Below are 71,353 nucleotides of genomic sequence, written 5' to 3' on the forward strand. Positions count from 1 at the left end.
TGTGATCAGTAGTATGGTGAGTTGTGTGTGATCAGTAGTATGGTGAGTTGTGTGTGATCAGTAGTATGGTGAGTTGTGTATGATCAGTAGTATGGTGAGTTGTGTGTGTGATCAGTAGTATGTTGACTTGTGTGTGATCAGTAGTATGGTGAGTTGTGTATGATCAGTAGTGTGGTGAGTTGTGTATGATCAGTAGTATGGTGAGTTGTGTATGATCAGTAGTGTGGTGAGTTGTGTATGATCAGTAGTATGGTGAGTTGTGTATGATCAGTAGTGTGGTGAGTTGTGTGGTGAGTTGTGTATGATCAGTAGTATGGTGAGTTGTGTATGATCAGTAGTGTGGTGAGTTGTGTATGATCAGTAGTGTGGTGAGTTGTGTGGTGAGTTGTGTATGATCAGTAGTATGGTGAGTTGTGTATGATCAGTAGTGTGGTGAGACCCGGGAGCACAGCGCCGCCCGCGGCCCGGCTACGAACCTATATGAGTGGCTGAGTGCGCGAGCCCGAGGCTGCCGGCAGCCACAGCGTCTTTCATTGGAGCTCCGCTGCGAATGTGGATGCTTAAACGGCCGAACCGTAAACAGTGCACGGATTATCCATTCGGGTTTTAATCACAGAAAGACAATTCTATTTATTTCCAGGTAAGTCTCTGGAGCTGCAGCTCGGCGTTACGCGCCCGCTTTTTGAGCTAACCGGGGTTACCATTGGGTCTCGAACAACGGCTAACGCGAGTTAGCCTCAAAGCTAACGACGGTAGCTTGTAAACATGGCAGCTGATTTGAGTTCGGGCACTGATGCTGGCAGGGAATAACCATAGTCTCCTGGCGTTGCATAAATACAAATACTGTATTTCCCTGTATACGGACCAGGTCATGTTTTATTTTTCTTTGGATAATTTAATGGTTTTCTAAGCTCTGCTAGCAAGCTAAAGGAATGCTAAGCTCAGTACGGTTCTGTTTCTGCGGCTAGCTGTCTAGCGAGCTCTCCAGCTCTGCGTTTTCAGAAATAACATGAGTGGTAATAAAGCTGAAATGTCGTTTCAGTGCCAGTGCTAGATTAAGCAGCCGTCTTTGGACCTTTTTGCTTGTTAGCTGTACTGGGAGCCAGTACACGACCCTATGACCCAGAATAATAATGAGGCAGGGGCAGTGTAAGGATGAGTGTATGGGCTGTAATGAAAGCAAATTGGACGTGCAGCTGAGCTGGCTCAAGTTCCTCCTGGATCCTTGCTTTAATGCAGATTGGGGCACGATTTCTGGACGTCTGTAACCTGTTGTTCTGAACAGCCTTTACACGCAGGATCTAGATCACGATGCTTCACTGAATCGAAATATCCGATTCATCTTTATCTGCAGCGGAGGTTTGGAATGTCCACTATTAACAGCATACCGTATTGAAACCCAGCTTCTTCTATGCATGGTGTGCATCTCGGGGTCCATGTTGGACGTGTGATCGATAGTTTTGTTAACCCATCAGCTGCGATTCAATCCGATGCCCTTCTTGGATCCCTGCTGTCCATGGGCTGTATATTGAAGCGATGAATTTGACAGTGTTTAAGCTTTTACAACATACAAATGTCATGTTCATTACACCTCCCCAGGGATAATCAGTGATCCGATGTCGCAGGTATCCATAACGACTGTATACCAGATTAGTTTTGCTGCGACATTTAGGATCTATGGCACCGTTGCGTGTTTATTTTCCTGATCAAAACAGCGACCTGGAAACCAGTTCAGATGCCTTCATCACCAGGGTTAATTTAGTGTCATCGTAGAGTTATTTAAGGTATAAGGCATATATTTAGTAAATGTATGTACACAATGTAGTGTAGTACAGAGTTTGTTACTATGAACCCTGAAAAGTGTTCTTGTGGAAAAACTTAAAAATTAGCAGTGAAAGCAACTCAAGAACTATGAGGCTGGATTTTGACTGATTAATATAAACGGTCTACTGCAATGGCTTACAACTGCAATCTGCATGAACAGTTCTGCTTTTAAGTGAACAGCACACCTCAACAATGATGGGGCTATAATGATAGACACTCGGTGTCCCCCAGATGTGGATGGGGGTTCCCTTTTAAGGCTGGATGCTCTCAAGGTTTCTTCCTCGTTCCATCTCGTAGTTTTACACGAGCTTCCATACATTTATTTTGTTTGTTTACCTTGTCGGGTAAATTTTGAATTGCTTGTAAGGGAATGGAAGAACAGGATATTTAAAAGTGATTAGTCATAAATGATGAGCTCTTCTAATCGGTCTTACTTATAGCTGTTAACTATAGGCAGCAACCAATATCCAGAAATTTTATGTAACTGGACCTTCATGAATTGTAGCAGATGGACCATTAAGGAAACGGCTATTAACTAGGTATTGTCTGTTTCGGTAGCATCTGCTGCCCTCGAAGAGCAAGTGATTGATTTGTATTGATTGTATGATGCAAGCTTTAACCTTGCATATGATAATCACTTAAATGGGATTATTCATGTACTAGACTCAGTGGAGTCATTTTATATTGTGTTGCTCTTTAACCAGTTGATCGGTCTGCCCCTCTGCTTTTTCGCAGCCTCGCTAGCAGCTGCACATGCCGAGCCACACACAGTTGGCAACCCCTCACCAAAATGACAGCTGCTTCTTTTGAGTCTTTTTTACAGCTTCTGTGTCCTGAGTCCTTTTGCTTCTGTGTCTTTCTTGTATTGTTTCCTGCGGTTGCATCTCGGAAGGAGCCGTCCTCTCTCTTTCTCTCACACACAATTTCTAAACAACATTTCTGTTTCTCCCTTGTGTAACAAGTGCACCCGCTGGATAATCACTTGTTAATCGTAATACTAGGTAGCCATCTGTTCAACTGTAACAAAAAAGGACCTTTATATTGTGTAAATCTTAAAGGTGGGAGTTTTTCTGATTAGGTAGAATTTGGTTCTTTTATTTAAGACGTTGCTTCCAGTTGGGGTGCTGATGACGTATTGCCATTGCTGAAGCAAAATTCCTTCAATATAATGTGTATCATTACACTTGGGATTGCTATTAAATTATTTTAGCAAAACAGTGGCTCATAAAACTTCAAAAGTATACTTTTAAATTGAATATATCTTCAAGTGTACCAAGATAAGATATTTCACACTTTTTTTTCTTAAACAAAGGAATTCGGTGTCAAAAAAATAAACACACAATATCCACTATAATATTTTATAATAATGTTTTGTGGTTCTTTTGCACACCATTACTTTGTTTACTTCTAGTTTTTCTTTTTGTGCGTCATAACAGCAATATAACCTGAAATATGACCTGTTCATGGCCTTTACCTGTACGAGGATTAGCCTATATTTCTGAACTGTGACTTTGCCTCGAGCATCCTACAGATTCATGACTTCTACAGAAAGTCATTGAAATCTACATTGAACCGGTTGCGATAACCCGGGTTATCTCCCCTACTGAAAAGGGTTCCTTTTTTTTTTTTTTTTTTTTTATTTTAGCCATTATGTTTTCTCTTAATAGCAAGAATATCATGTCAGTGTGTTCCCTAAAGCCCTTGAAAAATACTGGGACACAATATTTAGGCCACGGATACGCCATACAGTTGAGAATATGATCGTTTTTACATTAAAGCTGTTGCCTGTAAGGTTTATGAATTTCATGCTATTTCTTATTGTGGTGTTCTGTGTCCTTCTTCACTGCACATATTAACGCATGCATTCTGCATGAACATACAAAGAGCCCCAAGTAGTATGGATAAATAGTAATATATTGTACTTGCAAACTACTAAGTGGGTAGTATGCAGTTTGGGAACTGGCCCAAGTATTCATACTTCGGCTTTGTGTTTGTTACAAAAGCATTATGAGAATAAAAAGTCTATTGTGCACATTAATGTTACAGTCATGGTTACTGGGTAAAAGAGCAAGACCTCTTGGTTACTTCACTGTATTCTCACAGCACATTGCTGCGTTACGATCAGGTTGGACTGCCTTTGAGTTAACTTGTTAAACATATAGATGCTTCTTCCTTTGTCTTTTACACTATAAATGTTGGAAAAATTCTTGTAGTTGCCTCACATTTATTTCTATACACCGAGTTAGAGTTGTCTACTCATTTACTCTTATCCAGCTTTCTGCATTTAGTGTACTTCTGGTGCCTTTCTACACACGACAGTCTGCCTCTTTTTGCATTTTGTGATTGATAGGGAGAGTGCGGGTATCCAAATGAGACAAAGGGAGAGAGTTGGATGCACACCCTGTTTGGTCACATGGTACACTGCATTAGTCCTCTGATGGTTTCAGCTGCATGTTACCTTAGCAAACTGAGTGCAGTGCTCTCCACAAATATCGCGTTACCAGGCGGGGCAATAATGGGCCATCTCCATGCAACTGATCTGTTCAAGATGAAGAGGAGGTAATGGCTGGGATGGACTCTGTAATGAACTGTGTAGTAGACAGTGTTCTGCATCATTCGGTTTCAGACAGCAGCTTGTAGTTGTTGTTATGGCTCTAGTCCTACCTGTTACTAAAGCCCTGTCTGTAATGCACAGCGGTGAACTCTGTGAACAAGAATTATATTTCTGCAGTTTCATTTTACTATTGCATTTCCCAAAGTGTAGTTGTATGAGGTTTAAAGTTTTTAAATGATGGTTATTGATAAGTCACTTCTATCCTCTGCAAGCTGCATGCACTGAGCAACAGGTTAAAGATGCATACAGAGTGCAGGAGAGTTTTATGCCACAAGCAGTTTGATCAAGTTCTTAAGGTCAACACAGGAATGCTAACATTTAAGAAGTGGGTTTGTATCTTTTAGTTTGCAAGTTGTAAAAACTATTTTTATTTTTTTTATATTCCCCACATGCATGTGTACTGCATGTTGAGCATCCAGTCACGTCAAAGGTGCTGTCAATTCCAAAAAGCCAATTTCCTGATTCTCAGCAGAAATTTAGGTCAACTTCAAACCTTTTAAGCTGATTCCACACACTGAACAGGAATTACCTTTCAATCTTGGGCAAGCGAAAGGAATTTACCATCTGCAGGTTTTGGTTAGTGATGTGGATATTGACATTTTAAATAGGCTGGTTGAAATTAAATGGATTAGGGTTTAAAATGCATTTGAGGCCCAATGACTAAGCTCATTGTCCATATTGTAATATAGATGCAATATTAATATGCAGAACTCATACTAATCTACCAATTGCTATGACTTTATTAGTTTGGATCTGACTTGGTTGATACAATCACTTGATGCTGAACTCATGCCAGGGCAGAATGTGTAATAAGTCAGTAATATTGTACCAGACCTCCACCACTTGACCCTGTAGTGAGAACACACTCAAGCTATGTAGTACTTAATGCACTTTGTTTTTTGAGTGTACCTGAGTCTGTTTCTGGATGCATTTATGCCAAAAATGTAACACAGTAGTGAAAAATTGTTACTTGTGCCACTGTTGTAAAAAGCTCAAGCCAGTGGAGGTGGTAGCTTAGTGGCTAAGTTATTGGACTGATAGTCATAAGTTCAAATCCTAGCCACACCAAGCTGCCACTCCTGGGCCCCTGAGCAAGGCCCTTAACCCCATAGCTGCTTAGTTGTGTAAATGAGATAAAATGTAAGTCGCTCTGGATAAGAGCATCTGCTGCATGACGTTAATGTAAATTTAGATGTAAATCTTGAATGTAGTCTTTACACCCAGAGGTTAAAAATGACACCATTATAACTTTCCACTTATAAAGAAAGCTAAATGCAGCAAAGGTAGTTGCTTTTAAAAAAAAAAAAAAATCTTTTAAATTATTGTTCATTAAAATGGGAGTGCTTGTAGTATTTTTCATGTGGGTGTATTCTAAAATGTAATAGAAATTAACGTTTAATAGGCCAGTCATGAGGAAGAAAATATCCTCAAAAGGATGCCTGCCTAATGTCTGCCATTAAAGATTTCCTGTTAATCACCTTATGAATAGACTGGTATGAAATGAATAGACTTCACCCTATTTCAGATGAATGGCATTCAGGTAAATAATAATCATGAAGTGTACCTAAATAAACAACAATTAAATAAATGTTAAGGCCCAAATAAACAGTGTTTTGTATTTACAGCTATTGTATTAAATTAACCATCTTCTGCCCTTGCCCAATGAAATGGTATTGCATAGTCAACTGCATAATTCAGTGCAGTGTGCTAATGGAATGGATTCATCCCTCAGTTTAGCAACCAAACAATAAAATATATGTCTTGGCTGAAACGAAGAAAAGCAAGATGTGTATTGTGGACTGAAATTCCAGCCCTACACTGATCTGCATTAAACTTGATCGCAATATTCAGATTATGGTCTGCTTCAATATAATTTTACAGCTAGGGCTGCTGGTATTAATTATTTTAGTAATCAAGTATTCTAATGATTATTCCATCGCTTAATTGAGTAATCGAATAAGAACTACTTTTTCTTTATTAAGAGCAATACTAAAGAGAGAGACTATAAGACAGGTACAAGTACAGGTAGTACTGCTTACGATGGAGATACTTTACGAAGACACCATTGTAAGTAAAAAAAAATATTGTAAGTTGAAGATCTTATCTCTCACAGGGTGAGAGATAAGCTCATCCCAGCTGCACGTCCAAAGTATCGTACATCGCACGCTGTTGCCTGAGCCTGTTCCGCTAAAGTTTAAATATTTGTAAAATTTTGTTGTATTGCTATAGTCATCGTAAGAAGGAAAAATCATAAGTCAAACCATCGTCACTTGGGCACCATCTGTAATTTGTTTTCTTTTTAGAAAAAGTTTTATTTTTATTGCTTAAATTGCATAAAAGAATATAAGTGAAATCTAAGCCAAGTGCATTTAATAGCCATGTTACATCAAAATACAAATACAGTTGCGTTTTAAAAAGTCCCTCTGCAGTGGCCACCTAGAGTAGCTATAAACTATTTGTTTAATGAAACTCAATTATTCTCACTGATGTATTTATTTATATTCTTGGCTCCGGAAAAGCTGCTTGAAAATTTCCACGCACTAAATCCACGTATTTATTGCCAGCGTTAAAATGTGCTTCACTCCCTACTCTACACGGCCACTGCAGAGGGACTTTTTGAATGCACTGTATATGATTAAAAATATTAAAATCAATTTTAAATTACTTTAAAACCAGTATTCACATTGTACAGTGTTTTCTTTGTTTTAGTTTGAAACGATTCGAAACTTTGGAAACTTTCTGCCGTTTTCTTTGGCCAGCATCTTCTGTGTTTACATGTCGGTATATTCTTTTTTGTGAATCTGTCAGTCACCATCTGCTATTACAGTGGCTTTTAATTTGTCCAGATGATGTCATGCAATGTGTGTGTTTTTTTTATATATATATTGTGTGTGTGTGAATATTTTTTATATATATATATATATATATATATATATATATATATATATATATATATATATATATATATATAATATAAAATATTCACACACACACAATGTATAGGCCAGTTTTAAAATATCCAACTGGTAACAATACAAAGCTAATGCTTCGGGGTTTGTTACAAGCTTCCTTTAGTTTAGTATTTTTACTAGTTTTTACAGGTGTACCCGCATAAAATAAAAAAATGCTATATAATTATTTCCAACATTAACCATGCTAATGAGCCTACGCCTCCATGAAAGCTGTGACTATTCTGTACTAGAGTGAGAAAGAGGTGTGCATGACTCGCACCTTTGCATTTGCCCTTTTGTAAAGGTGAAACTTGAAACAGAAACTCTGATCAATTGGTCAGTGACTTTTTAAGAGGGTGTTACAAGTTCTCAGGTTTGTAGAGTCATTGATATTGCTGAAGTGTCATTGTTTGCACCATTTTTGCCTAGTGGATATTTTAGAAAGATGAGAGATTCTGTCTTAAAGCACCAACACATTCATATGCGCCCTTTTTAACAAATGTTTGTTTGGCAGAGTATTTTTAAACCAATGTATGGATTTGATTCTAAGATGCAATAAGATGCAACCAAAGTTTGCAAATAAAATACAAGGCGTTGATGTGTTCTAAAGTGCAGCGACTGAATCATTCAGCGCAAATGTCGAGAGACCAGCTATCTTGTAGCATTTGCTTTTTTTACCACACTGTAATCATCAGCGGCATTAACTTGAGCTCCTCAAGCAGAAAGGTCAAGTCTTGGCAGACTTATGAGTGAGTCTGTGTTTACATTAAGTGCTGTTGGAGTATTTTGGGTGTTGAGACACTTGGATGGTGTGATTATTGATGATTGTGTAGTAGAAGAAAAAAAAAACATTGTCAGCATATAGCAGACTCTGTATCGTAACCTTGAAATTATTTTTACATTTTAGTTCACCAAAGGTTATTGATTTAATATTATGTCCTTGTGGTAAAATGAGCTTTCGTCTTCATGTTTATGTGCTGTTTTTGATTAAATGCTTGATGATAATACGTAGACATTAGTTACTTTCTAGCTGTTTCCTTGTTGTGCCCCCTTCTGTGGGTTTCGGTGTAGTGCTTCTATATTTGAGTGTCTCTTTGTCTGAGGCACAGGGTTAGAGGAGGAGGTGGAGCTGTGTAATTTGACACGAGTCAGGCCCAAAGTACAGCTCAGACACGGTGAGAGAGAGAGAGTGAAACGGGGGAGAGAGGGGGCATTCCAACTCCAGCTTGACATTCGACTCCTCAGCCTACAGACTGCATTGGCGAACGTGCGTGCAGTCTGTACTGTTCTTTCTCTCTGTAACGCTTTGCTGTGATTCTACCCTTGTCCCACAGAGAATAGGCTCGTCTTCCTGTCTCTCATTTGGAGTTCACGCAGGATACTTGGGCCTGCCTGGGAGTGGCCCCTTAGTTTGTTGCTGGAATGTGCCTTTAGACAAGTTGGGAAACTCGCTTTGCTGCTGTTGGTTTTCCTCTCTTCCTCGACTCTCCCTCTCTTTCCCACTCTCCTTGAGCTCCCTTGCAATCGTCTACAAGCCACTTGGGATACATTTTTTTACATTCTCCTTGATGCATTCTTTTGGAGTTCTCCATTACCCTTTAAGCTTTTCCTGTGCTGCCTTTTATGACGATTTTCCCTTTAAGCCACATGTCTACTTTTAAGCAGTCAACAGACAATTTGGATAGCTTGCAGGGTTTTGCGTGCGTTACAGGTAAGTGACCAGGCCTCACCCTCAAGTGTCCAGGGAGTATCTGGCAGTGAACCTGAGAAAGCTAGTGGAGCAGTATTTATTTTTTATTTTTTTATCTGAGCCAGCACCGAGTGAGCATATCGGATATTGGACTGTATTGGGGCCCTCTGTTATGGGCTGTTTTGTTTCTATGGAAAGAGCGCAATGAAGAGTCACTACGATCCCGATGTCTCCCACCGCTAGGCTGCAGCCTGTCTACTCATGGAAGGGGGTGTTCAAGCTCTTCACATGCGTAGCTGCTCGAACAGCCAACAAGCCTAAAGGTAACTGACAAAACCCAGTGCGTTCTAAATGAGTATTCTGTTTTAACTTTTGCTGCCAGACTGCCTGTATGGAATGCTGTCTGTTAAGTCTTTCCTACAGACATCAACCTATAAACCCAAGTCTTGGACTCTATGTTCATATGGTAATGGACTTTCACTAGCAGGCCTAGACTGGGTCTGACCTCTGTGTAAACTCCAGCAATGTAGCCACTGTTTTTGTGTGTGGGTGTTGGTGGTGCTTACGCTAGACTGAGACTTTGAAAGACAAAGCAGGAGCATTTCTTTGCGTGCTGCAATTGAGCTTTTTCCTGGTTTTCTGCCAGATTCTAGTTGTCTATGAAACAGGGTTATTTCTGTGTGTGTGTGTGTGTGTGTGTGTGTGTGTGTGTGTGTGTGTGTGTGTGTGTGTGTGTGTGTGTGTGTGTGTGTGTGTGTGTGTGTGTGTGTGTGTGTGTGTGTGTGTGTGTGTGTGTGTGTGTGTGTGTGTGTCCATAAGAGAGAATGAAAGTCCCCCCCCATCCTTCAGAATTGTCACCCTGTACATGAAAAAAATGACTAGGCCCATGTACTTATAATGTCACACACAATAAGTTATACTCTCATCGGTCTCTCTTGTGGTGGATATTCCTAAGGTTTTCCCATGCAAACACACAACCTATTTCATGTTTGCTATTGTATAGTTTGTGAATTGGAAGGGAAGAAGAGCAAATGAAGAATAATATTTGATTAAATCATTTCATTCTTTAATGTGTGCATTTTTATTTTTAAAATATTTTGTTAGGATGACAAATGTAAGAAAATTGATCAGTGGAAAATTTTAATGTTTAATGTTTATAAATTATTTTTTTCTTATATCAGGCATGCCAATAATTGTGGTGAGCTCTAATTTAATTGTGTACTTTAGTAAGAGTAAGTGTGTTTAGTAGTAAATGGTCTAATGTGACTACAATCAGGGCAGGCTGGAACAAGCCTGACCACCAAGAGAACGCTGATTCACCTACTGTATCGCGTAAATCTCTAAGAATAGGTACACCCCTAATCTCCTGTTTACCCGTTGCTTCCACGTTTCACTGTACACATCTGACAGAGCCTGTGTTCAGTTACTTTTTTATTAATTTCAACCTTTTTATATATTGAGATTGGATTGCTGAAAGTGAACTAAAATCAAAAGTAACACAAGGATTCATGTTATCATGTTCTGGTTATGCCTCATTTCTGTGTAATAAAACAAATGTAAAATAATTTTACCATTATTTTAATGTTAGTATTGGGGAAAGCTTCAAAGTGACAAACACAAATAAAGGTCTACGCTATTTGTGTCCATATATGATTGTCTTTTTGTATACTGGTAAAATTGACAATCACCCTCAAAACCTCAACATTAGGAGAAAAGTTGAATTAGTTCTGTATTAATATTTTATATTATATATTGTGTCTGATTGAATTTGTATTTCCTGGATCTTTTGGTTAATTTCAGTTTTTTCATTAGTTAACTTAACAAAAATATGTTAATGTTTTCTTCAGTGCTTTTGATCTGTATATTATACTATATGTATGTGTATGTATATTCCATATTGCACTCTGGATATTGTCTTTGTGTGTGTGTGTGTGTGTGTGTGTGTGTGTGTGTGAGGGAGGGTGAGAAATACCAAAGTTTAGTTTAATTTTAACATGTTTGGAGGATAGGTTATGTTTACTTGTCAGTGCAAGTCTCTTTGCTTGTAACCGGTCATACTCAAGGCTTATTGTAATATGGTTTCATCTTTCAAGTAAAGCCTGTTTGGTTGAATAGAAAAGGTATCTTGACTAATGGCAGGTGAGCACAAGGGTCACTCAACAGAGTTCAGGCAGTTGGTTTCATTATTATTCTTCTCTTTTTCTTTGCAGAGGTCCACACATTTCAAGAGAAGAAAATAGCCTTACTGGGAAATCATATGGACGAAGGTAGGTTCTTAATATACTTTTGCTGAATCATTAGATTTTAAAGAATGTTTTAGCTTAAATCTATATAGTAGAAAACTCTGGAAATTGCTACACTTGGTGAAATTTGTGGTGATTGAGAAGGAGTGGGCCAGATAATTGAAGAGTGTGTCCTTCACTGTCACTTGGCCCTGTAATCTCCCTCCATCACCATCTGGAGAAGCAGGGCAGGTCTGTGCCATCCAGCCCTCATGCCCCGTGTCCCACTGTTGGTCCTTGCAGCATTGGGAGTGGTGATGCAGTGTGTTGTTCCAGCCTGCCCTCAACACACACCACACCACCAGTTCCCCCTCTCTTATCTCTCTTTTAAACCCAATGTTCAGTACTGGTGCTGCTAAAAGACTGTCTGAACGTGTCAGACTTGTGTGCTGACAAAGAAACCTGCAACACTGTAGTGTAATAAGAGCAGGGCCATCACAGAAAAGCCATTTAAATATCCGTTCCCCAAATAAGACTTCTACCAATTAACAAGAATTATTGATCTTTACACATAAAGGATTGCCCTCAGCAGCAGTGATGGGAACCAGCTCTTTTTAAAGCATCTAAAATTATCACACAAGGTGGATATGAAGTGGTTGCCTTATGCCTTGGAGATTACGTGTGTGTGTGTGTGTGTGTGTGTGTGTGTGTGTGTGTGTGTGTGTGTGTGTGTGTGTGTGTGTGTGTGTGTGTGTGTGTGTGTGTGTGTGTGTGTGTGTGATATATATATATATATATATATATATATATAGCAGCTCTAAGTATTTCTTGGTTTCTGCTGTGATTCATGCTTGCTGTATGCTTTCCCCACCCCATAACCGCAACAGGCTTTTGTGGCGTTACTGTAGTTTATAGCTCGGGGACATGCATGCGAGATGTTATCAGGAAAAATAAAACTGATTTTAACACATACTTTTATTTACTTGTAGGGGTGTACTGGAAAAAAAAATCGTTATAATGGTATTAAAGCAGAGTTACATAAAATCCAGCATGTACCAGCACATAAATGAGACAATTATAGGCATAACAGTTGTGTAAAAATTTAATCTTGCTTCAACCAATCTGTCTATTCTATAAAATAATGAAACAACTTTACTGCATTGTTTTACTATTACTTCTGCCCCTCCTAGATATAAAAGCAGACTTATTATTACTTAGCTTATTTGGTTAGTGCTAGTTAGAATGCTGCTCTTATCACTATTTAATATACTGGCAAAAACTGCACGACATCGCTCAGCAGATTTTGTTTGTTTTTCCTCTTTCTCCTCATCGCCTTTCCGCATTTTCTTTTGCATTGTCTAGTCTGCATGCTTCAACAAACACAGGAAGTCAATATTCTGAACTTGGCAGACTGAACTATTCAGAAGTAGGGTCTTTGAAGAGGTAGTATGAAGGAGCATGCCGTCTGGAAACTTCCCAACCGCCAGTTCATCATAGTTTAGTTGTGTTGTCAACATGGACAAACTTGAAAGACCAGACATGGAAACAGAATGTCTGTCTTTGCGTTCATGACCGTTGGCTCTTGACAGGCATGTTTCTGATTTTCAATTTCAAGTTATGCTGAGATTTTGCTAATTCTGTTGATTGCTACCATTTCTGGAAATATTTAGCTTTGTTGAATGTTAATAAAGTGTTTATCTTCTACAGTTTCTTTGTTACTATAGAGTAGACAAATCAATGCAACACCACAGACCACACGTTACCAAATTAACCTCATACCTTAATGAGCAAACCCATAGAATTGACCTCATCTGGTAAAGTTGTTGGCCAGAACACATGGTCACGTTTGATATGTAGAATGCTCAGGTGACATACAGTACAGCCAACTGAGCTTCTCAAGGAGCAAAGTACTTTGTGCTCTTTGTTAACCTGTGTTTGTTTGATCTCTGCCCTATGAGGACTAATGGACAAACTCTGCAGTCTAGGGTTTTTCAGTCGAGGAATAGAAAAATAGTTTAAGTATACATATGATCAGTATAGTTTGGGTGATCGAACAGTCCTCATGATATTACTGGTATGAATTTAAAGATGATTTAATAATTTTGCCATGTCACAATACATGGACCCAATCATGTCATTAGTGTTTGTCAGTCAAGAAAAAAAAAAACATGACTGAGTGCAGGAAGAAAGTTTATTGTTGACCCTGGTAACAGATTAGGACTTAAATGAAAAGCTGTTGGCTCGAATGCAGCGATTGAGTAAATCTGGCACACAGGTGCACTGACATGTCAACATGCAGTCTACCACACAGGTTGTTGTTCATATCTTTTGCTTCATGCATTAAAATAAAAAAATTATACCTCTACTTTAAAATATAAAAAGGTTTAGTGTGTTAAACATTTTGTATATAATAGCTCACAGTAGAAAGTATAATAATCAGTTTTGACCTATTCATACTTTGTTTTAATAGGCTGTAATAAAATGTAATAACTCTGTAATAAACTGTCTCCACATGATAAAAAAATCCTGCAGACAGCTGTAAATTAATAGCTAATAATAAATGTAAACTTCGTTAATTTATTTTTAAGTGCGTTTTGAGTCCCACATAGTAATATCTGGATATTAATTTATAATGCACCATAATTGTGGAATATTATATCATGATGTACAGAATATTATACTATATGAGGTATTATACGGACTGTTAAAAAAAATAATAATTCTGATTTCCAGAATTATGACTTTAAACACAAGTTAAACAAAAATTCTATAATACATGAATGAAAAAAAAAGACTACTGTACCCTGAAACATGTTGAAATATTTATCTTTTTAGCCTTCCTACTAGAAGTTTGTGGTTGGAGCTGCATTTTTGTTACTCCTGTAAGATTACATTTGGACTCCACGTTTCAGAACTGAGTGGTGTGGATGAGGCGAAGTAAACAGTGTGGATGGATTACACCAGAGGATCGGCTGGTTAGATCGATAATGAGCACAATGGCATCGATCGAGCTTGGAGCTATTGTCTGAGGCGAAGTGTACAGTTGAGTTTATGAGCGAGTAAAAGAGAATGTACTTCTGGAATCCTGGAACTTCTAGCAGCAGGTAGTGGAATGGCATTGTTAAAATTGTAGGAAGCAGTTTAAAGCAAACTGAAATCAGACTTGCATGTCAATGAATGTGCTGGATTTTTCTTTTAATTCCTCTTGGCCCAGATACAGAACGAAAATGTGCACCAAGACCTCACATGCTTGCAGAAACACAGACTCGGAAATCTAAACCAAGTCTCAGTCATTAGTTCTGTGTAAAGCTTGCAAATGATTTTCACCCCAGTTTTAAAGCGCTAGATTACATTGTTTATAAATGTTAATTTAAAAATGTTACCTCATCTTTATTTTATAACTGTGTCTCGTTTATGATGGTAGCAGCATTTCAGGAAGAGTAAGTGTGCTTCATGCAAAGCATTCACTTCTGTTTGGTGTTAATATCCATATAGAATAACTGACAATTTTATTCAGATCAGTTATACAAGTTCAGTTTGACACTGTTTTAGTTGTTCATGGTTTTGGTGGTTGGCTGCTGCTTCTATTCTTTAGTTTGTTTATAAGCATGTCCTAAGAACAAGGTTAGAGCTGCATGTATATTGGCACAAAAACACAGCAGTAGCAGCTACCTTACAGCTAGCATATAACCCAATGTAACTGCTACACTGCTAATCAGGGATACAAACTGGACATGGTTTTAGCTCTGAAATTAAAATATGACCAAGGAGAATGGACTGTATTGATGAATCTTTATGTAAAAGGTACACCCTTGACATTCATGGCTGTTTCCTTCCTAAACGTAATGTAGTTGTACCAATGCGGGGTCAGTTAGAGACCACACAGCTCACAGGCTTAAGTCTTACATTTTAAGTCTTCTTGTTCCCCACCCCCAGATCTTGCCTGAGATGTAATTGGTGTTTATATATATATATATATATATAAATTAATTAATATTTATATAAATAATTACTTTTGCTTGATTTGTAGCTACATTTATTAATATAGCTCCAGTTCAAATCAATTTCAGACATCAGCTAGATCATGGCTAGATATCTTTGCGATGATTGGAATAGGGACTTGCCTTACCGTCTGGTGTGATACTTAAAATCACACAAGCTTGTAAAGTAGAATTTCCATGTGCAAATTCTGTTTAAATATTTTTTATACTAAACCTATTAAAAGGGAGCTTTCGTATTGGACTCGAATATCCACGCCTATTATTTGGTTAATAAACAATATTAGAGTACAGCAAAAAACACAATGATCCTCAATGTGTGTATAGGTTGTAATCATGTTTAAACTAGCTTTGTCATACAGACTTTCATTAGTGCTGCTGAAGTGGCTTCCTCAGGGGATACAAGATTTCCTGTGCTGTGTGATGGGCTGCAGACTTTCCACTTGCACAGCAGTTTAGTTCAGCACTTTCCTGGAATAAAGGGTGTGACGGGGACTTCTGGGTCTCAGGCAGCTGTTTTTATTACAAAAGAACAAGGAATGCCGCAGGACCAAAACTCGATTTGGATTTACCAAAAAAAAAATGGTAATTGCTTAATTCATTGTCCATATACATTCAAACAAAATAAAAGCAGAAAACGATATACAAATAATCATAAATTAAGATTTTAGACCTTTTCACTCTTTGCATGAGTCTTTTTTTTTTTTTTCTTGAATCCAGTGAGTGTCTGTTCAAAATTTGTACAAAAGCAAAAACAAGAACACCAGCAGCGCAATGTCTGAGCTTTCAGCCTCAATATACTCCCCAGCCTACCATATAAAGAGATGTTTGTAACATTCTTAGAACTAGTGTTACCAGAAATTGAGCTCACAATTCAAACCTTGATGAACCTAGACTGCATCTACTACTTGGTGGAGGCAATGCAATTTTTTAAAATCGAATCACAAACCTTACTATAAAAACCCAGCAGACACTATACATGTAATAGTGTGGTTTGAGAAAAATATGGTAATTGCTAATCATTTGTATCCTGATCAATTTGCAGGCTGCACGTGGCTCAGGAAGAGGCATAACAATAAACTTTAGTACAATACGCTTGGGACCGGATATGATTCCCAGACACACTTCTATGGTGGAGGAGAAAAACAATTAATTTGCAGAAGTGATCACATGGCCCTCATTCCTATGCATAGTATGAACACCTCATATTAATCCAGGCTAATAGTTTCAACCCATTTGCTTTGATGAGGATATGCTAACTAACAAGGATAACTTGTGCTTGATCATTATTAGCTTGTGTGCCAATAGGATGCATGTTGTCCGAACCTGTGCTGAGAACCTTTGAAATGTTTTCAATCTTTGATTTTCCCACTTTAAAATTAACTGATAAAATGTGGGAGATTGTATGGGTAAGAGTGATCTGAAGAATAAAAGTATGAAATTGCTTTTCCATTGGGATATGAAGAAGTATTTTACCAGTATGATTATTCAGTCAGGATTATACTGTTTACAACCTTGGTTTTTTTTTGGGTTTTTCTGCTGGTCATTTTATAGTATGTAAAAGACTGCGTTATTTTTCCAGATGCAGTCTGTAAAAATGCTGACATGACTGATTAAGACATGAGTAAAAATCAAGGAATATACCGGTTAGAAGAGCAAGAACATTTTGGACATGGACAAATTGTCAGATTTGCCATTTAAAAAAAATGGAAAACATTTCTGACAGTTTTCCAATACTTTGACTGGGGCATTTTCATGTTTAGTTTTTCAAGAATGTTGATGGTTTAAATGTCCTTAATGTCTGTAAACTTCAGAAATTTGCACAGAAATCCTCAGTCTGTAAAGTACAAATGGAAAATGACTGCGATAATTTGATTGCAGAAAGGAAATGGCTCTAGCAAGAAAAATAATTCCAGTCGAAAATAATCTGGTTTTGATTTGTGCAGTAATTCAGACCCTTCCAAAAAGGAGACCAGACTGCGCGCACACATTTTTGTCGTACTTTATTTCACTGTTGAAGTAGCAGTGACTCTGCAGAAATTGTTTGATCACTGGATTGTTTGGCTTGCAGACATCATAGTTGCATCATCTTCTGTAGTGTTAACATCTTACAACAACTCCGTCACCAAGCTTGTTTTTCCTCACTACCAGGATCGCTAAGCTAGACTTTAACAGTGCACACTCCACTCACTCGCATTTTTTTCTTTCTTTTTTTTTCTTCCTGCTACACCAAGGAGGTGGACTTTGCTTATCAGCAGTGTCTGGCAGTGTCATTTAATAGAAGGTGGACACACTGTACTGTACTTAGAATTCCAGCAGCACCTCTCATGCCAGTAGCTCTTCACATGTCTTGCACACATTGAGGTGATGTGTTTTGGTGGGCTTTTGGACTGGGGTGGTGAGATGAGAACTGTATGTCCAGTTTGAAAAGAGCTACTCATAGCAAACCATTCATGACATCACTTGCAGAATAAACACACTCTTTAAAACAGAACCATGAAGGTCATGTGTAGCCAGGACTTACCATTTAGCCCCGAAGTCTTTAGGTTGTGCATTTAGGCCTGGCTAAAGGCCTCTTGTGCTCTGTGCTAATTTTGGTAAGGGATTGAGCATGTTTGTGAGGGGGATAAAAATACACAGGCTTTTATCACAGCAGATATGTTTACAAGCTGCCTGTAATTCATGTACATAAACACATGCAACCCTTCACATGGAAACTCCTGTCTGATTTTCAACAATATCAGCAGCTTATTCTGTTTGGCACGTTAGTGTTGTTTTCAATAATGGATTGTTAGAGACTGGTGCCCAAAAAGAGAGCAAGATGTGTCGTCGTCCCCCCCCCCAATCATGTTGTGCTCCTATAAACTGGGTTTTTGCTAGAGGCAGATGCATTTAGATTACATAAAGCAGCACAGTATGAGCACAGGATCACGCCCTGCTTCTGCCATGCAGCAGTGAAAAATCCAGCCGTGATCTCGGCCTGCTCTCCATACACACCACAGCCTGTTGCCATAGGAACGCTCTTTCAGCAGGCATGCGCTGTGGAGGCCGCCCATGTCCGTGCTCTTTATTTCTGCCTTTTACACGTGTAGAAATTGTTCGTTCCAAAAATAGATGCCTCAAGCACTTCCCTAAAGTCTATGTCTGACTTGATCATTGCAAAAAGGCCACAATATCGGGGAACTGCTGAGTGGATTAGACAAACGGCTATGCGTTGTATAGGCAAAAAAAATAGCTTTGCTGTGCTCCCCCAAATCTGTGGTGTAGCGACGGAAAACGGTCCATTCAAAGTCAGGATTTAACATCTGTTTCTAGATTCATCAGGAGAAATGTGACCGTGTAATTGAAATCCCAATCTGTGTGCTGCACATGCGTTAATCACATTTTATTCGTTTTGCTGTTATACTGGTTTTCTCTTTCGGGTGTTTAAATTATACTCTGCCCTATATCTTTTTCTTACTGTCGTTATTTCTACCTGTTCATTCTTTAGAAATGAGTCGCCAGACTGCCACCGCGCTGCCCACAGGAACCTCAAAGTGCGCCCCCTCCCAGCGTGTGAACACCACAGCCTCTAACAGTGACCTAGCCAGCCTGTTCGAGTGCCCGGTGTGTTTTGACTATGTGCTGCCTCCAATCCTGCAATGCCAGAGTGGCCACCTGGTGTGCAGCAACTGCCGGCCCAAGCTGACATGCTGTCCGACATGCCGTGGCCCTTTGGGCTCCATCCGTAACCTGGCCATGGAAAAGGTAGCCAACTCGGTGCTGTTCCCATGCAAGTACGCCTCGTCGGGCTGCGAAGTGACGCTGCCGCACACAGACAAAGCCGAGCACGAAGAGCTGTGCGAGTTCCGGCCGTATTCGTGCCCATGTCCGGGTGCGTCGTGCAAATGGCAGGGCTCACTGGACGCAGTCATGCCGCACCTGCTGCACCAACACAAGTCCATAACCACACTACAGGGCGAGGACATCGTCTTCCTGGCCACGGACATCAACCTGCCCGGTGCTGTCGACTGGGTAATGATGCAGTCCTGCTTCGGTTTCCACTTCATGCTGGTGCTGGAGAAGCAGGAGAAGTATGATGGGCACCAGCAGTTCTTTGCCATCGTGCAGCTGATCGGCACACGCAAGCAGGCGGAGAACTTCGCCTACCGGCTGGAGCTGAATGGCCATCGGCGGCGCCTCACCTGGGAAGCCACGCCGCGGTCCATTCATGAGGGCATTGCCACAGCCATCATGAACAGTGACTGTCTAGTGTTTGACACCTCCATCGCCCAGCTGTTTGCTGAAAATGGCAACCTGGGAATCAATGTCACCATTTCCATGTGCTGAGGACTGTCGTATACACACACACAAACACATAGGCAAACACTTAAACATTTCACAACAACTACAAGACACCCAGAGGTGTACATTGAGCAGGGGGTGGGGTATCTAACCTAGGGAGCTTCTTGCTGTTGTATGTTCCAAGTACTCAACAGAACTGAGCTTTACCAACGCTTGGCACATCCAGCAACTGGACATTTTCCCGGATTCTCAATTTTATGCTACAATAATATAATAAGTTAAATAATTACACTAATGTATTCTACATTTTTGAGAGCAAACTGCCCACAAAGATGAGCCTTGTGAAGTGGACTTTCTAACACATGGCTTGTTTGTGAAGATGGGTGAAGGAATGGCACAGTAGAATTGACAGATAGGGTGAACGCTTAAAGATGAACTAGAATTGTCCAGATATATTGTTTTTTTTTTTGTTGTTGTTGTTTTTTTTTACTTTTACTTTCCCCGACAGATAGCATTGTTAATTCAAATGAAACACTAACCTTTTTTAAGCTGAATTTCTGCAGTTTTAGGTTTTAATCAAGCATTGTTTGGTTTTGTCTGATCCTCCTCTCCCCTTTAAAAAAAAACAAAACAAAAAAACAAAACAAAAAAAAAAAAGAGAGATTTGCATGACCACTGGCTGTGGTTTGGTGTGTCCAGATTTCATCTGAAATTTTAGTAGTTTCTGCCTGATTGTAGAATTTCTACCAGGGTTTTCCTTTTGATGAAGGAAAGAGAGGGTTCATGAGAAAATTCTGTATGAACTTGATGTGAGCACATCAGATTTGATGCCCTCAAAGCCACTTTTTTCCCCTCTTAAATGTTTAGCTTTTCCCTATGATAGCCTACCTTTTTGGACCAGGTGCTATAAACAGCAGTCTTGCGCCTGTGAATGTTGTCATTTGAATGGATTGTGCATTTGTTTTGACAGGTGAATACATGCTTGTCTCAGTCATGTGGAAATGGTGATCTCTTCATGCTGGAGGCAAGGCTCTCCTGAATATTAGACTAGAAGTGAGCACAATTTCTACCGTTATTAATGAGATTATCATTTTGTAACGACTTCAGAAAAAGGAATGAAAAGGCTGTTACATTGTTGCTAATCTTCAGTGTTTGTATATAGTGTTGCTCTTCAGAAGACCTCATGTCTTTTTGTTCTCTTTTTGTAAGTAAGATTTTTTTTGTTTTGTATGTGTCTGTTTTTGTGAGGATTGGGGAAAAAAAACGCCAAAACATCTGTGGATTACATTGTACTGTTGCTGGTCCTGGTCTGTTTTTATTTGTTTTAATGTTTGTTTTTTGTTTGTTTGTTTTTGGTCTATTTTGCCATTAAATAAATCTATCTTTTTCATACCTTTTTGTTGGAGTTTCTTCCATGTCTATGTGGGATTTTTCCAGGTCCTTAAAACAGGCATGTAGATGTTTTGGCTAAAATTGAACCAAAAAAAAAAAAAAACCCTAAATGTTCATTAAAATGGGAGTGTGTTTGTGCATGTATGCATGCAGGACCTGTGATGGACTGGTCAAATACACAAGTTCTATTAGTTGATTCATTGTATAATGGAATGTGATGTGAAAATTGGAAATGGTGACTTTAAGGGTGTGACCGCGTTTCAAGAGGTGGTGGTCAGTTTAGGTCAGTAATTCAGTGCTGGTTAGTGTGGCGAATGTTGCCAAGTAATTGATTTTCAGCCAGGTTATGTGAAATTAATGTGCATCCCAAAATTCTAGTTTTCTAGTTATTTCTACTCTGGGAATGAGGAGTAGAAATAACTGACTGCATAAGCACACCTAAACATAATAGAAAGCGGAAAATTATAATGCATTAATTAATACGGTGATTTGGTAGAGTCGTTGGAACATTTTAAGCATGTTATGTATAAGTGCAGTAATGTTAGGTCAGTTAACTGAAGTGGCATTAAACTGATGCTTCAGTGAGCAAAGGGGGTTATATTTGGTAACTATGCTTGTTCTTCATTCCTCTTGTCCTTATTACAATTTCTTGCATTCTTTTGCCTTTAATTAGAACCGAGAATGATTGGAGACTGCTCTACCTGCTGTCTGTGGCGCTTCCTGTAGGGTCTTGTATCTAGTGAGTAGTGTATGAACTCTCATACATTTGACCAGCATAAAGGCAGAATGTCCACTACTTCTAGAATGAGGTATTGGTATAAAGAAAAAGTTTATGAACTTTAGTTTAACACCACATTGCTGTTATATTGAGGGGAAGTACCGTGGCTGTGTGTTTGTGTTAAACTATTTCATCTCTAATTTTACATACTCTCCAGTTATTTGTGTTTACTGCTCTTTGTATTGTTTGACGGAAAGGATTCATGACCAGCCGAATTCATTTGACAATTATAGATGACAGACTGGAGAAACATGGCTATAAAAGCAGCTCTCTCCTACATGAGGAAGAGGAACGTATGAAGAATGAAGGTAACAACTTCTTTTACATTTCCTATGCAGTCAGTCTAGACTAAACTCAAAGCTGCATCAGCAGCATATTAACCAATCAAGGCAAATGATAGTATTCACAGATTTTATTATTTTCCATATTCCCAATGATTGTAATACATTTTTAATTGTCACCATTATACTTTTCAAATGTAAAATATTTGTAATAACCAAGCTACTGGACATCACATTTCTCTAGATCAGAAATTAGAACGAGTTCAGTGAATTGTTCCCTCAAACGTAGCAGAGGATCCTTTATTAGTAACAGACGCACTCTAACACAATAACAAAATTTGTATGGATTCAGCAATCTTTTTTTTTTTTTGTATACAATTGTGTTTAATTATAGTCATCCTCAAAATAACAGTGACTTTGCAAGCGTTTGGTGCCAAATTATTAGAAAAGACAGGTGACTATAACAATCTGGTAAACATATTTTTCTATTAGAATAGATGGGATTATTACATACTGTTTATAATCAAATTGGCTTATTATAGGAAAAGTATTTTTTTTTTTTTTTAAGACCTCCATGAGCTTCACCCCTTTTAGTGTGTGTGTATGTGTGAAAAAGATGAGAGAGAGAGAGAGAGAGAGAGAGAGAGAGAGAGGAGGTACTTTCTCAGTTTCAGAGCTTGCTGCTAACCCGTGGGTGTGATACAGGAGCAGTGGGGAATCCACCATCAAAGGCAGCGTTAAGAACCTCGTCCAAAGTACTGGCTGGGATGAAATCCAGTTCAGCGCGGATGTGGGCTGGAATCTCCTCTAGGTCCTTCTCGTTGCGTTTGGGCAGGATGACTCGTTTGAGACCAGCACGGTGAGCCGCCAGGACTTTATCCTTTATGCCACCCACCTAAACAAAGCCCAGGTACAGAGCACGATTTGATTAATTAGCAGGTAAATAATCAGGATCATTAGCTAAATTACTTTGCTTATATTAAACCTAAAGACTCCATTATTTATGTACTACAGAGCTTTCACTAAGTGATGTATAATTTGTTCACTTCTGCATTTATATCAAAATAATCGATCTAATGTGCTACATAGGCCCTACAGGTGCTACGTTGGTTGTCTAGAAAATGTCACTGATTCTGCTACAAGATGGTTGTTAAAGTAATACGGTCAGGTAAATTCCCATGTAGATTACAACCGACAAGCAGTAGTCTAAGGTAGCAACATTGGATAGTAAAGAGCATATTTGAGACTTGTTATGCATGTTTATTTTCTCACTATGGCTCTTATTTATGAGAAATTTTGTACTCATAAAAATCAGCAGTAATGTTTGATTTGGTTTGACTTGTGATAACATTTAAATGCAGCTATAATTAACTGATAAACTAACCCCAATCTAATTATTTGAAAGGTGACCATGTCTTTCACCGAACTGTTACAAAGCACGCAATTGTTCGCTGTGTATTTTTATGCTGTACATTATTTCTCTTTCCCTACTGGCTATTATATTTGTACAAGAGGCAATAAAGAGTGCAAATATATATCCCAGATGGAATCATTTTCCTAAACCTTATGTTTTGAAGGTTTTCCTTACTGGCAGCACCAGGCCTCTCAGGGTGATCTCTCCTGTCATGGCCACATCAGAGCGCACCAGACGTCCACTGAACAGAGAGGCTAGGCACGTTACAATAGTAACTCCGGCAGAGGGGCCGTCTTTAGTGACTGCACCCGCTGGGAAGTGCAAGTGGATGTCGGTGCCCTCAAGAGGGTCAGGACAGCCTGCAACTACACACACAAGCTATTCGCTCTTACTGTTGAAAGAATGTTAAATACAATGCGACATCAATGTCACAGTGAAAGCAGAGAACACCAGATGGTTTCCTGTATTAAAATAAGAACTCAGACTTTTCAGTTGATTACAAACAAAACAATGCTTCTTTCCTTCTTATGATAAATGGACTGACAGCTCATTTTTAATGTGTTCATGTAAACAATAGATTATCGCATTAAATTAACGAACGTATGAATAGGCCTGAATGGTATGATTGTATGTCTCACTGTTTGTTAAATGGTAGTTCTTGGCATTGCTCCGGAGCCAGCTGATGGCCAGATGTGCTGACTCCTTCATGACGTCTCCCAGCTGGCCGGTTAGGGTAAGCTGACCTTCGCCTTCCATACGACTGGCTTCCACAAACATGATCTTTCCACCAAGAGGAGTCCAGGCCAGGCCTATAGCCACGCCGGGCAGGGTCAGGCGCTCTGACACCTACAAACACACACACACACACACACACACACACACACACACACACACACACACACACACACACACACACACACACACACACACACACACACACACACAGCTGCACAAAATATTCAAACTACAAAAGCAACCAAGATCTATATATGATCCATCTATGCAATTGAACAAGAATTGTATGCATTTATACCATAGATTCTTTACTGAAGCAGTAAAAAAAAAAAAAAGTCCTCAATCTCTCATTGGTCTTGCCTTTGCTTTTACACTTGCTCTAACCTGTTTTTTTCAACATTTCTGTGTGTCACTATGATGTATTTCAGCATTTGGAGTCAATCAGTATAACAAACACCAATTAATATTGTGTGTTTCTGAAACGTTCTTAGGTGTCATTCTGTAGATATGTGGCTATTTTATGCTTCTTTAATCATTTAAAGACAAATAAGTTTTTAGTAATTAGGTAAGCACATATGATGTGGACTGGACAGATGGTGGAAATTGAAAAAAATGAGGTGGAGAGCTTAATGCTTTCTGATGCTTATCCACTTGTGTGGGTCTTTTCAATACTGTTGTCACAGAGTTAAAAGCATAAGCTTATTAAGAACATCTAGATTGTATACTGTCACATTACAATTTACTTTACTAAGCTAAGGGGCCAAAACCTGTTCCAGCATGACGATGCTAAAATGAATAAAGTCGTCGTTGGCTGCTCCAATTAGGGGTCGCCACAGCGGATCATATGTCTCCATACTACTCTGTCCTCTACATCTGCCTCTTTCAAACCAACTAACTTCATATCTTCCCTCACCACATCTATAAAGCTCCTCCTTGGCCACATGTCTAAACCATCTCAGTCGGGCCTCTCTCATTTTGTCTCCAAAATGTCGTACATGCGCAGTCTCTCTATAAAAAAAAATTTCTAATCCTGTTCATCTTTAGCTCTGCTACCTCCAGCTCCACCTCCTGTCTTTTAGTCAATGCCACGGTCTCTAAAACGTACATCATCACAGGTCTCACCACAGTCCTATAAACTTTCCCCTTCACTCTTGCAGATACTCTTCTATCAGTTCTATCGTCTGCCTGCACTCTTTTCTTCACTTCTCTAACACACTCTCCGTTACTTTGCACTGTTGACCCCCGGTACCTGAACTCCTTCTCCACCTCTTCTCCCTGCAACCGCACCACTCCACTGCCCTCCCTCTCATTCACACACATGTACTCTGTCTTATTCCTACTGACTTTCATTCTCCTTCTCTCCAGCACATACCTCCACCTCTCCAGGCTCTTCTCAACCTGCTCCCTACTCTCACCACAAATCACAATATCAACGTCAACCTGTCCATCACCACTGCAAACAGGAAAGGGTTCAGCGCCGATCCTTGATGCAGTCTAACCTCCACCTTGAACCAGTCTGTCGTTCCTACTGCACACTTCACTGCTGTCACACTGTCCTCATACATGTTCTGCACCACCCTCACATACTTTTTTTTGACACACCTGACTTCCTCATACAATACCACAACTCTTCTCTCGGCACTCTGTCGTACGCTTTCTCTAAATCCACAAACACTATGTAACTCCTTCTGACCTTCTCTATACTTCTCCATCAACATTCTCAAAGCAAAAATTGTGTCTGTACTGCTCTTCCTCTGGTGAACAAAGTGAGGGTCAATAAAAACATGGTTTAACAAGGTTGGAGTGGAAGATCTTCAGTGACCTTGACACCACTGAACAACTCTGAGATGAACTGACTGCACCCCAGGCCCCCTCACCTGATATCAATGTACTCACTATGCTCTTGTCCTCACTATTCTTGCTGAAGGTGCAAAATCCCAGAGCCATACTTGAAAATCGAATTTGAAAGCTTGACATAGGACTTTGGCAGAAAAAATATAGATACACAATAGAAGTTGTAGATCAAATTATATATAACTATAGCTGGCCAAAAAAAGACTATTAAAACAGAACTATATATTTATGTAAGGCCAAAAATACTCTGCTCTGCCAGTCCTGCTTCCTTTGATAAACCATGGTTTTAAAACGGATGACAAGTGGTCAATATGTGAAACCAATCACCGATATTCAAAGTGACAAGCAGACCTCAGGAATTTCTGTTCTCTACAATTATTTTCTCCACCACTTGTTAAACTGCAAATACTGACTACCAGCCACCTCTATATAACTACCACCAACCAAAAATGATAGAGTAAGACGTATGTTTTGGAAATGCTGCTCACACTGCATCACATGCTAACCTAACACACAGAATAAAGTGTTAACTACCCTCTTCTGCATACACGAACCTGCAGATGTCCATGTTGTGTCTACTGTCTCTGTGATGGACAGGGGAGAGAGTATAGATCAGCCCACCCATAGCACATTTGTTTAACTTTTTCTTGTTTGTAATGAGTGGTGCATATTTACCTTCAAAAACAGCAAACTGTACAGTCAGTATTACAGATGTATCTAGTCGGGGTTTAGAAATTCTAAGGTACGAGTTTTCTTGAACTGTAGCATTAATTAATCCCTCGCCCTTTAGGTGAACCCCTTCCTTGAGGTCTTTTGTGCTTTAAAATCTTATGAGAATTTAAACTGCCTTTCATAGGATCTTAGACATCCCCACACAACCAGAACCTGATGAAAAGGTCTGGAATGCTGAACCTCAGACAAGCAACAACATATGTTCTTAGAAAGTCTTTGGGGAAATGAAACATTTGGCCAAGAGAAAAGTTTCGAACTGATTTGACTGACCTCCATCTCAAAGAGCTGTGGCCCCAAAATGTCTTTGAGAGCAATGTGATCAATGACAATAGGCATCTCTGGAGGAGCTGCTATATGAGAATCCTGTCCTGTCCCTGCTCGATCCTGACCTGATGGGACAGAAAGTAGAAAAAAAAATCATTTATGAGAATATAGAATCTGCATCATGATTTTTTTTTTCTCTGGGTTGGAACATTCTGTACTTTACTTGAGGTTTTACAGGAGGGGATGTGTGAGACGTCAGGTCAGGGGGAAGAGCAGAGGAAAGGAAGTGAAGAGGGGGGCAGCCCAGAGGCCCACTGAGGGGTGAGAGCAGGTGCGCCTCATATTTTTGGGAGAGGGAATGGAGCAGACGTGAGTATCTGCGCGTGCCACTGGCTAAGCACAAGTCATGTGACTCAATTGACAGTGATTATTTATTTATTTGTGCAACAATATCATCACAGTAACCATTCAGTATTTGTGCATTGAGGAACCACTGCATGCTCTTGTCTCTGATGCATTCAGACTGTCAAGTTGGTATATTACCTGGCAAAAGAGACACAATTTTTCACGAAGGGACAAGTTAAGAGAGCTACTCTCATTCAGTTCTTTTGTTCGCCTTTCTGGCTGGCCCATGCTGGACAAGAGGAGAAGAAGCACAATCAATCAGGCACACACTCCCCTGCCCCCTACTGTGTTAACTAGCACTGTGACCGCTCGTCTTACACACGAGCAGCTGCACTGAGACAACGGGAGGGTGAGGGGACACGAGGCCGGCTGTTAGCACCCTTACCCCCCTCCAGCCCTCTGCTAAACAACCTGATGATGGGTGTGTCTGTGCAAGCGAGTTTATTCATACTGGCCAAGGAAGATTCTGTGTTTGTCAGCACGGCTGTGTGTGTGCACGAGTTAGTGCATGAACTGTTATCTACATGACTCATGTCTTGTTGGAGTTCTGTCAGGGCATCTGTCAGTGCTTAAAAAGTTAAATTGTCTGAAATTGCTTTTTTTTTTTCTTCACAAATGAAAGGCCTTAATAAGTGTTGAACTGTCGTCAATTCAGATTTAATAGATTTTAGGTTACAGTCTTTTTTTAAATGCAAATTTGGTTTGATGGGGAAAAAAAAAAGACGTAAAGACTGTTTCATATATACACGCAGATGCTGTGTCTTTATGAACATGTGGAAATTTCATTGTGGAAACCGCTGTTTTGTAGTCAAGCATGTTTTTATGTGGGTGTGGCGGGTAAGTGAGACTGTGCCGAGCTCAGCAGTCTTTCTGCAGTGTGTGTACGTGTGTGTGAAGATAGCCACTATGCACTAAATCATCACCACACACATACACACACACACACACACACACACACACACTCTCTCTCTTTCTCTCGCTCTCGCTCTTTTATAATGAGCCATGAATGAAGCTTATTCTTAGTATAAGCTGCTGTAGACTTGTACCTGCTCCAGATTCACTGGAAGACTCTGATCTTGACATCTTATGACCTTCTGCCACCTTCACAGCCACGGCACGACAGATGGCTCCAATCTTCCTCTCCAAAGAGCGCACACCAGCTTCCCGTGTGTACCTAAACATTCATGCATACACAACTATACATTTGCTCCTCTCTTTCTTGTATTGAGGCCTGGTGCTCATATAGACTGCTTCTTCACTTTGAGGTAATTGCTGTTTTCATTTGAATGTATTTAATCTCTAAAGTAAGTTAACTTTAATACCCTGAGAGAATGTAACTCATCCCCCTGTGGTCATCCTCCTTATTAAAACATCAATGTGCTGTAAATCAGCTCTCCTATGACCTACCCAAAATCCTCTTTGGCTTTATTCTTCACATTCAGACTCATTGCCAAGTTGTAGTGTAGCAGCAGGGAGTTGAATGTGTGGGTGGGGACGTGGGCTTTACTTTCTTTATGTCTGCCTGCCACTGAGTCAATCCTGCTGACCTGATTTATCTGTCTGGATACAGTAATCCCTCGTCTCTGTCCTATTTAGTATGTGTGCATGTGGGTGATCGTCTAAACAAGAGAGAGAGAGAGAGATAAAGCCTGCACATTTACTTGCTGATGATCTCCTGTGTGGTGTCTTGAGGGATCTGGAGCTGCTGAGGAGTGAGGCCATGCTGCTCGAGCTGATGAGGGATCAGGTGCCGATGAGCGATTTCCACTTTCTCCTCCTGTGTATATCCTAGGATGGCCACACACACCCAAGTAATTTGAATACAGCACATGGCGCAATAAGCCATTCGCACGATCACAAAGCCATCTGCCTAAATGCAAGCATCACTGACATGTGCTCTTTGTTGTGAAGATCAGTAATCAATAAAGCGGAGATCAATCGGTCATTACATATAAGGAAAGCTCTCAATTCAGTGACACCACATACACTACTGTGACCTGAACTCTGACCTGGCACATGCAGCACCTCCATTCGGTCCAGCAAAGCAGGGGGGATGGTCGCTGTAGTGTTTGCCGTGGCTATGAAGAGGACTTGCGAGAGGTCAAAGGCCACGTTGAGGTAGTGGTCTGTAAAACTGTGGTTTTGCTCCGGGTCTAGAACCTGAATGTCCGCACAGAGAGAAAGAAAAAGTCCATTTAAACAGAACATTGTTAGACAACCGCAGCCAAATGGAATTCTTGAAACCAGGGTGAAGTACACATTAAGAGCGACTGCACCACTATTCCAGTGCCATTCTTCATTTCTGAAGGTGGATCAAGTGCTCATATTAACATTTTCCGTTCTCTGGCTGCCATTTAATGATTATTTCAACGAGAAGACGAAAAATATGCATCTTGTAGCAACGTTAAAACGGTTTTAATTTCAACGAAGTTAAATTTGAAACGAAAAGAATGTTCTAAACAATAAACCTCTCTGCCCATTTGCACAAGGTGTAAACCAAAGCACATTTCTGCTCTACAAACACTGTGCAGCTGCAATTTTGGTACGTTCAAATGTCATTGTGCAAATTAAGATTTGGAATAACACATTGACGCTTTTTAGGGAACGAACGTGCTTTTTGTTGTACAGTTTTTGTTGGCAATTATCGAGCAACACTAGGGTCCTTTTGGTGTCAATTTATAGCAGGTACCAAATACTACACGCCTGGAACTTTTGATATGGACCAGCAGTCGAAAAAAAACCCCACAAAGGCACTGTTCCAGTGTTCTACTACAAAAGATTCCAGTGTGACGAGAGAATCACGAAACGTTTATTTGATGTTAAACCATAATTATAATATGATGAATACTGGTCAAAACGTCTCGAGTGAGTTATGTTTAATCAAGTAGAGATTTTGAAAAAAAACTGCAAAACACAGTTTGCTCTGTGTCCTAGAAGCAGTTCTTACATAAGTCTAAGAGCGAAGACAACCGTTATCTGTTATGCGTACCTGCAAAGATTATCCCAAAAAACATAATAAAAATCACATCAGGCTGCTGTAGGTCTTGCACATGATGTTATCGTCACATACACACACACAAACAGCAGAACATACCGTTTACATAGACCGAGGCACTAAAGCTGTAAATGTTTCCCTATTGATGACCCTCTTTGGTCTCTGTATGGTGCAGTGGCAAACAGAATTAATTCTGCATCCTGAGCACTTCCAGGAGGACACAAGCACTGGTGCTGTGGGTGACATTGTGACCGAGGGACACAGTCTGTGTAAAGTTACCATGCCGTGGTCAACACATTGCTGATTTACAGTGCAACCACATGTTTTTTTATTTTATTTCCATCTCCCAGGTCATAGCTCTGTTTTTAGCCGGACAGTGAACCGTTTTTTGTTTGCTTGTCCATGTCTTTATTTTAGCATTCACCTCTCAATTAATTTTGCTATTTAAAGCATAGGACCAGAGCAGGTTTTACAGGTCCTCGTACCTCCAGCAAGGCAGCAGCGGGGTCTCCCTGCAGGCTCTTGCCCAATTTGTCGACCTCATCCAATAAAAATACAGGATTGTTGACGCCGACAGTCTTCAGGCCGTTGATGATGCGGCCAGGCATGCTGCCCACGTAGGTTCGCCTGAGGATAAAGAGACGAGGATAGGAGGCAGGATTAGGCGACGTGGTGCGGCACGAGTGAGAGAGAAACCGTACAGCTAATTGAAAACAGTGCTATCAGGACCAGAGCTTTGGTGGTAATAGGAAGAACCCTTTAACACATCAATACAGCCGTTAAGCTTACAGAGAATTAAATACAAGATAAGCATGTAGGAGAAAGACTAAGCCAAGATGAGTAAGGCAGGGATTTCCTCCCACTCGTCTACTTCACGAGATCCAAACTGAAGTAGGCAACACGTATCATGACACATAATTGCAGACATGAGCAGGAAGTGATTATGTTATTACAGGACAGTACAGTGGGTGTGTACCACGGATCGTCATGCTCTGAAATATTGCAGGGTGATTAACCTTGGATAACTGCTACCCGAACCCTACACACTGCGTTATCCTGATCAGACTCGTGCTGGATCTGGAGCCTCCCCTGGAAACTTTGGGAACAAAGCAGGAATGCACCGAGTCCACAAAGTCTAAGACACATTTAGATCTTGGGGCAATTTATAGTAGTCAATTCACCTCCTGGCAGGTTTTTAGAGGAGAAAGGAAACTGGAAACAATTGACGAGTGCCAGGGTCAAACAGATCGTGGGTGTTTCGGGGGCTTCTGCTGAAACCGAAGGGAAACCAACAGAGACCTGTCCCAGCCTGCAAGCCTTGATGTCATATCATCTCGTCTGTCTCCATAGTAACCAGAAATCAGAGAGAACATCAAAAGATGACCTCATAGTGCAGCCCGGAGCGCTGAGGCTCAGGTTCCCTCACATTACTCACGGCAATATGTAACGTCTCGCAGCCTTCAGCCTACACCTGGCTTCATCCATTTAATAAGCATAGAGGATTTAAAGGGATAATTGCATTCCTGTGTTAGCAGAACAACATTAAATTCGACTTTATTGCAGCATGGAACCATTCAAACTTCCATTCAACTCTGAAAAAACTCCAGTTGCCCCATTGGTTGGACCCTCTAGTTCCATGAGCATATATAAGCCGTGACTGTTATTACAAAAACTGTGGCTTCGCATTTTCACAAATGAATACCAGCAGTCTGTGAGCGCCCTTGACAGCAGTAGGCTTGAGTCAGATATTGATGCTGATATCCAGTACCCTTGGAGTTTGACTATAATCTTTCCAAACTCCCCTGCTGGCCAAATCATTATCTGCAGATTTAATTTTTTTTCGATTATGAATTTATGATTTTAATTATGCAACATTTCCTTTTTCATTCAGTGAGAACTGGTGGTCAGGGGATGGGGGGAGAAAAAAGAAATGCTATCATTTGCACATATTTCTTTTGTCATAAAGAGAAACACAATCTATCATCAATTGCATGTTGACCCAAACGCTATACGTAATGTATGTGTTGCAATGTTTAATGCTTTAATGCAGAATAGAAGTGCTTCAACGTTTCATATGCACACAATTTACTTCCTCACATTTCTAATGACCATGACCATGCATACTGCTCAGGTCAGCCACCCCAGCACTCTCTGTTAAAGATACCGTTTAAACACCATAAAATGTCTGATCGGGTTACTGACATTAGATGTAATATATCCAGATCGGTCATTAAGTGTCAGTTTATTCGAGCGAAAGCGTACACCAGGCTTACGTGACGCAATATGATGTGGTATGGGATGCTGGTATCAGCACATATTTTCGCAATCAACTAGCACGATATCTGACCAAATACCTGGTATCTTTATCAGTATTGAAGCAGCCCTTTATTTTCACTACCATGTTGGAGTATTTTAGGACAAAGTGTCTTTAATTTTTGCTTATCCCTAATACGCTTCAGTTATGTTCACAACCCAAATTTCTAAAGGAACTGGTGGGAGTGTGTACCTATGGCCACGAATGTCCGACTGATCACACACTCCTCCCAGGGCGATACGGTGGAACTCCCTGCCCAGCGTGCGGGCGATGGAGCGGCCCACACTTGTTTTTCCCACACCTGGAGGCCCTACAAAGCACAGGATAGGACCTTTAAGGGAGCTCTTGAGCTGCCGCACTGCCAGGTACTCCAGCACACGCCTCTTCAGCTTCTCCATGGCGTAGTGATCATTGTCCAGAAGCACCCGAGCAGCCCGAATGTCCAGGCAGTCTAAACAGAGAGTCAGGAGCAAGTTGTCAGAGATTTCAACGGTAACAACATTGCAGCAGATCAGTGCTCACTCTGAGAAAGCACACACATACACACAAGTAGAGCTAAACGGAATCTGGGCATTCTGTCAGAGGATTATGAATCATCACCAGCTCATATAACAGAACACACACACACACAGCTGTCCACATGAGGCAACATAATCGGGGTAGACATTTTCTGAACTGTCTTTCTATGTAAATCAGACATTTTTTTACAGAAGTATAAATCATCAAACAGGCACATCCAAGTAGGCAGGACAAATATTACATATTTTATATCACGCTATATGAAGGCACGGCACAAACATCCACAGCCATTACCATTATACTGTACATAATACAACAGACCACATAGTGAGGAATTCGGTTTTGTAAATTGCCTGTGAGGTACAAAATAACTGCACTTTCCATATTAAACTGTCATCCCAAGTGTATGTTATAAGGACCACTAAGGAATTATATATATGAGCGTGTATTATGTTTCAAAAATAATAGCTATCGTTCATCAATTGCATCTCAAATGACTGGTAGACAGCAGTCAAGCAAAAACTGGGCTTGTATGGCCACAAGGGGGAGGGCTTTCCCACATTTTCTACACTATTTCATGTATTTGAAAAAGAAAAAAATGCGGGAAAAGCCCTCCCTCTTGTGGCCAAATAGCACAGCAATTGGATTACAATTTGATTGCTATTACAAGTACTTTGCAAAGCAATGAACTAAAAATCCATTATAACAAATCTATAATGTACAGTATCTCACAAAAGTGAGTACACCCTTCACATTTCAGCAACCATTTAGTTTATCTTCTCAAGGGACAATACTATTGAAATGAAACTTGGATATATTTTAGAGTAGTCATTGTGCAGCTTGTATAGCAGTATAGGTTTGCTGTCCTCTGAAAATAACTGGCAACAAAAGTATGTACATCCTGAGCGAACACAACTGTTTCCAAAGTGTCAATATTTTGTGTGAGCACCATTATGTTGCACTGCCTTAATCCCTCCGAGGAATTCACAGAGCTGCACTTTGTGGAGAGCAACAATTCTAATTATAAAATCCTCAGAGTTCTTTACTATGAGGTGCCATGTTGAACATCCAGTGGTCAGTATGAGAGAATGCTACTCAAATAACCAAATTTTAACTGCTTTAATACAAGATACAAAAACTTGTATGGTCCTGTCAAGCAGACAAAAATGTGGCTTTGCATAGTTAAAAGGCATATAGCTGCATACAGTGTGTTGAGTTATTTTCAGAGAACAGTAAATCTGTAGTGCTATACAAGCTGCACACTGACTACTCCCCATCATGCTTTATAGTCATGCAGAGGTGGGAAGTAACAAAGTACAAATACTTCTTTACTGTACTTAAGTCGATTTTTCTGGTAGCAGTGCTTTACTTCACTATTTCTTTTTTAGACAACTTTACACAAATATCTGTACTTTCTACTTACATATTAAAACCAGACTCGTTACTTTACTTTGAATGTATTTGATGATATGATCAATATCTTTCTTCTCATTACGCACCGTTTTCAGCCCATCATCCTGTCATTTTCTGTCTCTCACACACCACAGATGTAGGCTCGTTTACGAAGATAACAGCAAACAAGACAAAAAGCAACAAGAAGTCTGGGGGATCAACTGATCATCATCTTTTCTCTGCTTGTGTTTTATATGGTAGATGTTCTGACTGGATACATTCATTAGGTAACAAAATTAGAATTTCATTTTGTATTAATATATTAAATAGTGCTGTCAAATTGCTAATTCGTTTTAACGGAACAAATTTTATGAAGGCGCGATTAATGCATTTCTGTTTGACCGTTTTTTTTTTATTTAAAAATATAAATAAATAAATATAAATGTGGCAAAATAAAAACCTTCAGTGCAACACCTTTATTCACAACGGTCTTTCTTTACTTAGGTATTAAAAAAAAAATTATAAATCTACACCGACATTTTTTTTAAATCAGTAAACATTGTTTTGATTTGTTTTACTGATGCTCTGTTTGTCATAACCCCGAAACAAACTTAAATTACGCTGTCTTTTTTCAATTGTACAGTTAAAAAAAAGCAATACATCATTAGCATCTGAAAAGAGTCTACTTTTATAAATATACACTCATAATAACAGCAAAACCCTGTGCTTTTGTAAAATAAAGCAAACATACAGGGTGCACTCTCTGCCTACTTTTAACCAATTCCATGGTTATGTAATCCGTATGAATGTTAGAAGAGGTACAGTTTCTTCGGTATCACCTTATTAACCGTCCGTGTGGAAACATAGCAAAGGTTTAGTATCCTTATGATTTACGTAATTTAAAACACCATAATTACTGTAAAAGTATATTTTATCTTCATGCTCTATGTTGTGTATGATTTCACAAACAATAAACATACATTTGCATAAAGCGTCAATATTTGTCCTTGCCCATGTTGATTAGAGTAGTAAAAAAATTTTTACGTTGTTATTTAAGTTACATTTAGAACAGATATAAAATGCACGGAAAAGTTGCGATTAATCGTGAGTTAACTCACGACAATCATGCGATTGATAGCGATTTAATATTTTAATTGATTGAAAGCCCTAATATTATGATGTGAGGGCTAGTTACCAGCTTGACACTAAAACAGGGAGTAGTAATGGCTACTTTTTACTTAAATACATGTCAGAGCCCAAACTTCTTTACTTTAACTTGAGTAAAAAAAAAGTATAGTCAGTACTTTCACCAAAGTCTTTCTACTTAAGTGAAGGATGTGTGTACGTTTGCCACCTCTGTAGTCATGTAATGCAGGCCCACCCAAAGATTATACATATATTTCTATATGGAGCTTGGACCATATTGAACAAAGATATAGATCGTTATAACCAAACATTAATGCAAACAATGACAAAAAAATGCCATGAAGGTTAAACCAAGTCACCAACAATATAGTGGTTTTACAATGCCAATACACAGAGGACACCACTAAAGACATTTTTTGACATAACAATTATTAGAGCACTGAATAGAAACACGGGGCGTGTTGTATTCCTAACATAGTTCAATAATCAAGTAAAAATGTCTTAAAAAAAAAAAAAAAAAGGAAAAAATCTTTTGGATGCTTGTAATCTGTCAACATTAAGTCATGAACAGCACAAAATGTATGTGAATTGTAGCGTTTGTATATTTCTACATAAAATAAATACAACTCTCACCCTTGGTGCTCTTACTCCAAGGCAGCTCCACCATGAGCTCCAGGTAGTTGCGGGTGAGAGCATATTCTGGCATGGACTGGGGCATCTTCTTCAGACTGCATACAAATGAAGGTGCCATGTGTTTAGTGTACTTAAATCATAACCAATGAAGGATAACGCAAGAACTATGTATTCACAGAAACATGTATTCAAAGAAACGTATTTACAGAGGCTGAATTTAAGATCTATTATAAAGTGTATATATTGTAAGGCCTGTTGTGTTTAGCAGCAAATCTTTCTTCGTACCTTCTCTATAACACAGTTCATGTTTTGTCTTCATGTCCTGTTCGCTCTTACTGAACTGACATCACTCTAATAATTGAGATGTTCTTTATTTATTCACCTTGAATAAATCATAAGAAACTGTGGCACTGGCACCAATTTAATCTCAACAATAAAAAAAAACCATATTTCTTGTATCCTGCTGATCTGATCATGAGAAGCACCATCACATTGCTCCAGAAATTTCCACTGGTATTGCTTACATGTGAATTTATTGTATGTGCACAAATGATGTGCTTACCACCATCCTCCGAGATAATACATACACACGTGATCTTTACACCGTGGTAAATATTTTCTTCAGATCAGATAGACTAGCCCAAAGATTAAAAAAAGTTATGCTGCCAGTGCAAGCAGACACCACAGTCCTACCCACCACAATTTTGTTAAACATGCTGGTTACAATATATTGCTTAACATTAAGGAATTTGGACTGACTCCAAATGTGTTCATTATGTTTATTTATGCAGGATTTTTTTCACTGGTCCTGTGTGGAGAGTTCATAAAGGTCTCTCACACCAGTAAATGTATATTTGTATGAAATTTTGTAAACCTGCTTGCACGAAAAAAAGAAAGAGAAGCAAACAGACCACACATACCGCTTGAGTTCTTTTAGGCATACACGTAGAGCAGGCTCTGGCATTGCCGCATCATTCATCTTCCTCTCCAGCACAGTCATGTCATCACCTTCCTCATCCTCATTGTCCTCCTCAAGAGAGAACTGACGTCCAGGAACCACGCTACCTTTGCGGATAACCAGTACCTGCAGGATAACTCGTTCACCTTACTGGGATCAGTGGGCAAAAAAAACAAAACAAAGGTGATGGGAAGAGTTGGAAATTGTGGGTACTGGTAGACCTACCCTCTTTTCATCATCGGGTTTGGGTTTCCGAGTCTTCTGCAGCAGTTTCAGGCCCTCAATCTGTCTGGTGAGCATTGGGAGAGTCTTCTTAAATCGCTCCTCAAGGTCTACTGAATTCAGCACCTACCATCCAAATATAAATTTAAAGGTTTTGCGTAACAATATATGCAAAATATTATAGAGTAAATGTTGGATTGCATTGTAAAAGGTTAGGACAAGAAATATGTTAAACAATGAACAAAACTGTGTCATTTGCACAATATAAATGCTAATAACCAAATGTGAATTTATGACCACAACTGGAAAAGTGTACCTGGAGCTTCTCAGTGTTGGAGGTGCGGATCATGGCAGCAAGTACGTCAGGCAGGGTTTCTCTAGGCAGACTGTCGAGTAGCCGCCTCAGCTTCGCTACTACAGGCACTGACATATCCAGCATTCCCACCAACTGTACATATACAATGAAATAAAATACTACTACTAATAATAAAAACAACAACATGAAATATTCATCAAGGACTTCCGGTTGCATAATCAATCCACTCCAACAATTTGCACAAAGTCAGTACCCCAGATCAAGATATTAACAAGTGTTGACAGAGTTATGGAAGGCAACAATAGAGAAAATAGGAAGATCAAGAAAATAACAATAAAAAAAACATAAATGTACTTGAACAAATTAGCGCGAATGGCGACGGACAACACGGAGAAAAGCAAATTAGCCTGGCGAAGAATCATAACGAGATTAGAGATTTTCATCAAGACAGCCACAAACACCTTCAGGATATAAAATAAGAATTGAACAAGTCTAATAAAAGAATCGAAGAGGATGAGAATAGAATTGATAAAGCGGAGAACTGAATTCAAAACAAGGAAGAAGTGCTGGAAGAGATGCTACCGCTAACAGAACAAATTGATGCAAAGCTAAATGACCAGGAGAGTCGAGCCTGACTGTCAGACATCAGGATTTACAGCATACCAGAAAGAGCTGATGAAAACTCTCCAGACATGATTTTCCATCTTATCCATCTTATAAAGACAAACTTTGTGCATTCAGACGCTTACGAACAGACGATCAGTGAGTTTGAAGAAATCCTTTTTATCGGGCTTAAATAGATGAAGGTACTCTGATGATCTTCTTTTAGGCATTTTCATTCTCATCTTGTCTCATCTTGTTTTATGTTCCACTTCCTGATTTGAGAATATATGTTTTTTTTAAGTGCAAATTGTGCAGAATGAAAAGAAACTATTTCTAAGACAATATGGCTTTAAGTGCATGGGCCCTCAGTATACTGCAAGTACAAGAGGTTTATCCCTGGAGCATAGTTAATGTTTTATTAGACCATAAATTAGATTCTTCAAACTCTTCCGTTTAACTAGGAAACAGAAAAACACAATGTAGGTATAGGTTTGATTGATGTTTGGAGAGACTTTTCTTCTGGGCAAAGAGACTATTCATATTATTCAAACCCACATACATCCTTTTCAAGAATGTATTACTTTTTTGTATTTGAAAAATTGGAACATAACATGAATCGATATTTCTAATCATGCTTTAATATCCCTTTCTCTAAATCGAGCATCCTAAATAATAGAGTGATTAGGGAACAAATTATAGTAGAAATAGATTAATATGTGGAGCAGAATACTATATTATGGGATGCATGTAAAGTGGACATTGATAGCAAAATAATAGCAATTATGTCTAAATTAAAGAAACGCACGCTCAAAAAACTTAACTTAAAAAGATCTTAATAGAAATTTCTCCCAGAAAATGAAGAAAATTATAACAGTAGAGTTGGATTACCTATATAAAAACAGGACGATGCAATGATACAAGACTTTAAATCTAAACAGATCTTTCATAAGTCAGAAGATATTCAGAGAGTATTTGTAAATTATTTTAAAAATCTGTATACTCGAACACAGATGTAGATCCTATTCAAATTGATTCTTTTCTCATTCCTTTAAAACACCCCTAGGTGAGTACCTGGAATGATTTAACTGCAGGTATAACTGAAGAGAAAATAAATAAAGCACTATCGCTAGCGCTTAAAACAAATAAATCACTAGGTCCAGACAAATTTCCATCTAAATGGTATAAGCTATTAATAAAACCATTTATCCCCATTTTATTTCCAGCATTTAATTATGTATTACATGGGGGAGTCTTGCCGCCCACGTGGCGAGAAGGCGATATTTCTGTAATTCCAAAAGACTGCACAGCTTATAGACCAATCTCTGTCCTATGGAGGTGATGGGTAGATCAGGCTTGTTTAAAATAAAATCTTATCACTCACTATAGAAAACACAACCTACATTTAAAAACAGGAATGTAGCTTAAAGAGTAATGAGTAATGAGTAGCTCTATGTGTCTCAGAGAAAGCATGTGTTTGTTCTACCCTCCCGTAGTTGATAACAATATTGATTGGGTAAGCAATAGGATGGGAATCGGCAAAGCAAATTGGACAGAGAATGTGGAAAATGTGAAAAAAAAATATATAAAAAAATACATGGCTGTGGTTTGGGCAAATGATCAAGTGATTTAAGTAGGTGGAGTTGATAAGTAAGCAATAAGAACAGTTCCATATCATGCATATTGTTATACATGTGCTGCTGGGTTTGTTTTTTTTTTCATATGGCTCTAGCTATAATTCAGAATGCATCTATTTCATTTTCCCTAATCATGTGCACTTTTAAACAAAAATGAACAAAAATGTTGGGAAAAAATATTAGTTTGAAATCCAAATGGAAAGGACAAATCAATTTAAATGTACATTACAATACATTTTCGTTATGAAACGTTTTATAGTTAAAACTATACTAGATAAAAATAATCCTCTATAGGTCTTTCTGTTATTCTTATCAACCAACTGTTGCTGACTATGGATTAATATATTGTCTCAGGCATCTTAATATGGCTATATTAATCAGCTGAAATTCCCCCCCTTGAAATATCATGATTACTAAATCAAATGTTTTGCATTCATTAAGTAAAGCGATGTAACAATAATGGGGCTCCGTTCATTTTTGCATATTCACCAAAAAAAATGTTTTACCAACAAATTGAAAATTAAATAAATCATTCATCCTGACCCACCTGCACTGCAGCCTGGTAAAACTTCTTAGAAAGTTCTCCCAGCTCTCCATCCAGCTGCTCTCCTTCTGTGTACTGCTCCAGCTTGTCCAGCTGTTCCACCACAGCCACTGGAAACGGTCTCTCCCTCAGCAACTGGGTTACACGGAATCGGCACAAACCTGTTATAAGTAGGGTGTAGTGAGGCTTTGGCCAGTTACTGCCCACTACCTGGACTGCCAGGCCTGCCGTGCCAATTCTGCAAGTACACAAAGAATTATCAGTGCACTGATTTACATTGGCTGCTTCTCTGTCCCTCCATTTTTGTTCAGCAAAACATACAGGAAAACATACAAAATCCAAAATCTATATAAATAATATAATATAAAGTTTGTGAATATTTAATATTAAAAAATGTAATAATTTATATATCATCAGTTGAATATAATAATTTTACTAGCGGTATATTATAGCACGACTTGTATTTTTTACAGTTTTAACAGAATACTGTTGCACCACTTTTTGCATCTGTACACAACACTGGATCCAGCACCTCTACTTCATTAAAGCCATGATATAAGCAAGCTCCATGGAAATAACAGAAATAATCCTATAGCTTTCATTATCAGGTTCTTGTGGTAGATGGCATAACAAACGTGAGGATGTGTGAAAAGAAAAACCTGAAAACCACCACAATGACTGCCGAGCATGAAGCGAATTAATAAACCCAAAGATTTAATGATCACATAACTTGGGTTCAGATGCCTGCTCGAGCACACAGCAGGAATTGTCCAAAACAAAAACACAAACTTTAGCATGCAGAAATCCAGCTATCTTACTTCCAATAAGTGTTTTCCAATAATCACTGGAAAACAGTAGACATTTGTGCATTCTGTCCACCAGCAATGAATACATGGGCTGCAGCCTGTCAGCAAATGTTATGTAAGAGATTAAATGTTAGAATTTGTTTAACTGTTCTTTCTCAGATACTGTAGGTTAGGCATCGCATCTTTTATCACTGGAGCAGTTTTCAGTCAGAGAAGTGCTGTTTTTCTTTTTTTGAAACAATCCTGTCATCTAAGTCTCCTGTTTGAATCGAACCAGCAGGTCTCTTGAGCTCTAACTCATCCCAGTGTCAACAAAGAGAATAAACATCCAACACTGTACCATTGGGGAATTTTGGGACAACATTTAATCTCTCCTCTGATTCAGGACATATGCAGACAAATTGATAATCTAACTTTATTAGACTTTATTTTAACTTGAAACAAAAAGTTGATCAAGCAAGTTTAAAAACTGTCACTGTATAGGAACATCTGGCAACCACGTTCTGCACTGATGAACCTAGAGAACAAGGGTAAAGTCCACAGAGATCATTCTAGATAAATCCCTCCGACACGTGTAGCAGTGTAATTGTATTTTTATAAATAAGAAACTGAATGGCCTATTCGTTTTTATAAAACATAGCAAGTCTAAGACAGAAGACGGAAACTAAAACTGGTTATGTGTACTCTCTAGTTTCCTGCTACTTCAGTGTAATTGTAATATATTACGCTGAGGTTCACCCGTGTAATGAAGGGAGCTCCTCGCTGTCCTGCTCCGGGTCTCTGGTGTTAGGAATCACTCCTATAATAGTGCTCTTCAGTGAGGTTCCCTTTAGCAGCCTGCTCTTCACCAGCTGCATGTTTCTAGAAGAGTCCACGCTAAACCGCATGGTAGACCCGGGCAAAAGAACCCCATCATGAGTTAATAGTAAAGGCAACCGGCTGGGTATCTGAATCCCGCCGTTGGAAGACATCGCCAAAGTGTTCAATCGTGATTCAGTTCCAAACCACAACTGGGATCTGACTCGGAGAAACACTGTGTGACAGTTTGTCTGGTGAGCAGTGAAGGCGAATCATAATTTTAAAAACGCCAACTACGGCACACACACTGGGACAAACTGGGGCTTCCGGGTAACGCCCCCTTTGTTTTCTTACAGAATGACAGGGATTTTGTGGCTCCTCGATCCGTACAGGGAAAACTATTTGTACTGCGCATGTGCCAACATTTGTCTACTTCACCAAAAAATTTTATTCATATTAAGAGAATCAATAGTAAAGAACTATTTCCAGTACGGATCGGTTAGTGTCAACTAGTACAGTACTAAAAATACCAAAACTAGCGCAGTACAAAAAGTGTTTCTGGTACGGATCGAGTAGTAATTAAATCAATTTAATCCTAATTAAACCTGGAAATGTGTCTTTTAACTAAATGAGACAGAAAATGTTGCTTAGATTGTTTTGTAGTTTTTAGAAGGCAGGTACCAATAATGCAACACATGGGAAATGCTAACTTTACTTAAACTTAAGTTACTCAAGTTTACAAGAATTGTTTTTATCTGTTTCATCAAGGGCCTGAATATATTGTTTTATTTTAAAAATCAACTTCAACTAACGTTTTTATTTTAATTTCGTTTTATTGAATGTCTGGAGAATATCAACCAAGCGAAACGCTGCTCTGACAATTTTTACGATCAGGTTGTACTACACATGCGGCACTGAATGAAAGTCGCCGCTAGAGGCGCTATGTACACGCTTGACCCCAAACTTTTGTTTTTTATTCAATGCCAAAATTAACATAGGTATTACATATTTACATGATCATATTACCATAAGCTGGTTTGTTCCAAGAAATTTACATGCAATTTAAAGTCATATATCAAATATGAAATATTTTGTTCACATTTACCCCACTTCTTCTTATGTATATATTTTCCTAACAAAATAAACAAATGAATATGTTGTATTTTACATTCCAAATGTTTATTCTATGTATGAAAAGCACATAAAATATACACATTTCAGTCATACCCTCCAGCTTTCTATTAAAAATCCTTTAAAATAAATCTTAAATAAATACAGTGAAAAAACAAATGCAAAATAGTTGCTTTTTCTCCATTAAAAATGTTCAGGTATAGAACTTAATATAGAGCATAAGTCTTTCCAAAACATGCTAAGCAAGATAAATTCTATGAAGTTTTTTGTAAGACACTTCCTTTTTGTTATTGATACAAAACCTTCATTGCAGTTTCTATGCTTTAACCCAAGTGATATTACCAAATAAAGAGGGCCAAATTGATTTTGCTGCAGGAAAGGACAAAGAAAAAAAGAACATTTATTTTAATCCTGTTGCTACACTGCTGTTTTAAAACATTAGCATTAAACAATGAAAATGTTTTCACGAGGATTATTTATGTTGATGTACTCTGAAATACAGTTCTTTAAAATTAACATCAAACTCTGGAATTGCATCAAAAACAATAGCAAAGTCTCTTCTATTGTTCTCAAAGTCTTACTTAAATAATGCCTACATTCAACCAATTATGATAGAATAAAAATATGTTTTTAAAGAGTATGTTCTTGTTATTTCATATGAAATAATTGTGAGGTATAAATTGTGTTTATATACCAATTTTCATGCTAGCAGCGCTTGTCTGTGAAAGCCATCCAATTTAACAGGACTTTTGTCAACTGAAAAATGACATTTCAACAAAAATCTATGCCTCCAAAAGTATTAAATATATAGTTAGGGAATACATTCAAAACACTTTCTTCATTGTTTATAAACTCTATTAAACATTTAATTTTGAAAGTGTCATTAAGTGTACTATAATTTAAGACCTCAAGTCCCCCATGCTACTTAACTACTTAGGATAAGTAGGATCATTCTTTTTTTTTCTTTTTTTTTTTCTAATTTGCACCCCATTTTTTGGCACATAATTTTGTCAGACCTGACCAATACTTCACCTAGAGGAACAGGGTAAATCTCATCAGACCACATGACATTGCTTCCATTGCTTCTCTTTATGCTCCCAAACAAATTGAAGGCTTTTTACGATTAGCCTCACTGATAAATGTTTTTTCTGTTTAGTCTACAGCTGCTGTCTTTGCAGTGTGTGTGTGTGTGTGTGTGTGTGTGTGTGTGTGTGTGTGTGTGTGTGTGTGTGTCTGAGTGTGTGTGTGTGTGTGTGTGTGTGTGTGTGTGTGTGTGTGTGTGTGTGTGTGTGTGTGTGTGTAAATCCTTTTACTTTCACTATTATACATAGTTGTGACCTAGTAGACGTGTGATAGAAGAAGAAGAAGAAGAAGAAGAAGAAGAAGAAGAAGAAGAAGAAGAAAACTATACATAATTGTGACCTCTGCTGTGGTTTTTTATGATTCAGTATTACCAAAAGTTTAAAAGTTTAAATATTACCAAAGGTTGATAAGGATAAATTATACTATTCAATGAAATTCGATTCAGTTTAATATGTATTGCACTTTAAGGAAAAAAAAAGATTTAATTAAATGTAAATTATTATTTTAGTGTCTATAAGTTTATTGCCTATAAGCTAGTGGCAGCAGTGGCAACAAAAAACTGATGATGGCAAGAGGGAAAAAAAACTTAAGAGGGTCCAGACTCATCTGGGTGGCATCTAATGTCCGTTCCTTATAGTTCCATTATTGTTGTGGTCTGCTGTTCAGTAATGGGTCCATAAATGCAGAACTGTTCATGCAAATTGTAGTCCTAAGCTATTGTAGCAGACTGTTTTTATTAATCACAGTCCAAATTCATTCTCATAGTTCTTGCGTTGCTATGTAACTTCATAGATCTTTAGGAATAATTAAATGGTCTCCAATTGAAGAGAACTCTATTCAGAGGTAGGGCTTCAGGATGAATCAGGCGGATCAGAAGAGAAGAAAGGGGCAGGAGCACTGACCACTGAAGGAGCAAATTAATAATGATTTGGACAGTTCTTACTTAAAGTTTAGTAGTTTCAGCAGTGTCCTTAATTGTTTCCTTGCTTGATGCAGACCAATAATCGGACCTTTCTAAAATCGAGTATCTTTTCCACAATCACAGGATGTCTTTTGACATTGGTGTTTTAAGAAATGACTGCATCGGTTAGGGTTTAATAACTTGTTGTTGGCTGAAACATATTAATAACTGCAGTTATTATTTAATGGTAGGCACGAGCCAGACTGCTTAGTTATATTCAAGTGGTGACTTTTTTCTTTATTTTTACAATATATTTTATAATATATAAAGTGTACACCTCATCACCACACCTATATGTGCTTGTTAAACATCCATTTAATTATTAAGTGTATGTAATGTATGTGACATTCAGATATATATTTATTATATATTTATATTGCCAAAAGTATTCACTCACCCATCCAAATCATTAAATTCAGGTGTTCCAATCACTTCCATGGTTACAGGTGTATAAAATCATGCACCTTGGCATGCAGACCCCTTCTACAAACGTTTGTGAAAGAATGGGTCGCTCTCAGGAGCTCACTGAATTCCAGCGTGGTACCTTGATAGGATGCCACCTGTGCAGTCGTGAAATGTTCTTGCTTCTAAATATTCCACAGTTAACTGTTATTTGTATTATAACAAAGTGGAAGCGATCGGGAATGAGAGCACTTCAGCCACGATGTGGTAGACCACGTAAAATCACAGAGCGGGTCAGTGGATGCTGAGACACATAATGCACAGAGTTCACCAACTTTCTGCAGAGTCAATAGCTGCAGACCTCCACACTTCATGTGGCCTTCAGATTAGCTCCAGAACAGTGCGCAGAGATCTTCATGGAATGGGTTTCCATGGTCAAGCAGCTGCATCCAAGCCTTACATCACCAAGTGCAATGCAAACATCAGATGCAGTGGTGTAAAGCTGGAGTGATGTATCTCTAGAGTGATGTATCACGCTTCACTGTCTGTTAATCCAGTGGACGAGTCTGGGTTTGGCAGATGCCAGCAGAGCGGTACTTGTCTGACTGCATTGAGCCAAGTGTAAAGTTTGGTGGAAAGGGATTATGATGTGGGTTTGGTCCACTTGGTTGAGCTTGGCCCCTGAGTTCCAGTGAAAGGGACTCGAACTTCTTTGGTGTGAAAGAACTTGACTGGCTGCACAGAGTCCTGACCTCAACCCGATAGAACACCTTTGGGATGAATTAAAGTGGAGACTGCGATCCAGGCCGTCTCGTCTAACATCAGTGTCTGACCTCACAAATGTGCTTTTGGAAGAATGTTTGAAAATTCCAATGAACACACTCTTAAATCTTGTAGAAAGCTTTCCCAGAGGAATTGCAGCTGTTCTAGGTGGGCCAACATTATATTAAACCCTATGGATTAAGAATTGGATGTTCTCAAGTTTATTTGCATGTGACGGCAGATAAGCGAATACTTTTGGCAATATAGTGTTTGTCTGTTACTCGATAGTAATTTCTTGTTTATAGCTGTTGTATAAAAGCAAAATCACACTAGAAATTCTCCTCAAGTGAAGTGGTAGCTTAATGGGTAAGGTTTTGGGTAACTGCTTGAAATGTTGGGGGTTCAAGTAACAGCACTACCAAGCTGTCACTCTTGGGCCCTTGAGCAAGGCCGTTAACCCTCCAGGCTGAAAGCTTGAGCTTCATGCCAAACTTTCAAATATGTTGGGAGATGCAAAAAATTTGTGCTGTGTATATGTGACAGATAAATGCTATCAGCATGTCAGTAAATATTCACTACAACCCAGCAATCTTGCCCGTGTGCTTTTGTACCTACAGACCTACAATACTTACACAGCTTTAAAAAAACAAAGTCTTCCTGATCTTCTTAAATTATATTATAAGCATGGTTTTCTTCATTGGTTGGTGTAAGTATAGCTGTTATACCTGCTGAAAAAACTTAGCTGATCATGTTATAAATGTCAGAGGTGTTCCAGTCACCTTGCTATTTTCTTGAACAAAAACAGTTTTTTTGTTCACAACAGAGTTGCATTAATAGCTGTAATTTAGAAACGCCTGCCTTGCTACAGGTTTTTAGCAGCTGAAACTGAACTGCAGTAGTTTTATATTTTATATTTTATATAAGTATTTTATACATAAACACCCACAGAAGAACTACTGATTTCAAGGGCTTGCAGAAAAATACACTTGACCACATGGGGGCGCCAGATGAATATTTATTTTTTTCCTTCGTCTGCATGATTACTACAATATTCCCAAAATAAATAACACATACACGCACGCACGCACGCACAAAATAAAAATACAAAATAATATTAAAACACTTTCAAAAAGTAAAACACGTTAAAAAAAAAAGTATTACTACATTTAAAAAACATTGTCAGAAATGCAGAACAGCAAAGAAAACAGGAACTTGTTGACTAAGCCAGCAGTCAACAAAACATCTGCATCTAATTATATTTACAGTGTCTAATATATATATATATACTGTATATATATAGTGTGTGGTGTGTGTGTGTGTGTGTGTGTGTGTGTGCTCACTTCTTTAACCTGTAGAAGCTCATAGCACAGACGCACATAATATATTGATATTTTTCCCAGAAATAATCAAAAACATCATTAAATTCCTTTTAGACAGTGTGAATGAGGGCAAATAGTTGCAAAAGCGATAGTAGATAGAAGGAAACTCATGGTTTGCTCAACTTAACACATACATACAACTGTGCTTGTGTTACTATAAATATATGTATATATTACAGCATATATATGGATGGATGGATGGTGGATGGATGGAGAATGGTTAGAGGTAAGAATGGATTGCTTGTATGCTGGTAAACTAATATACAGCTGTGGCCTTTATGCATTTACTCAGTAGAAACTCCTGTTTTATGTCATTCATCCCTGTGTTCCTTTCCCCTTTCTCCAGTGTTGAGCACTGCAGTCTGTTGGGGTGCAAAAAGAAAGAACATTAATGAGTTTAGTTCATATATTAAATATTATCTCGCAAATGCAACCCCATAATTGTATGGTGCAAATGTCTGTGGTTGTCCTCAAACGTCATTAATCAGGGACTGCATTGTGTTTTGCAGTGCGTCTTGCCATTGGGCGATAAATCAGCTGTGAATCACGAACCACCACGGCAGGAAGCCAGCAGGATCAGACGCTACCATCTTACTTGTCATGAAAGCTGTGTCTTTGACTCAGTCCTGTGAGCATGTGCTCCCACTCACTGTGTGCCTAGCCAGATATGATGGTCAGCTGAGGTTTTATACCACCAGATTGCTAAAAACTGACCCAAAATAAGGACTTAGTGAACACCAGATGTGCCTTCTCCATAAGTGCCTTCTCATTTCCCTCAGCAGATGTTTGGAACATACTTCACATAGAAGTACACAAGTTCAGCATACCAAATGATTTAATCCCTAAACCCAAGCAACCTCATAGAGTTTAACAAGATCACTCATGTTGACTTTCATGCTGCTCCATTTATTAACTTTGTTGGATTAAATATCTTTTTATGAAATCAAAACTCAAGGCATAAATTCAACAACATTCTCACCTTTCTGTAAAACCAGTTTAGCAGGGCTTTACACAATGACAAATTTGCCCTAAAGTTAAATTCATTTTCATTTACACTGTGAAAAATGAAAAGTTATGAATGTTTACTCACAGTCATTTTGGCTTGAGTTTCTTGGGAAGCATTCTTGAAATAAGCAGTGCATAGTCCGATAGCAGTTATCAAATAAGGATTTGGGTGTGACAGATTTCATCCTTTGAAGGTCCGTTGACTGCAAGTTTTCCAAAGCCTTCTCGATGCTTTCTGGATAATCTACCTGTCTCACAAACATATACACATGATCATCAGCATGACTCAGGTTAGCATGACTTCCGTCAGACAAGGTTACAATTCACCATGAGTTCATGAGAAATGTATGAAAATAATGTGAAAGTACTGCATAACAGCTAAAAAAAAAAACAATATTGGTAAATATAGAATTTTAATGTCCTTCAGTGCAGTTTTATTGAATTGCATTTGCACAGCTCTTAAAAATTTTTACAAAATCGCTCGAAATCTAGACCTAGGTTTAGATTAAGGTCTTAATAGACCAAGGCAAGAGTGAGTGTACCAAGGAAAATCTTCATGAGATGACTTGAGTAAGAAACCTGGAGACTAACCAGATTCAAAAGAGAACTCATCCATTTTAGACCAAATACTGTGATTATAAATAATAACTCGCCCATAACTGCCAATAATACTTGTGTTGGAAAGATTCTCATTATGAGCATACTGTGAATAAGAGTCCTGAAATGAGCATGGGAAAGGGTTTATGTTAACAAGGTTCTTATGTTCAAATCTACAAGTAAGTTAATCTATAAACTATACAAAACGTTTGTCAGATGTGCAGTGTTTATGGTATTAATGGAGGACCATCCAGATCAATTCACAGCAAACCTATTTCTTACTATGTAATTCCTATTACCATTCATTTTACATTTTTTATTTTCTTACATATTACAGCATCTCATAAATGCCCACTAGATGCCCACTGTTGCCCTGTTAAAATATTTTGGGTATTCATATATTTATATATTACATTAAATCTGAAATGACGTTTTCTCTAACATCATTTATACCATTACAGAATAGCATTACAATTCAGATGTTCTTATCTCATCACATGACAGTGAGCTCACAGAGACTCTTGAGACTGGAATGAGCTAAGAAGGTGGGTGGCATAAAGAATTAGCTGAGTAAAGGTCAGCACACTGGAAGTCTTTGTCCTCACCTCATCAGAGTTCCGCCTTGGGTAGCTTCCTTGGATGGTTTTAAAGAGGGAATCAAGGTTTTTAAGGTATTTATAACGTGTTGGGTGCCTCTCTGGCAGCACTGTCAATATCCTCTCTATGCTATTAACAGTGACCTCGACCCACAAATCCTGGAGATCCCTCACATCTTTAGTATCATTCATCTAAAACAAATAAATGACAGCTAGGATAAGATTTTGCAATAGAAAAAAGGAACAGACAAAAATAGTAACATGACAATATGAAATAATACAAGACAAGAGTAGGTTACTAAATAAATATCATGAGGAAACTGTGACATTACTGAAAAACAAAGTAAGTGAGTGTTAGAAAATGAGGAAATTGTGGAAAGTGTGGGATCATGCCATGGCAATCAAGTAAACCAAAACAGTTGCTCACCATCCTACTGATATTTTTCAGTCTGAAGACCTCTTCATAATGCACTTGAATTGTGTAGTTAATAGGAAAGTTATGTTTCTGAAAATAAAATAAAAAATTTAAAACATGTAAATATAATTTCACTTAAAGTAAATGTAGAATAGACAACAACATCTCTGCAGTATGTGTAGTAATTCACAAAGTATTACTTTACCAAATATCGTCTCCTTAATGATGAATTGAGCTGATCTTTCAGAGTTTCCAGAGATGTACAGAACTCAGGTGTGTGAGAGTTCACCCAGATTGGTAATGCCCACAACAATCCTACAGGGAAAACTAGAGAAAGAGAGAAAACACTGTATAAAGAATTTTTTTTTTGCTAAAAATGAGTAGCATATAAAAGATCTTCCAAATGGCACAAATAATCCATTTGGTTAAAACAAAAATAGATTATTAATGAATACTTTCTTGGGTTTTGGCACTTTGCCAGCATGAGTGACATTTTTACAAGCTAGATAGTTCCTGCTGAGGCTTTGGAATTTTGAGTACCTCTTGTAAGAAATCCATGTATATATCATGATTGCTTCTTACCAAGCAATGCAACCACAAACACACTGCTGGGTCATGTTACTTTTTTTTCTGAGCTGTTTATTTATAACATTATATGCAACAGAATTTTAAACAAATATGTTCTGTTTCAATAAAAATAAGAAAAAGTGCAATTAAAAGTACTCTGCTTTCAGATGGCAGAGCCATGAAACAGAAACATTCAATTCAAGTGAAATGTCCCTTTAAAGTCTTCGTTGTCACAACAAATGAAAAGTAATGTGTAAATGGAGGGAGACGTCTCACCAAGTCAAATCAAAACCACAAACCACTGCTTTACAAAGAAAAACGATCACACAATCTTTCTATCTAACTCACACGTTTTGCTAAATAAATGTTTATACACTGTGCAGACTGAAGCAAAAAATATACATATTGTTTTCTAGATAGATATTACATCTTCCTCCCTCGAGGTAGGCAAACAATTCCAGAATAAATAAAATGCTGAATAAATACACACCAGCCATAATCAGCCACAATGCAATTATTTGTTTGACACTGTAATTCACTGTAAAATTTATCACAGCGTTTCCAGAAATTTGCAGGGTTTGACTAGCACTGGGAGCACTGGTACTGTAAAATTAATGCGGATGCAGATTAAATGATGTACCAATTGTACCAGAGAGATTTTGTAGGATACAGACACAGAGACGGCTGTCAGTCGGCTCTTTCGACTGAAACACAGATCAGACAGCACACCTCGAATAGCTACAAATATATTTGGCCACAGTTCCCACTCATATACTTCAAAGCAATCTTTCTCGGTTTTTGTTCTTTTACTAATTCTGTTATACCTTTCTCTTTATTCTTCTGCATCTCCCTGACTCTTTAGTACAGGATGTGGTAAGACGCAAAAGAAAATCGCTTAAGTAGGATTATAACCCAAGACATGTCTACATGACACAGCGTGCACATCAAGATATATACAGTAGCTTCCGTACATAGCTGTGAAAACCACACGAGAGGACTAACATAACTCTTTTGCGTCACTTCATCCTTCTTCATCAGTAAAAAGTTTTTTTTCTCTTGGAGTTTTTCTTTCGAAGTACATTTCACTTAACTGGCCACTTGTGTTTGCTCAGGAAGCGATGACTCTTCTTCTTTCTCACTCGATCATCATATGATGATCAAAAACAACTCCCAAAAAAACTCTAAAATCCCTTTCAGCTAACTCATTTCAATGTCTGACAGACAACAGACATAATTCTGAACTCTAAGATAAACTGGTGCAGATCTTTATGGGAAATGTGGAACATATGTTCTCAATAGAGCTTACATGTGATTAGAGTGACTTGTGACCATATGCGATGCATTTTCATAAAAAGAAATACAAAATACGAAGGACCTCACTTACCCAGAAGCCACTTAGGCAGCCAAGACTCAAACAAGATCATGCTTCTGCTGAAGCTCTGGTCTCCACACCTACGTGAAATCCAAATGCAGACCCTTTCAAAGTTCAAGTGCAAATGTCTGCAGCCTGGAACAGCAGATGGTACATCAGAGCATCAGTAAAGGCATCGGCACTGTTTTCATGTTCACCTTGGATTGACACAGGTTTAGCAATTGTTTGGCATGTACATGCATGTAATATAACTAAACACTTGTTTTCTTGTGAAGGAAAAAAAATCAGTCATGTGGTTCTTTCTGAACAGAATGTTCTTGCTGTATCGATTAAATTTTTGGCTAACACAGTATATAATCCCTAAAACTTCCATTCAGCATGGTGCAGGACAATTTTCCGACTGTCCTCCCTGTGACAGCACAGCAAGCGCACATACATACTTACTTAGACATTAAATGCAATCTATGTTTTTCCCCTAAAGTTGAACCTTCTTTAAGCAGCAAATGTGTGAGCATCCTTTTACATGCCATACTACACCAAAATATTCTATCCAATATTTCACTTCAAAATTCCAAATACTGATCTTTGAACAGTCTTTTTAACATACAGTATATAAGAATTTAAGATTAAAATACATATTGCTTTGACATACAATATAGAAGAATTTTAGATAAAATACATATTGCTGAATTCACACTTACAATCTGCACTGAAGTCGAAAGCAGTTTATTTTAAACACTGGTCCATAGAACTCAACTACACACGCGAGCACACACACACATGCGCGCGCGCCCATTAGCTGGTAAGTCCTGTCCCACGCGTGCGCCCCCCACTGCATACTAAAACGTATATAAATGAACAATTTGATATATTAGTCCTGCTCTTGAAACTGTATATATGTGGTACATGACCAAAACCAAAGCAAAAAGAAGTGCACAGGAACACTTGACTGATTCAGCTTTCCAGTCCAAAACGTAAGAAAAGGGACAGCAGTGAATTGAAATGCAGTCACGGCTCCAGTGTAAAATACCGAAGTGTGATGAAAAGCAGATGAATTGCGCAATAAAGTGCACATGTGCGTCAAAAGTGCCCCCCAAAAAGCGAAATCTTTGTATTAGACATAAAATAGTGTAAATAAATACCCAACATGCACATACTAAAAATTGAAATGGAGTGTGTCGGCGCAAAACGGATCTAAATCGACATTTAAGTGAGAAAGAAAGAAATGAAAGGTCCACGCACCTCTCTCAATCAGGCTTTTCGATGAGGTTGTTCGACGCCTGCCTGCGTCTGATCGCGCCACAGCTCTCTGCGCTCAGTCAAGTGGTCGTATCCGGCTTCGGGTGTGATTTTAAAAAGTCTCCCTCCTCCGACTCTCCGTCTTGCCACTGCTCGAAATCGTGCAAAAAGACCTGGAAATTCCCACGCCGTTCTTATTGGTTTTTCAGCGTTGACCCGCCGAGTGTGCGTTTCAGTGGTCTGTGCGCTAAGCGGGACCTTTTTTACTTTCACTTTACACCTTAACCCGTCACTGACCCACAGCACAGTACTGATCTGTTCATGTGCTCAGCGCGAAGTATTCTGTTACACCACAACTTCCCAGGGAATCAAGAAAAAAATATCTCACTTATTTCTGGGTTAACCGAGTGTCAAGTTCCTCTTCTAATTATCTACACATACAGTGAAAAAGTTTATTAAACACAATAACTTTTCTCTAAACAATTTTCATTGGTTGATGATTTATCATTTGGGATTTAACATTTACTTCCATAATAAATATCCATCCATATATATATATATATATATATATATATATATATATATATATATATATATATATATATATAGAGAGAGAGAGAGAGAGAGAGAGAGAGAGAGAGAGAGAGAGAGAGAGAGAGAGAGAGAGAGAGAGCACTCTTATTTGTGACATAAAAAAAGGTTTCTTAATCTGAATCTTCTCCAAAGTCTTCATTGACATATTATTAACACAACAGACAACAGTTTTCAGCCTATCAAACATTCATTTATATCTTACAGTAGATTTAGTCATAACTATTTATTTCTATGAAAAAGAATCTGACTGGTGAATAACTTTTAATATCCCATTACAATGGCACCTGGAAATCAGTTCTCAAATTTGGTGAGCAGAAATCAAAATATTGAACAAGGATCTGGACCACTTTGACAAGGGCCAAATTGTGATAGCTTTACATGAAAGGGTTAGAGTATGTCCAAAACTGGGTGCTTCCTCATATGTAGTGGTTAGAGTCTACCAAATGTGGTCCAAGTGAACTGGGGCCATGGACACTCAAGGCTCTAGTGACGTGTGTAGTAAGTGAAGGCAAGCCCATCTTGTCTGATTGCACAAAATAGTTGTGTAGCACAAATTTCTGAGTTCATGCAGGATATCATTTTTTTTTAAAAAGGTGTCAAAACACACAATGCATTTCAGCTTGCTGCAAAAGGGCATGTGTTGCCACAGACCAGTCAGAGTGCACATGCTGAACTTTGTCCACTGTTGCCTGGACTGGTAAATCACATTTTTTAAGACATGTGGATGGACACAGGTGTGTCTGTGTCATTAACTGGGAAGGAGATGTCAGCTAAATGCATAAAGTATTGCTGGAAAAGCTTATTGACAGCAATATTTCCTAAAAGCAATCACAACCCTTAATGGCAATGTTATTCCCTATTGGAAATTGCACCTTTCAGCATGATAATGTGCCCTTAAGAACTTGCAAGGACTAAATCCCCCAGATTAATGAACTTGCATAACATCAGGAATAACTTTATAGCCACCAATCAGGCATAACATTATGACCACCTGCCTAATATTGTGTTGGTCCCCCTTTTGCTGCCAAAACAGTCCTGACCCTTTGAGCATTACATCATTAACTTCTTCAGCAATTTGAGCTACAGTAGTTTGTCTGTTGGATCGGATCACATGGGCCAGCCTTCACTCCCCATGTGCATCAATGAGCCTTGTGGTCATAAACCATGACCCTGTTGCTGGTTCATCAAGATTTTTTTCCTTGTCAAACTCACTCAAATATCTGCTGCTTACATTTCGGCTGGTGTACTGCCACTTGTGGAGTCCGTGGGTTTAAGAGTCAGAGCTATATTGATGGCAGAAAAACCACAATATTAGGCAGGTGGTTTACCTGGTCAGAATATCTACACACATAGTCATCCTCCAAAAATATTGGAACAGCAAAAATAATTGTTTAGTTTTTTTTTTGTCCACACTGAAAGAATTTGGGTTTGACATCAAAAAATGTATATGAACTGAGCGCTCCAAATTTAAGCTTAAATTATCTGATATTTAGTAAGGAGATGACTTCAACATCCACTTCAAAATGTAACACTTCCCTTTTAGCCATTAGTCCGTTACAAAACAATCCTCAATTAGTTAATTCCAAACTTTGCTCAGACTGATGAGCAGCAACAATAACAAAATTGTGCTTCTACAGCTTTAGTGAAGTACATAATAATTAGTTTCAAATACAGAATTTAATATAGCTGTTCCTTGCTGTCATTCTAATCTGTAATAATGTATTAGGGTTGGGTTAAAGATGACTCACATAATCACATGTAGAAAAACATGTGAAAACATGTTTTGAGTCCGTGGTTTGGAAATTTGGGAAAGCTTTGTTCATGTTGAGTGGGACATTCTTGCAGGGTTTTCCAATAAAGTAAAACACACTTAAATGAATCTATTTAAATCTTTAACTCAACACTGATTATAATAAATTGCTGTTAAAGATACATCTTAGATTTAAAAACTAAGAAAAATAAGAAAAGAAAAACAACATATGTCCATGATTTTAATCAATATTAGCATTGTTTTGTATATAGAATACTTAGACAACAGTTTTTGGACACTTGACTGTAAGATTTGTGTGTGCTTTTTGAACAGCCCATTCCACATTTAGTCACAATTTGGAAATGTGGTAGCTCAGTGATTAAGATGTTGGACTTGGACTAACATTCAACTACACAAATTCCCTTAACCTTCAGGTGTTAACAAATGTATTTGTACAGTTCATCAATCAGGATAATGGCATCTGTCAAATGCCATAAATGTAAACTTGCTGTTATAATAAACTATACTCTATACTATAAGATGTTCCTCTAAATTATAGATTTTTCTTGTGGATATTTGTGCTCATTTTGCCACATGGGCATTAGTAAATTCAGCTACTGAAGTAGGGTGAGGAAACCTAGGGTGCAGTCTGTGTTCCAATTCATCCTACAGTTGTTCAGTACGTTTGAGATCAGAGCTCTATTGCAGGCCACTTAATATTTTTCACTGCCAAACCATGTAAACCATATCTTTATATAGCTCGCTTGGCACAGGTGCATTGTCATGCTGGAACTGATTTGGGCCTCTTAGTTCAAGTGAAGGGAACATTTAATTTTACTGCATTTAAAGACGTCCTAATAAGATTTTGTGTATCTAACTTGCTGGTCATAGTTTGAGAAAGAACCACATATGGCTGAAAATTCAGGTGTCAAAAAACATTTTGTCCATGTTCATTTTGTCTATATTCAATGTAATATGCTGTAAATATGTAGAACTTTTAACCTCTTCTAGCTAGATTTTCATTACACCCCATTAAAGGATGCAATATGTGATATCATGTTACTTCCATTATGCACTTTCTTGCAAGAGCAACTTATGATGAGACTCTTGAAACTTGATTTTAAATTACAGTGGTTATAAGAAATTGCAGGTTTTGCAAATATAAAGACAAAAATAACAACATAAATGTCACTTGTTACGTCATTAATGCAATATTCCAATGAACAGAAATAAAGAAAACAGAGAAAAAAAATTATAATTAATTATTGGAAATATTTTAAATACAAAAAAAGCAGTTTGATTTCATACATCTGAACACCCCTCCCAACTAAAACTATCTGATCGAACCCTTTGCTTTTATTACAGCATCTCTTTGTAAATAAGTCTTTTTACTTTCTCTTTTAACACATCTAGACTTTAGAATTTTTATTCCACCCCCTTTTGCAAAAACAATCAGGCTGAAGACAAGCAGCCCCTGGGCAATATGTTTACAATTATCCCATTTGGCAGACACCCTCATCCAGAGGGACTTACAACTGAGCAGGGGAAGGTTAAGGGCCTTGCCCAAAGGCGGCAGCTTGGTGGTGGTGGGATTTGAACCTGTGCCCTTCCAAGCCAAAGGCCAATGCCTTAACCACTGAACTACCACCTCATCATGTTACCCCCACAATACTGATGGTATGTCAACCACAAGACTCTTGTCTACCGTCAAGCGCCTCGGTATCCGCAGAACAGCATGGAAATGGTTTGCTTCCTACCTGGTTACCTTGCTCATACCAGGTAACATGGAGGGGATCCACACCTGCCCCATGCAGACTCACCCCTGGTGTCCCACAAGGCTTGGTACTTGGTGCCCTCCTTTTCTCTCTCTATACCCACTCCATTGGTGAAGTCATATCCTCACATAGGTTTTCTTACCACTGCTATGCAGATGACACTTATCTAATCTTTTCTTTACCTCCATCAGATAGCACAGCTTCCGCTCGGATCTCGGCATGCTTGACAGACATATCTTCATGGATGAGTGCTTAACAACTAAAACTTAACCCCAGCAAAACAGAACTTCTGGTCATCCCAGGTGATTAATTTCCAGGTCAAGATCTCCAAATAACTCTTCATGACTCTGCTCTCCCGTTCAGCCACTGCTCGTAACCTTGGGGGAAACTATGGACAATCAACTGTCCTTTATCCCACATGTCGATTTCTTCTCTACAACATCTGAAGGATTTGACCATTTCTGTCCACACAGGCTGCCCAGGTGCTTGTTCACTCTCTTGACATCTCAAGATTCGACTACTGCAACTCTCTGCTGGCAGGTCTTCCCCTGAACACTATTCGTCCACTGCAAATGATTAAAAACGCAGCTGCCCTACTTGTGTTCAATCTGCCCAAGTTCTCCCACACCACCCCACTGCTGCGCTCCCTTTACTGGCTTCCAGTAGCTGCACGTATCAGATTCAAAACATTGTCTGAGATCCTCCAGCACTGCTCGACTGGTACCACCTTCTCTCAGAATGAGAGGTAAGTACACTTCAAGGCTCTTCTGTTCTGGCACTGAGGTGGTGGAATTAATATCCCCTAGATGTCTGTACAGCGGAGTCCCTGTCTTCAAGCGTCCCTATCTTCAAGCGACGATTGAAGACCTACCTCTTCCTAAAACACGTAAATTAGCACTTTCCAAGTTTCCTTTGTAGAATTCAAAAGTTATATTTATATTACGTTTGTAATCTTGCTTACCAGTGTAGATTTGTTAATTGCTAGAGACACAAAGCACTTTTGTACGTCGCTCCGGATTAGGGTGTTTGCTAAATGCCACAAATGTAAATGTAAAGGTATGGTGTTCTTTGGATAATGCTCTGTATCAATTTTGCACCAAGGAATTTTGGCAAACAGTTCAAAAGTTGTCTCATCAGACCATTTTCCCAGTTTGGGGTGACTGAATAAATCTTTTAGCATAATTCAGATGGGCTTGCATATTCTTCATTGTAAGAAACGGCTTACCTGCCAGAAATTCCTATAGTTCCTTCGGCGATGCTGTTGGCCTCTTGGTAGCCTTCCGGTTAAGTTTTTCCGCTTATTAATGATAGTTTTGACAGTGTTCCAGTGTACATTTAGTGTCTTTAAAATTATTTTATAACCCTCTCCTGATTGGTACCTTTCAACAGTTAGGTCAAGCAGTTTCTTAAGCAGTGCTTTGTGGCCCATTTCTCTGAATGCAACCACAAAAATTCAAGCAAATACAACAGCAACAGATGAATCACTTTAATTTATTGCAGGTTTATGCCATTTACCTACAGGTTTTACTTTTTAATGTGACTGGTTAACTTTGAGGAGAGTTAGAACTTCCATTATGAAAGATCATGCAGATTTATGCAATTGGGGTCTTATAGATTTTTTTATTTAGATTGTTCCCGATTAATAAATACTTCATTTGTTGTCTCTGGATGTTTTTTTTTTTTTGAGGATTACATTAAAGATATAACAATTAGACATTTATGTTATTTGTCCATCTTCATATTATATTATATACTACTTCTTCTTTCGGCTGCTCCCATTAGGGGTCGCCACAGCGGATCATCCGTCTCCATACCACCCTGTCCTCTACATCTGCCTCTTTCATACCAACTACCTGCATGTCTTCCCTCACCACATCCATAAACCTCCTCCTTGGCCTTTCTCTTTTCCTCCTTCCTGGTAGCTCCATCCTCAGCATTCTTCTACCAATATAACTCATGTCCCTCCTCTGCACATGTCCAAATTATCTCAATCTCGCCTCCCTCACCTTGTCACCAAAACATCCTACATGGGCTGTCCCTCTAATAAACTCATTTCTAATCTTGTCCATCCTCGTCACTCCCAACAAAAACCTCAACAACTTCAGCTCTGCTACCTCCAGCTCCACCTCCGGTCTTTTACTCAATGCCACTGTCTCTAGTCCATACAACATTGCAGGTCCCACCACAGTCCTATAAACTTTCCCTTTCACTCTTGCAGATACCCTACTATCACAAATCACTCCTGTCACTCTTCTCCACCCACTCCACCCTGCCTGCACTCTTTTCTTCACTTCTCTAACACACTCTCCATTACTTTGCACTGTTGACCCCCGGTACCTGAACTCCTCCACCTTCTCCACCTCTTCTCACTGCAACCGCACGACTCCACTGCCCTTCCTCTCATTCACACACATGTACTCTGTCTTATTCCTACTGACTTTCATTCCCCTTCTCTCCAGCGTGTACCTCCACCTTTCCAGGCTCTTCTCAACCTGCTCACTACTCTAACCACAAATCGCAATATCATCCGCAAACATCATAGTCTAGAGAGACTCCTGTCTGACCTGTCCGTCAACCTCTCCATCACCACTGCAAACAGGAAAGGGTTCAGTCTGTCGTTCCTACTGCACACTTCACTGCTGTCACACTGTCTTCATACATGTCCTCCACCACCTTCACATACTTCTCTGACACACCTGACTTCCTCATACAATACCACAACTCCTCTCTTGGCACTGTGTCATACGCTTTCTTTAAATCCACAAATACACAATGCAATTCCTTCTGTCCTTCTCTGTACTTCTCTTATCAACATTCTCAAAGCAAATAATGCATCGGTCCCAGCACACTCCTCCTTCATTCCTCAGGCATCCTCTCCCCTTCCAGATTCTTGTTAAACAATCTGGTTAAAAACTCCACTGCCATCTCTCCTAAACATCTCCATGCTTCATTATATTATATACTATATTATAAAAAGGTAGAGAGTAACATACCTGTTGGCCTTACAAACAAAAATCACACAAATTATATCCACAATCATGTTTTTCTTTCTAATGTAATTATGCAATATATGAGCACATGAAAAGCATGTGAAGTTGCATTTCATCATGCTGTGTGAAAGTAAGCATGATATCATCTTCATAATATGTTGTTACTATTGAGAAATTATATCATATGACAAAGTCGTCAATCAAGTCAGTTGGGATTTTAAGTTAATCATCAGGTGTGTGTGTGTGTGTGTGTGGGGGGGGTAATAGAAGGTAAAAGAAAATGCTGTGAAACAAAACATTAATTAAACCACATTAAATTCACATGTGATTGATCACATGAGACTTCTATCAGGGTGAAGGATCATCATTGGTCAGAGTGGATGTTTTACTTCCAGATGTATTTGACTGCCAAAAGGAAATACACTGGAAATATTGATGTAGTTTTACATAGCTAAATAGTAACATGCTTTAATTTTGAAATCACTAAACCTGTTCTTCTGGTCTCGACCGTTAACTGTTGTAATCAATGAGGCAAAACGTCAAAAGGTTTTGCTGCGCATCTGTGTGCATCTTCTAGAAAATAATTTTTTATAGTATTTTGATGTAAATCTTCAGATCTGAACACCATATAAGCAGTTATGTTACACTCCTAAGATAGAAATATAGTCTATCAAAAATGTTTCAAATCTATTTCAGTGTCACTTCTAAGAAAACATACACATGTGAATGGTGCTTCCTGTTTTTACACAAATCCAAGTTAATAATAATCAGTGTTGTCCAGGATTTGACTTGTAATGAAATTAAAAGGTATTTAGGGTTTTTTAGGGTAAATTTAGGGGGTTTTGTGGTTTAAACGTAATTTTCTCTTGGTATGTTTTTACTTTGGTTAGCATTTGGCTGAATTACCCACAATGATGTTTGAGTACTGGGATTTCGGCCATGCTTAACTTCTACCTAAAAAGATGATACAGCAGTGTTTTGGTTTTATTCATTTTATCATACTGTTCAGCTCTCTCAGATTCTTCAGCATCTAATCTTCAACTTTTGTGCCACTACTGGCATTCATCATTCCACTAGTCATCCCATAGCTTGCTATGTAGACCAATCTCAAAAGCTTTGTGAAATGTATGGAACCTGGATAACAAACAATGTCTGGAACTTGGACGTATGCTTCTGAATGTCTTTAGAAACAAACAACAAAAAAAAAGCTCTTTCTCTGTTAATGTTACAAACTGCCTGTGAAAGCTTTATGTCCTTTATGTATGTTTGGGTTTTTTTCTTTCTGTGAACCTGCATGCTTGCAATGTCCCCATGTGACGTCAGCATCACAATTTTCTCTCAGAAATAACTGAAATACAGAAGTAACCAACAGACTGGCACCGGTATCACTAAGCACATAACGTTTATCTCAATCTCACCATATCTAATGTGTCTCAGGCTGAATAATCCTTTATTCAGAACCTTTGTTTATCATTACTTCAATCTGAAAAACACTTACACATTTACTTCTACACACACCAAGTGCAGCACAATTTCTCCAATTTTATTGATGATCTAAAACTTTAAAACTCACACACTCATTCCAGTCTAACTCAATCTATTTTTACGCTCCCCCACGCGCGCGCACACAGACCCACCCACACACCCACGTCTCGCTCTGTCTCCGCAAAGCCACTGCCTGCCCGCAAACGCCCACCTGCCCACATTACTAATCCCTTCCCTGCATTCAATGCGGTTAGAAAGCTGCAAAGAATGCCAGGCTGGGCAAAGATTCCTAAACTCGCTCGTTTGTGAGGCTGATTGAAGTGGCCTGTGTCTGTCTGTCTAGCACACAAGGACACTCAGCTCACTAATCTGGCCGTCTAACGCCACAACCACAGCCTGTAATGCCGGAGTTCATTACACCATCGGGTTCCTCCAACGCGTAGGCTGAGATCCTGCTCCCCAATAATCCACACAAATTACTCTGTCCAACTGCAACCAACAAATGTGGCCTGGAGGGGGATTCCGCTGCCCCTATCTCAATCCAATACACCATCTGTCGCATTAAAAAAATAACATGTCAAGTGGGAAAACCCAGAAGAAAAAGCATAAACGAAACGGCTTCCTAAATCACGGTTTCATGACGCAACACTCCACTCAGACTGCAGCTAGGACTGTTCACCCAGACCGAGTAATGTGGTGTTATCTTCTTGAGACCCTTTTAGTTGAACTCCTGTTATCTCAGACATGTGGCGACCTGCAGAACCCACGTTATCGAAACATCTTTTTTAAATAGCTCTTCGCCTTCTTTTTCTCTGTTAAAAAAAATCCACAAGATCTATTTTTAATCAATTATCTGTTGCTTGTGCTCATCCGGCCGTTGTTGCAATTAATAATAAACAAGACTAATAATATCGTTGACTCTAAACTAGACCTCCCAAATTGTTGGGGGTGGTCCAATTGCTCTAGCTCCAAGGTCTCTAAAGTCTGATTCTAAGCTCGGGTTTTTGTCTGAACGGAGTTTCACATGCTCAGCAGTTTTTCTTCGGGTTTTCCCGGTTTTCTCCCAACCCCCCCCCCAAAAAAACAAAACAAAACAAAAAAAATCATCCGTGCTGGTGGAATGTGTACGAGAATGTGCACTGTGATGGGCTGGTGTCTCATGGATAGGGAAATTCCACCTCACGCTCAGTGTTCATGGGATTGGCTCCGGATCCACAGTGCCCCATACCACGATGAAGTGGTCACTGGGGATGAATTAGTGACCAAAACTGTTTACAATTGCAACAAAAACGAAAAATAAGGCCAATGCACTACCTGAATTTAGAGGATTGAACTGAAGGACAAACAAAATACTCAATTCTATATGGTTTATAAAGTATTTTTTAACCATCAGTAAACCACACTACTAACTTCAGTGCAGTTTTAAAAGGTTACTGAAGCAAATTTGTAGATCCAAGTAAACCTTCCTGCGTACCTCTATAATTGTACTAGCTTGTGATTCACACATTCATCTAGAGACATCAGATCATTAAAATCAACAACTCCGTAATAAACAGGTCATGAAATTTTGTGAACATAGTTAGAAAATAAAATGTTCTTGTTTTAGGGTAAAGGAATCTTACACATGGACATTTTAAAATGTTTAACTTGGCAAATTAGACAACGGTCATGTTTTCTTTCACAAAGAAAATAAAGGGGGGAAACGACAAAACTAAAAGTATAAGCGGTAATACAAATGTACTCCTGTGCTTGAACCAAAAAGTACTTTAAAATCTGCCAACATAATACACCATTCATTTCCACTGGCACCTGTAGCTTTTACACATTGGCTATGTTTCAGTAAAAGCCATTAAAAATGATTTCCTCAAGCCAGTTACCTTGTACAAGCAGCCAAGTCTCGACTGTCTACAACCAACAGGGATGAACAGCAAACAGAATTTGAAACAAATTCTGACCAAGGGAGAAAAAAAATAAAATTTAAACTTACCTGCTTAAGACAAAAGCAAATACAAACAAAAATCCACACATGCTTTTGTTGAAACAAAAGTTTGCATATAAAAATGCTTTAAGATTTATACAATTTTAACATTTTGTAAAATGACTGGAACTGCAGGCAACAACCAACTATTCACATCTGTCTGTGTGTCCTATAGATGGGACTTTGTGGCTGAGAAAACATTTCCAGGTTTACAATATTGTAAGGCAATTAACACCAGAACACAAGCTTGTGAGAAAGAAATTCAGAGAGGGATAGATGAGTTGAAAGGGGAGGCACTGGAATCCTGTTTTACCTGTGTGGAAAAAAAAACAGTACTCCCAAAATTCCAACAAAAGGTACCGAAGAGCAAAAATCCAAAATTTAATAAAAATTTATTTACAAAATTCTGTCAAACAAATTTTACAAAGAGTTATTTTTGTAGTTTTAGAAAAAAAGTGGGTATGGAGTTGATCTGGACAAGAAGGTCTAAGAAAAAAAAAAAAAAATACAAGCAAAAACACCACAACCTACACACAGTTTCTTCGTAAAGACAGCTAAAGCTATTTTACAAATTCCACCATCATTTGAAACAATGGCATGTAAAAGCAGTACTATATTCAACCTTCAAATTAACTAAATATGTTGTTGCTAAATCGGAAATCGTATGAGTCGCACAATAAACACACTGCGGCAGCAGAGAAAGTATTGTCCAACTGTACACTTTCAGACCACTACAAAGTCCTTGGAATAAAAAGCTTCAGTTTTACTACACTTCTCAAGGGACATCTCTATAATGGTCTCTGTCTCCAACAGTTGTTGGAATACTCAACCAATTGACCGTACTCATCTATGGTAGAAAACTTGTGGCTGCTCAGCAAACAAAGTGGGTTTGAAAATGCTGATTTGTAGAAAAAGCTCAACTAAGATTTTAAAAGGCGTAACGTGTGCGAATGTCTTCCAGTTTCTTTGACACTTCTGGTGGTGTGCGGTCCAACTCTTCAGCAACACTTTTCTGCTTATGGGGATCCATAGAGTTAAACTGCTCACATAGATCTCCATCAATTACATTCTGCAACACAAACCAGGAGAGGAAACGTATAAAAAGCAGGCTATAACAATTTTCAGAACACACCTCACTATGTAACTATGTAGAATGTATTAATTCTTCTTTGATCATTTGTTCCCTTGTTGGGTCTCGATTTAATTCTGTTAATACTAGATTTATGATTTTGTTATATAAGCACAGTTTGCTGTGAGACAACATTCTTAAACCTATCACAAATAACTCCATATAAACAAAAGATATATATTTAGTCAATACAATTGCACTGGCAAACTGCCTCAGGTAAAGCATACCTGTGGCTCTTGACACAGGCTTCCTTTCACTGTTCCCCGCAGGCAAAACCATAGCGATAATAGAGCTTCTCAGAATAAGTATTATGGCAGGCTGTTGGAATGTTTTCTGATAATGCACTAAGTAACATTTCTATGCATATAAACACCACAGACCTCAAAATCCTGTAACCATTGTTGTTTGATCACAATAAGAAATTGCAACACTTGTGAAACTCTGTCTGAGAGGCTTTTCTGTATGTGTACCAACCTTCACAGGGAAGTAATAGGAGCGGAAGCTAAGATGGTCTCGCCCGCAAAGTGGAGGGAACTCTGAGCGCATGTGCATTTCTAAGTGCTGGAAGAAGTCGTGATCCTGAGGGCACAGAAGAAAAAAATTCATTTGTTTGTTTTTCTGCATGGAAAAACACAAATTCTGTATATGTTTGTTTCTGTGTGGGAACAATAATGACCCTGCAGCTACTTTATCTCTTAAAACAAGAAACACAAGAGCACTGAACTGGATAATTTGTTTGGCCAAATCTCAATAGGTCATTGAGAAAAGGGACTAATGGCCTAGACAGTGTCTTTGACCTTCTTATCAGATCTTTTTAGTTTTCAACTGGAATACAGCCATACCTCATGAGATGTGAAGGGCACGAGAATGCCAATGCCACCTGACAGAGTGGTGTACACGAGAGACTCTGATCCTCCAGGGATGAGCGTGGTCTTCTGCAGTGACAGTACCGTTTCTCCTATGTGGTAGTTAACAATTACATCAGCCTGCAACATAAACAAACAGTTTAAGAATGCAAGAGTGAACTGGCTACTACTTTCCCTTTACAGTGCCTGTAGTGTGAACACTAAAATTAAGCACTACTATTCATATCCAGTTCATATCAAGTTTATTACCTAAAATGAACAAGCAAGCTCCTTGTCAATAAGCATCTAATGCCCAATTGTCAACCTATCCTCTATTCCTCTTACTTTGCCTACACACACACTTGCTATGTTTCAAAATTCCCAACAAGTCACTGGGACACATTGGGAATTTCCCCCAGAGTCCACCTAAGCAATTCCAAGACCCTGATTAGATCATAGCAGCATCTGACATGTGGACGAATGTGGTTCTGGGGTCTTTAAAAACTGACCACAGCAGAAACCTAAACTAACTGTTCTGGAAGTTTGGGAATGTGTTAAAGTGACCTCAACACCAGCTAGACACAAACAGTGACGCAGAAACAGACAGACTCTCAAGGCTGTTTGGTACAGATTTCCCATGCCTGGACAATAGAGTGTATGTTTAACGAAGGCCATTACCTTTTGGGAGGCTCCATTGAGCAGGCCTCTGTCCCACAATGCTTTGTTCCCTGTGGGGTCCTCATCTACATCATCACTGGTGTTTTGTGGGAGACGAACCTAGCAAATTATTCATTTACATTAATGTTTAGAAATGAACACTAAAATCATGCAGCGAAAATAAACAGGTAATTGATGCGGCACTCACAATGCTAATATTTCCAAACTTGTCAGCTGTGGCCATGGTGTCATAGTCCAGCAGGCAGGCAGTCGTCACCCAGCGTGGGTTTGTCTCATCAGCAAAGATGATGAGCTGGTTTTCATTGCGCTTGTAGCGCACCCAGAACAGGCTTTCCTGGATGTCCGAAACAATCACGCGCTGGCCGATAGTATGGATCCCCGTCACCAGGTTAGGAACATGCTTCAAACAGTCAAAATATAAATGCAGTTTAACATGGCAAACATTGTACAGGCATATTTTATAACAATTAAACTCTTATGAGTGCATTACAGCAAAGTCCAACAAAAGACTAGATTTATTTATAAATAACAGATTGACAAATCATCATGTATGCGGTATAGGGGCAGAGTGACATGCACATTTCTTAAAAGCTGACAAGTCATCATTTCCAAAACACAGAAATGAAGAGGAAAGATGGTTAATGACGTTAAAGAGGTTTTCTTAGTGCTGGGAAAAAAATAACCAAAGTGGCAAATTATAGTTAACTAAAGAGACTAAACCTTTGATACCCTAAATACTGCTTTAATACAGAATATTACACTGAAGACCATATCTTCGCCTCTGTGGTTGGTCTATAAACAAAAGTACAAATTAAGCAATTAGTGCAACATTCTTTCACATAGTTACTCCTACGAATGAGCTGTACGGGGAAAGAACACGCATATATAAATATAGCTGCAAGAAGTAACTGGTGAATTCAAGCATTAAAAGTGCAAAGGAGGTGTTATTACTATGTTGACATGTTTAAGATGAGTAACTAATTGCTTCTCATGCCATTATCATCTTTACTCCATGATGCATTGTGGAACTTATCACTTAACAGAACCTACAAATTGTGCATTTTCAATCTTGTCACATTATTGCAGTCACAATATTTATGTGTGCGTGTAAAGAATTACCATGAATTTGTGATCCTTTTTGAAGAATGTAAAAGGTTTATTTAAACTATATTCCATTGCCAGCTGTTGCAATAACTGTCAGAATATGTATGAGTTGGTTGGTGTTATATTTAATATTAGAATAAAACCTACATGTGAATACTGAACCACATCCTATGATGTACAGCGGAAATACACAACACCTATCTTGAGTGCATCGTGGTTATTTTAACACACAGCCATGACAAAACTTAAGAACAGCAATATATTTTGCATAGCATATTAGTGGAGTGAACTGCTATGGCTACACTCTCTGAACTACTAAAAATCCCCTTGCAATTCAAAATGATAGATACTTTCACATTAAATGTTGACACTGAAGAACACACAATTCTAAATGGCTCACTTCATTTTAAGCAGAGTTAATACATTACATTCAACTGTAAAAATGTGTCTAAACATGACACATAAGACACAGAATCAGACAAATGTAGGTGAAACTACATTACCCACAATTATGGAAAATGTCACAGGGGCACTTAAAAGTAAATAACAATTGGTGTTTTATAGGAAGGAGGTCAATTCTGTGGGGTTTTCAATACATCACTGCAGGTTCTCAAAGCCTTCGCACAGCTCTAATATGTACACAAAAGACTCATTTCATAATTAGACTCTTCAGACTACAAGGTCCTGACACCAAGACTAACACTGGTGCTGTTTGGCTGGGAATTTCAAATCACAAAATTGTTCTATTTCCCTTTCTGAAAAGACTTTTCATTTTTAAAACAAGAATCTGATTCATTAAATGAAGCACTGGGTCAACATCAATTCTTGTGTGTTCAATCCATTGTAAGCTTACCTTGTTCTCACATTTGCGAAGCAGCTTCTTTTTGCCAAGGTCGTAGATGCGCAGCAGTTTGCCCACTCCCACCAACACTCTACCCTGGAAGGGGGCGATGGCCAGAGGCACATCTTCCACTGGGGTCTGCCAGTACAGCAAGTCAAAATTAGTTCATTTTGGTGGTACGTCTTCATTGAACAATGTAGAATTATAAATACACAAACAAAAAAATGGGGGCAAAATTTGGAAAGAAACTAATTAATTAAGAACACAAACAAAAAAGACTTCTATTAGCTCAGAGAAATCGACTTCTGGCCTTGAGTTTCGGGTTTGTCTGTCCTATAATGGTTATTTGACCATGTGGAATAAACGATAATGATCTAGAGGTTTTCATTTTTCACCAATAAACTCACATATGCGACTAAGTATCATTCTGTTGAGTATAGCCATTTCCCCTTGAACTCACCTTGTGTACAAACTCCAGCTTTTCACCACCTCCAACCAGACGGTAGGTGTAAATGTAGCCACCGCCCACTGAGCGTGGGTTAAGGAGCATGTCTCTTGACACACCCACTAACACATACCAGTCATCACCTCCATTAGCAAAGCGACAAACTGCCACGCTGCAATGTGGGGGAGAGGGGTGGGGGGGTTGGAGGAGAGCATTACTTTTCACAAATTACATTAAAAAAAATGCACTTTTCAATGTTTAAAGCCGCTCAACTCTTTCCACCTTTTGCATGTACTTTTCCCATAATAACCCCCCTGGCTTACCTAAAGGCAGCTTCATTCTGCTCCAGCTGAACCAAATCCAGGGTGTTACCCTGAATGGGGTTGATCAAGCGTACCAGTGAGGCCCACTGTCCTGAGCCAGCTTTTGGGGCACCAAAAATTGATTCCGGAAGGTTCTCGTTCAAAAAGGCCGCAGCCATTTCCGCAGCCAGCTCCCTTTCATCCTCTCCTGCAGCCTCCACCATTTCCTACAAACAGAAAAATAACACTTAGGAAATTCCAGAGTTTGTCTTGGCTCTGATCCAAGTGGTGTTCCATAAACATCCAATGTGTGGTTCTCAGCTAAAAAATAACACTTAGCATACATAATTAAGCACTGAGGCAATGAGACTAGGTATCGACTATCATCTTATACACAACAACCAACCTGCAATACAGAGCACTTTAATTTAGCTAATGAGTCCTCAAAAAATGTAAAGGCATTATTAACTGAATTAGCACTGCAACAAACAGCTGAAATAAACACTTAGGTCCTTGTGCCTTTACCTCTGCCATCTGTTGTTTGCGCTGGGCCTTGGTGGCTTCGGTATAGGCATTGTGGTCCGTTTCTATGAGGACCAAGTTGTTGGTCTCTGGGTGAATAACAAATCTGCGTGGTGTGTACTGCAGAGGAAAGGCCACCTGATTAAACACAGCACCCAGCTTTTCCAGAGCCAAAATTCTGTCAGAGGCAGGGATAAAACAAGTGAAAGTGAAAGTAGATTCATAATTAGAATTTCTGCAAAACCTTAAGCAACAAGTTGTGAAGTTCATTTGGTAAATCTTTCAAAATATAGGACGTGCATTTTATGCCTTACAGCAGCCCAGAAAGAATTCTAGATTAACTTTGGTAAGAAAAACAATTTTCTGGTTCACAAAGTCCAGAGTAAGTTTAGTTAACATTTTCCTTTTACACAAAGTGAAGGTATGAGGAGGTCCACCCAAACCACTAAGTTACAGCTCAAAAAGCAACATGCAACACTAAAATTAAATGGAAATACCCCAACTTATTTAAACATTAACCTACACCGCAGTTACTGTTTTCAAAAGAACTCAAATTGAAACTAAATGAAAACTTAAAACACCAATGCTACTAACAGAAAACAAAACATGGAGAATTGAAACCAAGTAGAACATATAAATGAAAATTAAACATTTAAACACATCCTGTGTGTTTTATTTATATTTATTTCTACAGAAATTCCCTTAAAGCAGTGAGGGAAAAACTGCAATTAATAAAAATTGCAATTACAAAATTACACAATAGATAAAAATAAGAAATATGATGACAAATAAAGAAGATGGAATTAACTATGTCCACTACAATATTTTAATTATAAATGTCAACTATATAACAGCAAATATAACTCAAATGTAAAATTTTAAACATTTGCTTTAGCGCAACATTTGCAGTAATATGTCCCCTACTACATGCATTATAACAGTCATGGTGTGAAAGCCAAAAAAGTTAGAAGTAACTACTCTTCCTGTGCTGATGTGCTGTGACTCAGCTTGTAGATGTTCATGGAAAAAAAAATTGCACCCTGAAGGACTTTCCATTTTGCAAAAAATTTTCCCATTCACCAATCAGC

At 38.6% G+C, this 71,353-nt stretch overlaps 4 protein-coding genes across 11 annotated transcripts in view; 1 reads left to right on the forward strand and 3 right to left on the reverse strand.

Annotated features, from left to right (window-relative positions):
- Positions 1–433: 433 nt before the first annotated feature.
- Positions 434–20,975, forward strand: siah1 (siah E3 ubiquitin protein ligase 1). 5 transcript variants are annotated; one of them, XM_083552134.1, is made up of 4 exons: positions 462–640; positions 9,323–9,402; positions 11,290–11,346; positions 18,790–20,975. In XM_083552134.1, the coding sequence occupies exons 3-4, from the start codon at positions 11,337–11,339 to the stop codon at positions 19,626–19,628; spliced, it is 849 nt and encodes a 282-aa protein (XP_083408260.1). In that variant the 5' UTR covers positions 462–640; positions 9,323–9,402; positions 11,290–11,336; the 3' UTR covers positions 19,629–20,975. The 5 variants fall into 5 exon arrangements, with proteins under 5 accessions (XP_083408257.1, XP_083408260.1, XP_083408256.1 ...); XM_083552130.1 differs by lacking the exon at positions 462–640 and adding an exon at positions 8,363–9,100 and having other exon boundaries at positions 9,205–9,402; XM_083552131.1 differs by lacking the exon at positions 9,323–9,402 and having other exon boundaries at positions 434–640.
- On the reverse strand, positions 20,039–42,632 carry lonp2 (lon peptidase 2, peroxisomal). Of its 2 annotated transcripts, XM_083552045.1 has the most exons (17): positions 42,259–42,632; positions 40,718–40,952; positions 37,934–38,065; positions 37,621–37,743; positions 37,358–37,521; positions 36,438–36,532; positions 32,940–33,198; positions 30,919–31,060; positions 29,448–29,598; positions 29,100–29,226; positions 28,485–28,612; positions 27,040–27,158; positions 24,087–24,294; positions 23,623–23,813; positions 22,605–22,929; positions 21,677–22,566; positions 20,039–21,050 (listed from the first exon to the last, which is right to left on the reverse strand). In XM_083552045.1, exons 1-15 carry the CDS (start codon positions 42,489–42,491, stop codon positions 22,705–22,707), a joined length of 2,532 nt encoding a protein of 843 aa, XP_083408171.1. In that variant the 5' UTR covers positions 42,492–42,632; the 3' UTR covers positions 20,039–21,050; positions 21,677–22,566; positions 22,605–22,704. The 2 variants fall into 2 exon arrangements, with proteins under 2 accessions (XP_083408171.1, XP_083408170.1); XM_083552044.1 differs by having other exon boundaries at positions 20,039–22,566.
- A 5,024-nt stretch (positions 42,633–47,656) lies between these two features.
- il34 (interleukin 34) lies at positions 47,657–54,177 on the reverse strand. Of its 2 annotated transcripts, none has more exons than XM_083551593.1 (7): positions 53,831–54,177; positions 52,601–52,723; positions 50,855–50,976; positions 50,662–50,739; positions 50,244–50,426; positions 49,127–49,289; positions 47,657–48,398 (listed from the first exon to the last, which is right to left on the reverse strand). In XM_083551593.1, exons 2-7 carry the CDS (start codon positions 52,638–52,640, stop codon positions 48,352–48,354), a joined length of 633 nt encoding a protein of 210 aa, XP_083407719.1. In that variant the 5' UTR covers positions 52,641–52,723; positions 53,831–54,177; the 3' UTR covers positions 47,657–48,351. The 2 variants fall into 2 exon arrangements, with proteins under 2 accessions (XP_083407719.1, XP_083407720.1); XM_083551594.1 differs by lacking the exon at positions 53,831–54,177 and adding an exon at positions 53,290–53,596 and having other exon boundaries at positions 47,971–48,398.
- A 10,597-nt stretch (positions 54,178–64,774) lies between these two features.
- Positions 64,775–71,353, reverse strand: part of sf3b3 (splicing factor 3b, subunit 3) — a 23,541-nt gene continuing 16,962 nt past the window's right edge. For both annotated transcript variants that reach the window (XM_083553348.1, XM_083553347.1), the window contains exons 19-27: positions 70,269–70,443; positions 69,765–69,970; positions 69,457–69,613; positions 69,009–69,134; positions 67,239–67,451; positions 67,052–67,150; positions 66,371–66,514; positions 66,003–66,107; positions 64,775–65,468 (exon numbers count right to left, since the gene is read on the reverse strand). In XM_083553348.1, coding sequence (XP_083409474.1) covers positions 65,328–65,468; positions 66,003–66,107; positions 66,371–66,514; positions 67,052–67,150; positions 67,239–67,451; positions 69,009–69,134; positions 69,457–69,613; positions 69,765–69,970; positions 70,269–70,443 — 1,366 coding nt within the window. In that variant the 3' untranslated portion in view covers positions 64,775–65,327. The remainder of the gene's footprint in view (positions 65,469–66,002; positions 66,108–66,370; positions 66,515–67,051; positions 67,151–67,238; positions 67,452–69,008; positions 69,135–69,456; positions 69,614–69,764; positions 69,971–70,268; positions 70,444–71,353) is intronic.

This window comes from Silurus aristotelis, assembly GCF_946808225.1.
Source record: "Silurus aristotelis genome assembly, chromosome: 10".
NCBI lineage: Eukaryota > Metazoa > Chordata > Actinopteri > Siluriformes > Siluridae > Silurus > Silurus aristotelis.

What these genes read in the sequence shown, in the direction of transcription:
- il34 (XM_083551593.1), bottom strand. Translation starts at nt 52,640, where the DNA reads ATGATCTTGTTTGAGTCTTGGCTGCCTAAGTGGCTTCTGG. An exon ending in CATTAAGGAGACGATATTTG is followed by an intron (nt 50,740 to 50,854) that starts GTAAAGTAATAC and finishes TTTTATTTTCAG; the next exon opens with AAACATAACTTTCCTATTAA. An exon ending in CAAGGCGGAACTCTGATGAG is followed by an intron (nt 49,290 to 50,243) that starts GTGAGGACAAAG and finishes TTTGTGAGACAG; the next exon opens with GTAGATTATCCAGAAAGCAT.
- lonp2 (XM_083552045.1), bottom strand. Translation starts at nt 42,491, where the DNA reads ATGTCTTCCAACGGCGGGATTCAGATACCCAGCCGGTTGCCTTTACTA. An exon ending in TTGGAGTAAGAGCACCAAGG is followed by an intron (nt 33,199 to 36,437) that starts GTGAGAGTTGTA and finishes CTCTCTGTTTAG; the next exon opens with ACTGCCTGGACATTCGGGCT. An exon ending in TCGGACATTCGTGGCCATAG is followed by an intron (nt 31,061 to 32,939) that starts GTACACACTCCC and finishes CTTTATCCTCAG; the next exon opens with GCGAACCTACGTGGGCAGCA.
- siah1 (XM_083552130.1), top strand. Translation starts at nt 9,306, where the DNA reads ATGTCTCCCACCGCTAGGCTGCAGCCTGTCTACTCATGGAAGGGGGTG. An exon ending in AACAGCCAACAAGCCTAAAG is followed by an intron (nt 9,403 to 11,289) that starts GTAACTGACAAA and finishes TTTTCTTTGCAG; the next exon opens with AGGTCCACACATTTCAAGAG. An exon ending in GGGAAATCATATGGACGAAG is followed by an intron (nt 11,347 to 18,789) that starts GTAGGTTCTTAA and finishes TTCATTCTTTAG; the next exon opens with AAATGAGTCGCCAGACTGCC.